General features: G+C 37.9%; 4 protein-coding genes across 6 annotated transcripts; 1 reads left to right on the plus strand and 3 right to left on the minus strand.

Moving 5' to 3' along the window:
* The first annotated feature begins 2,475 nt into the window (after positions 1 to 2,475).
* LOC143883378 (LOB domain-containing protein 4-like) lies at positions 2,476 to 5,757 on the plus strand. Its single transcript, XM_077386736.1, has 2 exons — positions 2,476 to 2,897; positions 5,180 to 5,757. Exons 1-2 carry the CDS (start codon positions 2,721 to 2,723, stop codon positions 5,510 to 5,512), a joined length of 510 nt encoding a protein of 169 aa, XP_077242851.1. The 5' UTR covers positions 2,476 to 2,720; the 3' UTR covers positions 5,513 to 5,757.
* A 14,421-nt stretch (positions 5,758 to 20,178) lies between these two features.
* Positions 20,179 to 22,615, minus strand: LOC143883379 (uncharacterized). The gene is made up of 4 exons (XM_077386737.1): positions 22,209 to 22,615; positions 21,360 to 21,497; positions 20,992 to 21,102; positions 20,179 to 20,347 (listed from the first exon to the last, which is right to left on the minus strand). The coding sequence occupies exons 1-4, from the start codon at positions 22,593 to 22,595 to the stop codon at positions 20,273 to 20,275; spliced, it is 711 nt and encodes a 236-aa protein (XP_077242852.1). The 5' UTR covers positions 22,596 to 22,615; the 3' UTR covers positions 20,179 to 20,272.
* Positions 22,616 to 28,433: 5,818 nt separating this feature from the next.
* LOC143884678 (interactor of constitutive active ROPs protein) lies at positions 28,434 to 42,637 on the minus strand. 2 transcript variants are annotated; one of them, XM_077388361.1, is made up of 11 exons: positions 42,271 to 42,637; positions 41,871 to 42,153; positions 41,687 to 41,755; positions 31,354 to 31,407; positions 31,087 to 31,153; positions 30,851 to 30,925; positions 30,505 to 30,762; positions 30,302 to 30,347; positions 30,129 to 30,207; positions 29,845 to 29,972; positions 28,434 to 28,725 (listed from the first exon to the last, which is right to left on the minus strand). In XM_077388361.1, exons 2-10 carry the CDS (start codon positions 42,135 to 42,137, stop codon positions 29,880 to 29,882), a joined length of 1,008 nt encoding a protein of 335 aa, XP_077244476.1. In that variant the 5' UTR covers positions 42,138 to 42,153; positions 42,271 to 42,637; the 3' UTR covers positions 28,434 to 28,725; positions 29,845 to 29,879. The 2 variants fall into 2 exon arrangements, with proteins under 2 accessions (XP_077244476.1, XP_077244477.1); XM_077388362.1 differs by having other exon boundaries at positions 31,087 to 31,150; positions 41,871 to 42,636.
* Positions 42,638 to 51,033: 8,396 nt separating this feature from the next.
* LOC143883380 (protein RGF1 INDUCIBLE TRANSCRIPTION FACTOR 1-like) lies at positions 51,034 to 55,938 on the minus strand. 2 transcript variants are annotated; one of them, XM_077386738.1, is made up of 8 exons: positions 54,856 to 55,938; positions 54,659 to 54,739; positions 54,411 to 54,569; positions 53,738 to 53,843; positions 52,298 to 52,492; positions 52,101 to 52,181; positions 51,887 to 52,012; positions 51,034 to 51,355 (listed from the first exon to the last, which is right to left on the minus strand). In XM_077386738.1, exons 1-4 carry the CDS (start codon positions 55,039 to 55,041, stop codon positions 53,739 to 53,741), a joined length of 531 nt encoding a protein of 176 aa, XP_077242853.1. In that variant the 5' UTR covers positions 55,042 to 55,938; the 3' UTR covers positions 51,034 to 51,355; positions 51,887 to 52,012; positions 52,101 to 52,181; positions 52,298 to 52,492; position 53,738. The 2 variants fall into 2 exon arrangements, with proteins under 2 accessions (XP_077242853.1, XP_077242854.1); XM_077386739.1 differs by lacking the exon at positions 53,738 to 53,843 and having other exon boundaries at positions 54,856 to 55,937.
* Positions 55,939 to 72,089: the final 16,151 nt, after the last annotated feature.

The following is a 72,089-nucleotide window of genomic DNA, read 5'->3' on the forward strand; positions in this document are numbered from 1 at the left end:
GTTGACCGTTTTTCACGTTACCCATCTCAGGGCCCGACACGTTAACGTGTCCACCGCTTCTTGTTTTATTATTACTCTCCCTTTTTTTAAAATTTTTTTTGGGAGATGATTTTTAACCTAAAATGCTTGGTTTTTTACATTTTTTTACCACCACTTGTTAAAGCGAGTCGGCTCGGCTCGGCTACTCGGCAAGCGTCCCCTCACAGTGGGGCCTCAGGAGCGACACTGGTTTTATATTATGATCGATTCCATGGGTCCCACCTCCAGTCTCCAATCAAAGAGCAATAGAGTATCTCTTTCACCTAATATAAATGTAGCGAGTCGACTCGTTTCTCCGAAGTGACGGGAACATTCCAGGGGACCCAACTTTTGCTCCTCTGCATCTCCTTCGATAGATTTATTATTCCGATGTAACAAGATTTGGAATTTGGAAAACGCGTTTCAGTGGTCCCCACACCTCCCTTATCAATGACATGGAACACCCCATGTCTTCTCATGTTCAGTTCGGCATAGTGGTGTCGCGAAATTGGCCTCTTTGCGTCAAGGATTTTAATTTCAGTTTCGGAGGTAATTTCGGTCCTCACCGAAACCAAAATCCCAAAATTTCGGCCGAAATTCAGTAGAACGGCTCGAAATGTCAGTGTTTCGGGCCTAAATTTTGGCCGAAATTCCGATAATTTCAGCCGAAATTCTGTAAAGAATTAAATAATTAATATTTTATCCAAATTTTTGCCAAAATTACCAAAATTTCTGAAATTCGGCAATTTTGGTTTCGGTCCTGACTCTGAAATTTAAAACCTTGCTCAGTGTCTCAATCAAGGCCTTAAATTTTGGTTTAAAAAAAATGCTATATAATTAAAAAAAATCGAGATTTTTGGGTGGAAGTTTTTGAAATTTCGGACGAAATTACAAAAAATACCGAAATTTCGGCCGAAATCCAGTACCGTTTCTGGTTTAGGCAATTTTGGTTTCGGTGTTGACCAAAATCCGAAATTTCGCTCGAAATTTAAAACCTTGGTATGAATAAGGCTAAGCTCATAGCAATATCACCCCAAAATCTGTTTAAAAAACTTGGAATTAAGACTCGGTGAGTCATATTGAAAACTTGACTGAGTCAAATGTTTCGATGAGTAATTTTCTTGTAAATTATTAGAGAACATAGTTGTCAGATGCACATTTTTCACTAGAAAATTCTCCTCAACAGAGGTATCTAGTTTTTGACCAATATAAGATTGTGGCTCTAATTCTTAATACTCCAAAAATTTATAATCTCTTATAACTTATTGTTCAGAACATAACTATATAGTATTATTCCTAATAATTTTTACACTCTTATTTCGAATATTGATTACAAAAATCTAGTAACATAAGATATAATTAAGTAGCTTCTCGAAAAACATTGTTTAAAGCACACATGATGTAAACAATAATGTTATTCCAATAACATGTTGTATATTAGTACATACGGTAAGAAGATACATGAGAAACACTCGCTAATTAGTCTCTTTAGTGGAATCTGTTGGAGTGATTGCAACAGCCATAGACTCTGATGAGACAAAATGGTAGTGGCACCAATGGTAGATGTAGGGAGAGTGGTAATGCCAGACTCTCGGCTGGAAGTGGTTGTATATATGCTTCAATAGAGCACGACCTCATTTCAATTATGTGGTGTATGCCAGACTCTCGGCTGGAAGTGGTCGTATGTATGCTTCAACAGAGCACGAACTCATTGCAATTATGTCATGTGGTGCACCCCACACAACATAGTGGGTCCCACCTTTGATTGATCGGAACGAACCAAGTTTTGATCTCTTATTGCCCAAAAACTATGTCAACCATGTAATCCCACCGACACATCTTTGATTGTGACCCGCTACTTATATGTAATGTTTTATCGACTATTATCAAGGACGGATGATTGGCCTGACTTGTGGGCCTCAGGGGATCCAGATCAAAACATGTAAATGGATGGTTCAGATCAATCAAAGTTGGGACTCACATGGTTGGCAGACCACATTTTATTACAACGCCAAATATCGTGCCTTTGCCTAATCATTAGTCAAATATGTCGATTGATGTGCATGTGCACCTACAAGACTATCCATGAAAGAGTTTACACACCTAATAGAGAATTGATACCCACACTATAAATTTAATATCTACACCACTCCCACAGTCCACTCTTCATGTTACACTTTTTATAATTAGCATTCAAAGGCTGTTAAAATCGTCAAAACGCTATCAACAGCAAATCAGTGAGGTGTTTACTTTTTAGTAAGTGAGGAGTGACATTGACAATAAAAGGGAGTGTGAATATCATTTCCCGCCCAAAAGTGCACCCACGCCACCCTCCTTGCGTATAATTTTTGCCGAGAAGCCGAGCCAAGCAGCACATTTTGAAAAAGACCTAACAAAAAAATATAAATAAAGAAGAGTGTGGAAAGTGATAAAAGCAAAGCAATAGTCTAGAGTAAAACCACATTGCATTTGAAAACAAAATTGAAAAGAAAGGAAAAGATCTTGTCAAGAGGAATGGGTTTGTCGAGCAAAAATCTACGGTCGCTTCCTTTGGTGGGGCCTGCATAGATTTCCATCTCCTACTTATATACCCCACCTTCACCCCTCTTCGTCCTTCCTCCACTCCCCATTTCTCTTCCTCCTTTGCCTTTTTCATCTGTAGTTATATTAGTTGCCCATTCTTAAGAAGAAGAAGAAGAAGAATGAGAGAGACTAGCCGAAAACAAGGGGCCACTTCACCGTGTGCGGCTTGCAAGTTGCTTCGCAGAAGGTGCGCCCAGGACTGCGTCTTCGCCCCTTACTTCCCCGCCGATGAGCCACAAAAGTTCGCTAATGTGCACAAAGTGTTTGGAGCCAGTAATGTCAACAAGATGCTGCAGGTTCAACACCATTACCACTCTCTCCCTTCCTCTCTATAATTAAATTGAGGGTAAATTGGTATTTTCTTATTGTTTAAGGGTAAAGTTGCTCCATTATGACCTGGTGGTCACATATTTGAGTCATGGAAACAACCTCTCTGCAAAGCAGGGGTAAGGCTGCGTACATCTAGCCCTCACCAGACTCCACAACGGCAGCAGAAGCCTTGTTGGGCTGCCATTTTTTTTATTGTTTAAGGGTATTTGAGTAGTTTACTCACGCTTGCTTCTGGTAGCTTCTTAACAACACTACTTATTATGCCAATTTGCAAACGATGCATTAATTGTCATTTTTAAATGACGAAAAACCTTTTAACTTTGCTAAAATTACAAGAATACCCCCTTATAGGTCCACTTGGTATTGGTAGGAGGGCTGTTTGGGTCGTTTTCCTATATTTATTGGACTTGCTTTAGATCTCCTATGACCCAAATAAACACAAATTCTACAACTCATCTTTATCAAAGTTTAGATACAGATAACGGTCCACATTTAAGGGCATATCAAACGGACGATTAGGATTTTGATAATGATACGGCTCACTTTGTTTTACACCCCTACGATCTGCTTCTAAGAGCTTTTTGGGAATTGTAATTGCCTTTTAACTGTTGGTTAAAAATGTAAAACATTGTAAGTTCGTGCCTTTATAAAATAGGGTCACGCTTGGATTTAGCCAAATCTTATAGCTTCTTGTGGGGTCCTTTTTGGATAGAGGCACTCTTAGCTTCGTGCCGTTATGAATTTGTTGAAAGCGCTCTAGGGATTTCTTTGTATCACAAGATGCTCTTTAGAGTAAAAAATATAATTTTTTTAATTACTTTGCTAATTACTGAAATGTCCCTAGATTTTCACATACTTAAGATAATATACTAAAACTTGGGAAATGATATATTTGTTCCATTCTCTTACTCAGGTCAGCCTCTTCTAGTGTAAAGGAGTAGTCATAAATACACTAAGTGGAGGTGTCCCGAGTATGAAAATGGGGCGAATATATCAGTGCCCTAGAAATATTGTAACTGATGGAAGGGTAAAAAGGTAAAAGAAACATGGTACGCGTTTTTCTCTATTCGGAAAGCTAGTGGGTGACGTACTAGATGGGGCCCAATTATATTAAAAACAAAGTTTTAGTCGTTAAGCAAACCATCCTCTTGTCCTTTTCATTTTTATATTTTACCCCTTTTTATACCTTTAAAAGTAATTTAATCTTTTTGTAGGCTTCTGTTAAGGAAACTATAGTTTAAAATACAAAGATTCGAACCCAAGAAATCTCCACCAACAGCAGTGGATAATAAGATATTTTAAAACAAAAGGAAAATAAAGATATGATATGATCTTCTTTTACTAATTAATTAGATAGTATATAAAGCCATCTAAAAATAATTAGATAGTATATAAATGCATTTGAGTATAGTTTTTTTTTTTTTTTCCTCCATGAGGGGGCCCACCTATTTGGGTGATCTAAACCATTAATTTGTTAGGCACTGATAGTGATGATGGATGACCCTAATCCTTCAATGTGTACAAGTTTTTATGCGTACCTCGACAGATTGGAGGGCAAAGAAAGATTTCTATGTTGGGACAAGAAATGGGGCCCATACTAATATACGTCCAAGAGGAGGGTATGGTAGCATTTCAAACTTGTAATCTTTTACATTATTCCTTCGTAAGTACATGACGAGACCGTGATATCACAGGAAGGTCACCGATTACCACACGACTAGAGAAAAATACGGTGTGATCTCATACACCGAATTTTCGGTGTGAATGAAGTTGAAAACCATCCCATCTTGATGGGACAACCACAAATGTGGGGCCTAGGACCTGCTAGTTGGTTTCCGTATATGTGACTATCATCTAATCAAGGATCAGACAATCTTAACCATTGAAAAATATTCGATGGTCCGATCGTTAATCACTAGAGGGGTTGGCAATAGCCGATACCCGTTGGGGAGAAAAGAAAGGGGCCTTTGTATTTTTAGATATATTGAAATCATAGCTTAATGTTATTTTTGTGTTGCCTTGCCAATAAAGTCATATACACGCAGTGTTGACCACTTTACCAATAGCTATCCTTGAAAGCTATTCTCTTGCCAAACACCCCCAATTGGGGATAATTTTTTCACAAATCTTCAATCATTCATAGAATTTTGTGATCACTATGGGTTGAACCCATGTGCCCAAATGGCTCAAACATAAAGACCTAGCAGCATGTCTAACAAAGATTGTAACATTGGCTTGTGGTACACAGGAGCTTCCGGTGCACCAGCGCAACGACGCCGTTAGTAGCATGGTCTACGAAGCAAATGCCAGAGTAAGAGATCCAGTGTATGGGTGTGTGGGTGCAATCTCATCTTTACAGCAGCAGATCGACGTCCTACAAACCCAATTGGCACTGGCACAAGCTGAGGTGGTCCACATGCGGATCCGCCAAGCTTCATCCCTCTCGAGCCTCACTGGAAACTCGGCCGACAGCGTCGGGTCACCTTCTACAAAGCTAATGACTCCACACACCAAATCCATGTTTTCCTTTGATATGGTGGTGGACCAGGCCAACCTCGGCGAGTCTCTATGGTCCTGCTGAGTTGCTTATATTCTACTTCTACTAGTAGTACTATTACAAGGGCTTGTTTTTTGCTTGGCTCCTTTTTTGGGTTTTATTGCCGTTTTTTTTACTTATCTATACTTCCTTATGTGACTTAGGGACGATGCCCCCCCCACCCAGATTGATTTGGGAGGGGAGATCTATCATTAACAATATTGTAAATATGGTTAACATATGAATATCATTATCACCATAGTTATTATATATGTGAAATATATTTTTCACCTTGGTATTGTCTCGCTATTCATGAGCATGTGCACACTTGCACATTTTCATTGAATTTCTTTTAATTTCTTATATATATATTCAACATACGGAAACCCGCCCTCCTACTCTTTAAGTAGTTCTAATTAAAATTGATTCCCAAAGTTTGTGATGAAGGGGCTCGACCTACCAACCTTTTGGAGGTATTTGCCAATTTGAAAGCCGCTGCTGTGATGGCTACGACCATCTTGATTTTTTTTTTTTTTTTGGGTTGGTATCATGACCATCCACAATGAGATTTTATGTGCTGTTTGGGCGTGAAGTAAAAAGTACATTGGGCTAACTTCATAGGATGATCTAAACCGTTCATTTGTTGGACCACAGCTTAAATAACCTAAACCCTACATGCCATCTCCATAGGATGAACATAACCGGCCATATGCTTTAAAGGGGTCCACAACATTATCGGAACATCTATAGATCGGAGGGTTAGGATCCTTCTATAGAGATGATTTACGGGTTACAGACTACCTAAGTTGTGGCCCAACAAATGAACGGTTTAGATCATCCTATGAAGGGGACCCCACTGCACTTTCTGAAAGATATTTGACTTCACATGCAAACCGCACATAAAACAATATGAATGGTTTAATTCCCATCACGCCCAAACCATCTAGGCGCGGGGTACATAAAACCATCTAGTTGTGGGGTACATAATGTAAGGAATAAAGAAGAAATTATATGGTGTCGTCACGCACTGCAAGTACTCTTTTTTAATAGTGGAGCTCACATGGTTTGATGATCCAAGCCGTCCCTTTGGGCCTTTAAATAGGCTGTCTACGTTCCAAAAATCATCTCTATAGGATAATCCTAAACATCCGATCAGAAGTGGTTTCTGCGCAATGCGCAACCGTCAACAAATCTGAGGGCTAGGATCACTGGGGATGATTTTCTATGCACGGCATATCATATGTTATGGCGTAAACAATGAATGGTTTGGATCATCCAATAAAGAGTTGTAAGTTGTTATACGATGCAGAGTTTTTAATACCGAACCCTCACGTATATGCAAGTATTTTTGAAATAATATAATAGGGCATTTCATCGGGTCAGGAAAAAAAAGGGAACGACTATATCATTTCCCATAGAAAATGGTTAGCAGCTTACACCTTTTTAGAAGATCTTGTCCTCTCTCTCTCTCTCTCTCTCTCTCTCTCTCTCTCTCTCTCTTGGTTCTCGAAAAAAAATTCTAAATGTATAAGCTCCATCATAAGAAACACATGGAGAGGGAACAAAATCAAGTAATGCCATGCTCCATAAGAAAATTTGATGGAAATATCGATATGAAAAATGATACCTTATGCTTTTGCTATAAGAAGCAAAACATATGGAATCTTATGCATTATACACATAAAGATCAATGATGTAGCCACGTCTACCCAGCACGGGCCATCATATGGACGTTCCCACTCAACCTCATATCATGCAACGACACCTAAGGTACTAATGGGTATTGGGAAATTACTATTGATAGCAAAAAGCTCAGCCATTCTCCACCAGGTCACCCCTTCGTGCTTTGAATCCGTGACGTGGTGACTGTTCTGAAAGACTGATACCAAATGTTAGATACCTTACGTCTTTACCGATAGGACAAAAGCCTCAGTGCTAATGGAACGTGTTAGATTAAACCCTTAAACATGTCCCTTGTCGAGTTGGATCCTACCGAGTCCTATACCTAGGCAAGCCCCACTTAGGATTGTAACATAAGCACCTTATATTTCTCAAATGGATTTCAGGAGACACCAAAGTATTCAGATTCAGCCCATTGAACCTTTGGAAGGTGATGTCGAACATGGACCCTGCCGAGTAAATCTAGACTGTTAATCCCAATTGGTCATAGGTTAGATGTGTGCCATCGACTATTGGTGGGGTTTGATTGGCCTCGGCCACACAGATTGGTATCATCGGCCATCCAAATGCCTACCATTGGTCGAGACTCGAGACTTGAATTGATATGATCTAGAAGGCAGGATCACTACCAGTCACATCAGGATCATTCTGAACCATAGATTGGCGACTGATTGGGATCCAACAGTCAGATTAGCAATTAATCATGATCCAATGGTATTATAACTGATATGGAGTGAGCCAGGGTTTTATTCTAGCCAAATGTTGCAATCTGGAGTGAACCAGAGTGTTATTCTAGCCAAATGTTGCAATCTGAAATCTATTTGGACCATAGAGTCCAGATTGGTTGTGATCTAATGGTCAGATTTGAACTCGTACTGAACAACCATAATCAAAGGGTAAAAAGCCCCTGTATGTCTATAAAAAGACTATAAATCCACCATGGTAGATACAAAAGAGACAAGAACAGACAATACATAATTTGTGATTTCGAGAGCTTCTGGATGCCTTTTTTCTTTGTTCTTTTCTTTTTCATTACTGGTTTGCTCGTCGACTCTAGTTTTCGTTTACTGCATAAACAGAGGCTAGCCTTCTTAATAGGTTTTCCAAATTCAAGGGTGATTCGGGTCTATTGTTGTTATTGTATTATGCCTAAATTTGTCTGTATCTGGGCTTCATTGTATCTTGGAAGCAATCTCGCGATGTATAACCTGGTGAACACTTGTTCTTCAACCGGTGTAGCCGAAAAACTTCTTAAGGAAAGCTACAATTGCAACGCGCCTTGAAGCATCTTATTCTAAACTCTACCAACCAAACCAACGACAAATTCCAACCAACTCCTTCAAACTACATCCAAAATGTATAAAGATTATAGGTTTGTGCTTGTATTTTCTTTGTTGTTCCTTGTCGTATGGTCTCTTTTAGAAACTTAAAAATTTTCTTCATATTCATATGGAAACCCTAACTCTTATTTGACTAAATGAAAGAAATGCAATAAACTAGTATACGAAACAGATTTTTACTTTGACTTTTCACAAAAATGATATTGTTATTTCGATTGTTTTAGCTCGAAAAATGAGGGAAGTCAAAGGAATTTTTACTGCCTAATTTTTTTTTTATCACGATAAAAGTAGAACTCGAAAGTGCAATGAATCATTTCGCATCCCTATGTGTCCTATCTTCAACTTTAATGTATTATTGCTAGTCAATTTCGCGGAAAGCCATTTTTCGGCTTACTTTCACTAGAGAGAACGGCCACTTCAGATCAATTTAATGAATAAGACAAAATGGGGTAAAAAGTGAGTATGTGTGGCTTTTCTTTCTTGCAAAAGTAAGCCACGAAATGGATCTATGCGACATTGGCTAGCAAATCCCATAATAATATGAATAACTTGAATTTCACGCTTAGGACTTTGATATCATAATTCAAGAAAAGGGTAGGATTAAGACTGCTAAAGCATATATTCCCGCCGAAAGAAAGTATGTCTTGGTTCAATGCAACTCAAATCACTTGGTTCCAATCTAGTGACTTGACTTTCATCCTTGAATTTTCTCAAATGATCTAACATGAAGGAACATGATATTGTTTTCTACTAAATGATCTCTTCTTTGTCGATCCATGGCCTAGAAACCTCCTGCATCGTCTCGAGTCTAAGAATGGGTCTTATCAAAATAGAAGCTTAGACAGTGATACCGACAAAGTCTCACGAGAGGGCCGCCCCCTACTTAAATATGCAGTGGTCGTGAATGAAATAAAAACACCAATCACTAGGATGATCAAATCAATATGGCTTCGAATTGATTGCTCAATTCTTCAATTTTACATTTTAAACTTTCCTTGCACTTTAAGGCATGTTTGGGAACCATGAAAAAATATTGATGGAACATTAATTCATGGGCCAAACTGTAAAGTATGAGCTAAGAAAGTGGGACGGGGGAGAATTGATTGGGCAATAGGGGGGGAGAACATGGAGAAAGCGTGAGAAATCCCTAAATAAAAAAAAATAGTGAAAAATAATATGCTACTTTAAATTGGGTTTTTCCCCTGATTTTCAGGGGTTTTCATGCTCCCTTCACTCCCATTCTCTCAAGTCTGGCCCTCTCGCCCATCTCTCACAACTGGCCCTACTAATATTCCATGGAATATTTTTTTATGGTCGCCAGATATTCTCTTAGGGCACGATTGGCTACCATGAATTTTTTTTCCCATCATAAACTAGTGTCTCCAACTGTTGAGAGAGGGGGAGGGCATGAATTGGCTAAAAGTCAGGAAATAAAATTCAGGAAACTAGTGTCACCAAGTTGTTAGAAGTGGCTAAAAATCAGGGAAAAAAATGTCTACTCAAAATAGGATTGACTTTTTCGTGATTTTTAGCCACTTCTCAACCTCATCTCTATCGTGCCCTTTCAAATCTATTTCCTTCTTCCACCCACCCTACCCCTCTCTCACCACTTGGAAACACTAATTTAACATGAAAAAATATTCCTGGCTTCCAGACATGGCCTTAGACTTCCCACTCTTCAAACTTTTTTAGAGACATGCAAAGCCTCTATATATGTTATAAAAGAATCCCTCAAGCTCATTATATTCAATAAATAAAGACTTACAATGCAATTGTACTATAGAAATCCCAAGACCCATTCAAGTTTGTCCCAAAACCCTCTCAATTCGCTTCCTCTCTCACCATCTTCGTCCCTCTCCCACAACCTGATAAACTAACATTTCGTGGAAAAAACTTTCATGGCTATTAAACATAGCCTTAAAGTATAAAACACTAGAGTAATTGTTTTGTCCACTTAGATTTATAGTTCATATATATGAAAATATATGAGAGGTCACTCTCAAGAACGTGAAGATGTACTTCACTTTAGCTTGGTGCTTTCATACGAAAGGTGGAATGACGAGGATGTATGGATTACTTTTTCCCTTTTTCACGTTATCCGAAGGTCCTCAAAAGAAGAAAAACATAGGGAGTTGGGGAAAGACATTTCCTTCTCCTACTTTGGCATTTTTGTGTTGATTTTTATGGCAAAACACACCGATGATGTTTCCCAATAAACGTTTAGATTTTTGTAGGCCTTATCTCTTTGTGTATGGATTGCAGTATTTTTTATTTATTTTTAGTTTGGAAATGAGAAATATTTTTAAATTTTCTTCCTTTTTTCACACATCAAAATAATAATAATAATAATTTGAACCAAATCTATTCAACTTTTACTTGGACAGACCTTGAATTTATGATAATATCGCTCAAGGTCGAATTATTGAATTAAATATTTTAATTCACCGGGGTCTCATATCTCAATGGTCGCGATAACTTGAACTCTACTTTCAAAATTTGTTGAGATCAAAATTGAAACACAAATTGAAACGATGAAACACCCAAATGGGTCAGCAAAATCAAGATGGTCCTTGACAATACGTTCAACTGAATCACCTTCATCACCATCAATTCTCGTATTTTTCTTCACTAAAAGATCAACATTGTCACGATTGAACTTTTCATCTTCTCGGATTTCTTTGATCGCCTAGCTGATTTTCTCCAAGCCCTCCGCAAATCGTCGATGTTCTTCCTTATTTTCAAAACCAATGCCTTGATCTCCTGTAGATCTTCACGTATCACGTATGGACTCCCAAAACTCCGAAGGCGCAGCCATGACGCAAGATCAACGGCTCTGATACCACTTGTCATTTGCCTAATCGGCCATAACACAAACAGACAAAAGGAAAATAGAAAAAGAGGGGGGAGAGAGGTTGATTCGAGGCAACCGGACCTCCTAACGGCTCAATTCGAGAGAACCATGACTCTCCTAAACAAAGTCTCCTTTGTTGTAAATTTCTTTTTCTTCTCCATTCCATTGAAATACAAACTTAAATACAAGCATAAAGGTAGTTTTACACCACTAACCCACTTACATAACACAAAGGAAATAACTAACATCCACAACCTTAAACCCATAACCACATAATAAATAACCACAATCTAACTATCCCTATTAACATGCACACATCATTGGAGGACCAAAATTTTACTTTCTAAGTGCTTCTTCCTTCCAGCAAATGAACTTGGTTTGGGCTGGGCTTCCATCTAATTAAGCCTGACCCCAATTAAAAAGTTCTTCATAGACTCAGTCCAGCCCATCATAGTGGTCCTTTATCTTCAGACAAAGCCCAGTTATGAGGCTGAAGTAGTTAGGTCTAGTAAGTACAGTGGGTTGGATTATGCCATGTCCTAAGTTCCAAAGTTCAAACCCAAGATTGAATAGCCCAACCCAGAAGGTTTTATAGCCTTTAAACGAGTAGGTGATCAAGACTTGGGCTCAAAATCCCCCCATTGGAAGATCGCTAGCCTTCAATTTGTAGCATGTATGTGGAAAGTAGGGCAAAACGAGCTTAATAGAATTGTGCCAAAGGGGCAGTGGCAAACAACGCCAATCCCCAATTTTTTTTTCATCTTTCCATTATCTGAAATGGAAAATTTGTAGAAGCCCTCCTGCAGGGAAGGGTCAAAGAACACGCCCTGGCAATCGATATCAGGTCTAAGAGATCAACATTTTGGATGGTTGAACAAATGGGGCCACTTGTACTTTAATTTGGACAATCATAATTTTCCAAAGAAAAATTTGAAGAGACACCGTATAATAGGCTCTTAGTAAGTAATGCTCTTGACAGGAAATAAAATTTCTTCCCAGTTTCCTTGATGAAATCTTCCAGCTCTCCTTTTACTTATTACCCTACCCCTTCTTTGATTCTCCCCAACCCTAATAAAGAAAAATGGTACGATGGACTGCTAGGCTCCTTCCTGACCTCCAATTTTTGTGGCCACATGAGACCATGGTACACGTTGTTGAGAGGACCTTAATCCATCGAGCCTTGTTAAGGGTTCAGCCAGAAAAGATAAATTTAGGTATGGGATGTGTGTCCGATTCTATCAAGAACAAGTGTGTCGTGTCATGATGTTCTACAAGATCAAGAGTCCCGATTATATATATATTCTATAAGAACAAGCTGAGGTTAGGCATGACCCCCACCAGATATATTAAAAATGGAGAAAAGAGTTAAGGGGGGTCCCGCAAGGACAACACAAACACATAAGAAGTAACAACTGAGGAAAACAAAGAGCTAACCTGAGGGGAAAGTTACAGACGAAGGTACTGAGTTCCTTTTCCATCTTCATCAATAATGTTGGTAAGTTCGTAAGTGGATCCCGAGCCGGGCAAATTCCAACCTTTTATAGGGCAATTTCTCTTTGAGAGGTAATCAGCCGCTGAGTTTGCCTCCCTCCAGATTTGGGAAATCTTGTGATGAAGAAAAGCAGATAGTGCTATTTTATTTCTTCTGATTCTCATAACCTGTCTCCAAGGGATCGCTGAGGAATCGTTTAGGATATCAACTGCAAACTTGGAATCAGATTCTACGCAAATATTTCTTGCATTAAGGGTAGAAGACAGATGAATACCTTTTTCCATTGCATAAAGTTCAAGCTCGAAAATTTCTTCTTTGTCCTCATTTTGAGAGAAAAGAGAAATGCATTTACCTGAGTTATCACGAATCAACCCGCCAATTCCGCCTCCATCATCATCCAGAGAGGCATCCACATTAATTTTCAGTTCATCAAGAGAGGGAGGGATCCAGGAACACCATTTTTTACTCAGTTCATCAAGAGAGGGTGAATTCAATCTATACCCGAATAAGGAGGCTATTCTTTGGTTTTCTGTAGTATCTGTATCTGTAATATTGAGAGAGTTTATTTTGAGTTTGGCTTCAAGGAGAATTTCTTTCACGATGAGAGATTTGTGCTTTCTTATACCGTCAAAGATTCGAGAGTTTCTTTCTCTCCAAATTTTGGAAATGGAATTGGAAAAACAAAATTTAAGCACAATTGATGACTGATTGTTCCCACAAGTGTTCTTTTTTAGCCAATTGGCTTCTTCTATCAGGGATTTTTTTTCAGGTTTCTGTGGTGCCCAGCTCTCCATAATACTTGTTTCCATATCCAAGTTGAATACCCGCATTTAAAGAACAAATGGTTAACTAATCCAGGGACTGAATTACATAGAACACAAGAGGAATCAGATTGGGGGCCTCTACTGAAGATTCGATCTTTGGGGCTCATCTTGTTAAGAAGGGCCTTCCACGATGTCACAGCCTATTTAGGAACATGACCTTTGAACCACACAATATCAGTCCAATGATGTTTTGGGTTGTGGACTCAAATAGAGTTCCAAGCGCTTTTGGTGCTAAAAGATCCATCAGTAGAGGGGGTCCAGATTGGATAGTTTTTATTATCCTCATTTGTGATTACAAGCTGGAGTAACTTGAATTCTTCTTTAACGGAATCTTTAAGCATAGAGGGGATCCATCCGTCTCTTCTGAGGATTTGGGAGAGGGAATTTGCAGAGGCTAGGGACGATGCAGTACGAGATCTCAGAAACAGGGAAGAGATGATACCTTTGGGGTGCCAAGGTTGGTTCCAAAGGTCAATCTCATCCTCTTTACCGACATTATAGCAAATGAAAGGTCTTGAAAGATCCCGAGCCTTTATCATGCCTCTAACACCCCACGAAGGCTTGGCTGTCATTTTCATTGTCCAGAGGTTTTTGGTCTTAAGATATTTGCTGTTAAACCATTTGGACCAGAGTGAATCTTCTTTATTGATAGTATTCTAGACCAATTTCATTTGGAGAGCTTTGTTTACGTCAAAAAGTTTATGGATACCCATCCCTCCTTCGGCCTTTGGTCTGCAAAAATCCTCCCAACCTGTAGAATGGTATTTGATGTGGCCAGTATTGTGACTCCATATAAAGCTCGCAGATTTTTTCAATCTCTTCCATGACTCCTTTCGGTAAGTTAAATGCTGAAGACCAGAAAATTTGGAAAGAATTAATTACAGATTTTATGAGTTCCACTCTTCCCGCTTTATTGAGAAATTTTGTGCTCCACCCTGAAATCCTTCTTCTGATTTTAGATATGAGCGATGAGCAGTCTTGGATTCTCAGATTTGAGGTGAACAAAGGGATCCCCAAATATCTTATTGGAAAATTCCCTTCTTGCATTTTGAGGGTGTCGGAAATTCTTCTTTTCACTCTAGAACTGGTTCGAGAGAAGAACACTTCACTTTTGTCAAGATTAGCTTCCAAACCTGAAATCTTAGAGAAGGATTTTAGACAATTTAGAATACCCTTAGCTGTAGCTAGGTCCCCATTAAGAAAGAACATGAGATCATCCGCAAAGAGTAAATGGGTGATGGATATATCTTTGAAATGGAAGGGAGTAGAAATTTTTCCTTTAGAAAGAGCCTTTTCAATAGAGATGGAAAGCATTTCCATAGCTATGGTAAAAAGCAAGGGGGGATAATGGATCCCCTTGCCTTAAACCATTAGTGGTAGTGAAATGCCCCTGGGGAGTGCCATTAATCAAGACCGAAAAGGAGGGTTTCTCGATACAAGCTCTGATCCATTGGAGCCAAATAGTATTAAATCCCTGGTCAGACATGAAGGAGAGAAGAGATTCCCTATTAATGTTATCGAAAGCTTTGGCTAAATCAACTTTGAGACACATAGAAGATTGGGAGGAATCAAGATGGAATTTATGAAGGATATCATGAGTTAAGAGAATGTTTTCATGAATACTTCTACCTTTTATGAAAGCTGATTGGGCAGGATTAATGAGACAATGGATTTTGGATCTAAGTCTATCAGCAAGGATTTTAGTTATTATTTTGTATGAGAAGTTGCAGAGGGAAATCGGACGAAATTTAGAAGGCGAGGATGCATCAGGGCCTTTGGGAAAGAGAGAGATGAAAGTGTCATTTACCTCCGAGAGAAGCTTGTCATGATTGAAGAAGTTCTTGATTGCTTTAATGAAATCTTTACCTACAACATACCAAAATTGTTTGAAAAAAGAGGCATTGAAACCATCCGGGCCAGGGGCTTTTTCTCCATTTGCTTTGAAAACCGCAGAAGTGATTTCTTCATCAGTGACGGTAGTGGTAAGGCTATCTGCATCTTCAGGGGATAGAAATCTGCAGGGAGAAGGGTTTCTTTTCTGCTGAGATTTGCCATTGTTCAGAGCTTTGTTGAAAAATTCAACAAAAAATTGAGCTATTTCCTTATGATCAGTGGCTGAAGAGCCATCAGCTCTCTGGATAGCTCTAATATTGTTTCTGTTTTGACGGCTTTTGATGGCAGAGTAAAAAAAATTGGAATTTGAATCTCCAAGATTCAGCCATTGGATGCGAGATTTTTGTTTGAGAAGACTTTCTTCTTTATCTATGGCAAATTTGAGATCGGTGCAAAGGTTTTCTTCAGCCTGATAGAGATCTGTATTACCCGGGTTTGAAGCAATCAAGGTTTGAATATGGTCCAAGTCCCTTCGAATTAAAGAAACAGTATTGTCTACACGCCCAAACACCTGATGGTTCCACTCCTTGATTTTCAATCTAACTTCCTTCAATTTTTTTGTAAGAACATACATTGGATTTCCAATAATTTTGACATGCCAGGCACTTTCAACAATCGGGTAGAGAGACAAGTCTTGGAGCCACATGTTCATAAATTTGAATGGTTTGGGACCAGGGCTGACATAAGTAGAAAGGGTAACCGTGAATTTGGAATGGTCAGAGATACCTTCCGTAAGAAATTCGGCAAAGGATTGAGGGTTTGAGAGATCCAGAGGTCGTTTACTAATACCCGATCGAGCTTAGCAAACTTTCTCTGCACTTGTTTATTCGACCAGGTATAATTATGACCAACTGAGAATAAGTCAAATAAAAAATAATTTGCAATGCAACTGTTGAGCTCTTCCATTTCGGAAATGGAACCCAAGCTTGCTCCCAATCTTTCATTTTGGAAACGGACCACATTAAAATCTCCAGCAACCAACCAAGGGCAAGTAATTCTCGAGGCTATTTCTTCCAAATCGGACCAGAGAGACCTGCGGGAGATATAATAATTGTGTGCATATACTACAGTTAGATCGAACATGAACTTTGATTGAAGAAAAAAGACCTCACAATGAATAAGTTGATTGGATTCTTCTTTTATTGAAATTTCTACAATTGAGGGGTCCCAAAGGATCCAGATCCTCCCTTTGATGACAGATGAATAATTTCCATGAGATTTCCATCCTTGGCAAATATTGCCAGTAATTTCTTCAAGCTTATGGGCTTTGGCTTTAGTTTCAAGCAGGGAGCAAATTGGGAGATCTTTTGATCGAATAAAGTTAGTGATCTCCTTTCTCTCTCTCTCTCTTTGAGTTAAACAGTCACATTGGCAATTAGAATCTGATTTTGTCTAGCTAAAGCTTTATTCATTTTAGATTCTAAGAATTGATTTTGACTCCAAAACTTATTAGTAGATGCTGTTAATCAAACAATGTTCAATTTTTGGCCCCTTCCCATGATTTGCGTTATCGCCTTCAGGAATAGGATGCCCAACAACAACGGCTACTGAATGCTAAAAAGTCTTCAGTCACTGTCATTCATCGTTGAGGAATGAAATTGAGGGGATATTTGGAATTTTTAAATCTTGATTCACTATATTTATGATTCAACTAACATATCCTTACAAAATGGAAGTGAAGTTAGTAATGGCATGTGCAGCTTTACACAAATACTCAAAGAGATAGGGTGGCGGGGATAAGTTCTCACCCAAAGAGTCAAGAGGTAGAGACACCTCGTAATGTTCAGGATTTCGAGGAGTCATTAATTGCAAGATCAAGCTGGGTATCTCGAGTTAGCTATTTCGATGCAAAACAGAATGACTATGTATGCGGGAAGATTCAATATGTCGCGCCGCTGGTATTTTGGTGACTAACTCCCTTATTTTGAAGTAACTTTGTTCACATTTTTTATACTTTGTTAACGACTTTTTATTTAAATTTCAAATGTTTGTTCATATTTCTATCCATTTCTTTTCTTCTACTAAATATATTTGTTCGGGGGGTTTTTTAATCAACAGACACACACACCCACACTCTCTCTCTGTCTACTTTCTTTCCTCTTCCCTTCAGTGACCCTAAGCCCTAACCGTTGCAAACGTAAGACACATGACACTCTCAGTAACCCCAATGGATCGTGACTTAAGGAAGAAAGAGTCTCCTAGAATTGGTAACTATTTAGTTGGAGGGCTACAGTTTTAACTTCTAAGTGCTCCTTCCTTCTATCAAATGAACTTGGTTGGGGCTGGGCTTCCTTCTACTTAAGAATGGCCCATTTACAAAGTTCTCCTTCATATACTCAGCCCAGCCCATCATAGTGGGCCTATATCTCCAGACAAAGCCCAGTTATGAGCAGATGTAGTTAGGTCTAACAAGTAAATTGGATTGGATTATGCAGTGTCCTAAGCCCAAAAGTTCAAGCCCAAGTTTAAATAGCACAACCCAGTAGGCCCATTTGGGCAGCTCAACCCATTTAAAGCCTTTAAACGAGTAGGTTATCAGGACTTGGGCTCAAAATCCCACCATTGGAAGATCCTAGCCTTGAATTTGTAGCATTTATGTGGAATGCCACAAAATTTAAAGACAATGACCCATATTCAACTAAAAACTCTCCATAAATCAAGGGTGTGTTCTTCAAAGCTTCTCATTCTCTTTCAGGAGAAATTATACACGTGCTCATCAACCCATCATTGATATTTGATCCAGCAGCAGCTCACTTTTTAAGAAGCTGTTGTTGGATCAAATATCAAGGTTGGTACTTCCATCGTACCACTTTTACATGCTTATACGCCCATTCATTATATAATTTCTACTCTTTCATTTGGTGCGGGCGAAACAAGCAGAATAGAATTGTGTGGAGAGACTCCTCGTCCATCAATCCACTATTTTTTGGAAGGTTTGCAATTTATTCACGTGTTTTCGTGATGGAAAGCAACCCCCACTGAAAATAGAATTGTATTAATTTTGTTTTCCTGTGGATGTTTCTAATATGTTGAAAATGATATCCACATTCACTTGTTTGGATAATAGCACTCTTTACTTTATTAACTAGTATTTTAATTGGTTTTTTATATAGCTTTCTGAAAGTGTATTAGCTTGTAACAGCTTATTGGAAAGTTTATATTAACTAGTATTTTAATCAAATTAATATATTAAAAAATTATGTTTTAATCAAATACATTAATTTGAAAGAGTTTGATATACAGTGTTGGACACAATTAGGATCAATCCTAATGATTAACAATTAGTGCCACATGGGGACATATGTATGATTGAGAACGTTGGTTTTATGTGATAAGTTTGGGAGAATTTCTATTAATCTTGGATTATTACAATTCGCATAAGATCTGATCTGATATATCCTAACATACCCGCTCAAACGCATGTGGATTAAAAAATCGACATACGTTGTGTTACTAAAAGTGTTGGGATTTCATGTCTTCAAACATCTTCATGCATCTCTCACTCTTCGTTCTTGCGTTACTAAAAGTGTTGGGATTTCATGTCTTTAAACATCTTGCATGTTGTGTTTTCATGTCCTCGAGTGCCAGTAAAACACTACTTTTTTGTAGTGAATGCTTGATCCTGTTTGGAGGCAGGAGAACCTACTCCACCTGTTGAGGATCACTATATGCGATGCGGAACGTGCGGCTTGGATCAAATCTTTTATTTTTTATTTTCTATTTTCGTCATTTTATTTTTAGTATTTTTCTGGACTTCAGTTTTCTTCAAGTAGGGGTGAACGATGCAGAACGTGCGGCTTGGATCAAATCTTTTATTTTTTATTTTTTATTTTCGTCATTTTATTTTTAGTATTTTTCTGGAGCGTCAAAACTTGTCTATTTAGTTTGATTTTGGTGTTTTTAGAAAGGTTTTTCGATTACCTATTTAAAGAGCCTAAGATTACGCGATTTGGACTTGATTTGGCTAAGTTATAAGCAATTTTAGGATATGGTAAGTGTCTAATACGGGATTACTATTTTAGGATTGTCTTGCTATTCTTAGGTTTTTGCTCTTTACATATAATGTAATGGCATGAGGAAAGAAATAGATTTGAATAAAATTTATTTTTTGGACATCTCTTGTGAAGAGAGCATTGGCTCTTTCACGTGGGTGAAGGAGCTTCGCTCCTTTCACTTGTTATATTGGAGTTTTTCTCCAAACCATGGCATGGGTTTTCAAACCCCCACGAGATTATCTTAGTTGCTGCTTGTGTTGATCTTTATCTTGGTGTTGCCGCTCCACGCTCCCTGCGTCAATATGTCTCTAGTGCCCTACATCCCACTGTCTCGCATGTGCCGATGGTGCATTGTACTGTCCTACGGCCCACCATGCCAAATTTTTAGAAACTCAAGAACTAGAAGTGAGAGAAGCTTTATAACGTCCTCTTCTCCCATCTCAGCTTCCAATGTGGGACTGAACTTTTTGTCACCACATGTCTTTTGCAAAAACACTTTTGAAAACCCATTCTCATAAAGCAAAATAACTTTTTCCTTTTTTTTTGTTGGAAATATTTCCCTACACAACATTGCACCAAAACAATGCCCAAAATTCTTAAAAGGAAATGTAAAATCTCCATTAGAAATTGGTAAAAGGTACAACTATATGCTGGGAACAAGAAGGTAACCAAATAGTTATGTTTGAATTTGCAAGGATATGTTCTCCTTCCTATTTATAACAAATATCGTTCAACCAGCAGAAATGGGTGAATACAGAAGACTTGTCAATGCCTGTTGATACCAATCGTCGCTGCTGTCTTTGATCTGTAATCTCGGACAAAGAAAAATAATTAGAACATGATAAAGAGAAAACTTATTATGGATCCAAAGAGATGTAGGAAACTCAGCTAAACACTAGAACATAAAAACACATGGATATATAATAAGTAAAATGGTGAAATTGGTTTAAGCTTTTGTATATATAATCTAGAGGTTGAATCTAGAGGTTGAATATATTTACTTTTTTGGTAGAATAAGCTAACTCCAATGTGTTGGAATCAAACCAACAATTTCTCTTAAATGGCTTACATATGAAGAAGATACATGACCCAAAATATAGCCTATACTTCAAATCCGAGATTAAAACTTGGCTTCCCCAAGTACCACTAACACATTAACAAAGGTAAAGTAAAAGACTTGCACAATTCCAAAACATAAAACTAAGTCCCTAGGCCATTAACTCCCACAAAGGAGATTTCCAATGTGGTCAGGGGCCATATAGCAAGCTACCAATGCAATATTAAAGTAGCAAAGTTCTAGAGAAGTCCAAGTGGTGAAGCTTAGATTTCCAACACAATGCAGGCTGAGGGAAGAAAAATTAGAAACTGAACTGTTTTTGAGAATTAAGTGGCAGGGGATAAATGGTGAAATGTTATCCTGCGGAGTTTCGAAAGGCAAAAAAAAAAAACCTGGCAATCATCTTCTTGATATGCCGCCTCTGCTCGATGAATTTCATTGTTACTCGCAAACCTTCCATGGATTCTACGTCGCCTGTCAGCTAAAGTTTTTCGGCAAACATACTGCAAAGATAGATAGATAAATAGATGGTAATTGATAATTCCATACCTTTCATTGTTACTCACAAACTTTCCACAGTTCCCAAAAAGCTCTCACAAGCCGATTAAAAAGAAAAGACAATATGAGTTTGTGCAATTATTAAAACATGATCGTGCTGATCACATTTCCTTTCCTGAAAATATTGCCTGACTCATATATTTGTTTTAACTTTAAACATGTAAAGTGGGTAAAAATAAGTAGTGCTATTTGGGGAGGTTACCTTTATGGTTTTGTTGAAGTTTCTTTTATTTCGCTTCTTCAAGTATTTGAGGATTCTATCTTTCCTTTCTTCAACCGAGTAACGAGGCACCCTCAGTCTAGGTTCTACACTTCTTGGTAATGAATTCGCTTGAATTGACTACAAAACATAAAACTTACACTTCATAAAACTTACATTTATAAGAAACGATAAAATTTACACTTCATAAAACTTACAATTATAAAATTTACACTTCATAAGAAACGTTTTAGAAACGATAAAAAAACGTCAAAGGAAATGTATATGAAACACATGAGAAATATGTTAAATTACATGCATACATAGATGATTTATATATATATTCGTTACATTTTTTTTTTTTTGCAGAATTTTTTACTTATTTCTATTTTATTACTATACATACTATTTGTTTTATTTTTAATATGTATTCTATAGTTCTTTTGTGTGATTTCTACAAAATATTTTCCGTATGTTTTCTATGTGTTTCCCGTGTATTTTATGTGTTTCCCATACGTTTTTTTTATACGCTTCATACATGTTTCACATAAGTTTCTCTAATGTTTCTCATGTATTTCAGAAATGTTTTCCCAATCTTTATTTCATGTATCCATAATGTTTACAAAACATTTTTTCGGGGAAATGTGTTTTCCATCGCCCGAGACATTTCTTGCAATTATGGTACATATAGTCTATAATATAATGGTGTATGTATGTATATATATATATATATATATATATATATATATATATATATATATATATATATATATATATATTCTTCTCATCGCCTATGATTATCTTGAATATGAATTAAAACAAAAATGTACATTTTGGGAACGACAAAATTACCCAAACATCTCCTGCACCGTAAACAGGCGGAAAGTCCAGTGTAACTGGATCCCACTTCTCTCCATGCCCAGAGGTTTCTTGCCAACAACAATATCCATCATCAACACTCTGATCACTGGTGAAACCACATTGAGCGGAATCGAATTCCGGCACGGTTTGTTCTGTCATCTCCATTTCTGTAATCCCAAACCGATCAGGAAACGATTTGCGAAAATCAGACAATCCTGTATTAGTTTCCGACTGCATTGCGTCCAAAAGTCCATCTCCCAAGGGAAAGCTTTCTCTAGTCCACATTCCCACGTTGTTTTCGTAGGAAAATAAAGGTGGGGTTACTTGAAAATCTGTGGAGAGAATGTAATGGTGATCAAATTCTGAGATGGAAGCCATTGAAGAAATGAGGAGTGGAGTTTTTAGCTGAAACCAAAGGGGGGTATTTGGCCTTTATATGAGAACGTAAAGGCAACATGCTTAGATTTATATAAGTGTCAGTATCAGAGAAATTATCTGGTGCAAAGGTGCGGTGCATGCACATGCAGACCAAAAATAGTGGGGCCCACATTATTTGGGTGATCAAAAGCATTATTTGTTGGGCCCTGATGTAGATTGGGTGAGCCCAACAAAATCTTCTCCATCGGTTGACCCTAATCGTCTGATTTGTGGAGGACTAAAATGGACGGCTCAGTTTAAATACCACAAGGATCGGAGGGTTAAGATCATCCAATGGAGAAGATTTTTTGGGTACCTCTTATCTATGCCTGAGCCCAACAAATGAATGGTTTGGATGACCCAAACAGTTTGGGCCCCACTGTTTTTGGGATGCAAGTAAATATGCTCGCAAAATCTCGTTAATATCTATTAATGAAGAGAAATGATCATGCACCGAGACTTCGTGCATAAACAATCTTTATTGTTCAATGATCTGAATGGCATTCAATCTGGACCGTCAAATCAAGTGACTACCTCTTTCGCAAATAATTATCTAATTAAATGAGCCCTAACCATCCGAAAGCATGACACACACACACACACATAACATCCGAAAGCATGACGCCTTCAGAATCAGGTAATTAATCGGACGGTTAGGAATATACAGTAACTATAGTTTTTAGATTAGGGTCCATCAATTGGACGGTCTAGATCGATGAGAATCTGCACTTTGATAATAGAGATGATATTCCAAAATGTAGATCATACACACAAGGTCATTCTCCCATTTCAAATAAATAAATAAATAAAATAAAACACAAGGTCACTCTTCCCACGTAAATATTTCTCCCTCTCTTAATAAGAGGGATGACCGACTTCACCATCCTTCTTTGATCAGGAACGTTGATTTGACACAGCATCAAGTAGGGCAAGCCAATCTCAATCACAAGATTTAAGTATGCTTAAACAATGGCTTAAAGACGTATTAATGGGCGTTTTTTTCCTCATGCACGATCAATGGTTAGAATCATCCGATTAAACCCTTGTTTTTCAGAAAGTACAGTATGATCGACACCATAGGATGATCCAAACCATATATCCACTTGTTGGGCCTCAGCATAAATAGGTTGTGCCCCAAAAATCATCTCCGTAGGATGATCCTAACCCTCCTATCTAATTTGAGACAATGTCATAAGTCTGAAATGAAATGAAATTCATTTATCAAGTATAAGAGTAATGCAAATCTCAGTTCCCTCTCTTTTCTTTAACTTAGAAATTTACATTGCATAGCTATCAATCTAGAAAGTAACCAGTGTTACAAAAGCAAATTGAAGTCCACTTGTGCTAAAAAGAGTGGCTTTCATGTGATATCTAAGATGATATACCTACTATATGAGGATGAGTTAGAATCAAAATCTCTGCAAGTAGGACTCAAGTACGACTCTGATATATCCCCTGCCCCTCGACATCTAGAAATTCCATATATTCCATCATTTTTTAAAATGCTACCACACCAAATTTTCTTCATAAAATGACCAAAATGCTGCTAAAATCCATAAGACAACCATGTTTTAATAATTGCACAAAACCAGCTTGTCTTCTCTTTTTTAATAGGCTTGTGAGAGCTTTTTAGGAACTGAAATAACATTTGACAGCTCTTTAAATATTAAAAGACAAGTGAGTGAGTGAAAACATGAAACTATGGTTGTGCTTATATCTTTTCCCTAAATATATACAAATTTTTTTTTTGGGGGGGGAGGGGGGAGTGATATCAACTGTACCATATTCTGTTAATAGCACTATAAATTTGCTTTATATAAAGATTGCTAAATGAAGGGTGCCCTTGCAAAAACCAACCACAGGTGCACCACATTGGATCCACGTCACCACTTTGCATTTACATATATTTTTTTAAAGATGACAATTTTATTGATACCATGGAAGTTACATTGGGGACCAGAGGTCCCAACTTGTAATACATAGAATCAATTAAGGATGGTCAGGAGCATACTCCTGGACCAGTTAATACCAACGAAGAAAATCTACTAATTCATCCATTACAGCGAGGACCACCCATCCAGACACTGCCATCCTACCGAATAACTATTTAACCTCCCTACTATCTAGAATCACAACCTAGATAGACTTCACCACTTCCCCAATAACTCCATAGCACTACCCCAAAGCATCTAACAGATCGAATCCAAAGAAAAGTGTCATATTTGGGGGCCTCTCATGCAAGGCTTTTCTCAAAACAGATTTGTCATCACTATTTAGATAATCATTTAGTTTGGTGATCTAGACAAGCCATCAAAAACGGTGAAAACTTAAACATACCATGCTGAGTCAGGGACACTAGCAGATATACAACCTCCGAGAACGGAATCAGGACTTCCACATTGGATCCACGTCACCACCTTGCATTTATACAATGACACTAAAAGTAAGAAAGCAGTTGAAAAATAAACACAAGGACAATGAGGTGACATGAATCAACTGGGGAAATGAAAAGTGCAAAAGAAAAATAATAAATGCATTTAAGTGACTTGGATCCATGGGGAACTGAAAAGTGTAGAGGAAAAAGAATAAAAAAAGTAATAAGGTCCCTTAGATTGATTTTTGCGAGACCGACCTTCAGTTTAGCATTCCTCTTTTTTAATTAGCTTTTAACGGATGTCATAATACTCAAGATGCTATCAACATCCAATCCAAAATGCAAAAAACAAAGTAAGCAGTTCCATTATCAAAATGTGGTAGTGCGGATATTAGACCCCTTATGGCATATTTTAGCAGAAAAATTCCTCCCAAATTCCGAACTATTGTTTGTCCTATGTCATTTATTTATAATCTTTTACAAACACGACAATCCTAACACAGGAGTGGCAGTGGCCACTGACCAATTCGAAGGAGTCAAAACTAGTACTCTCTTGTTTTGATAGATACACCCTTTAATTAAACTTGAAACAATTACATAGGTCTAAAATGAAGTGGATTCTCTCCTTGTTTTTTAAACTTAGAAATTTACATTGCATAGCTATCAGTTAGGAAAGTAACCATTGTTAAAAAGCAGAGTTTTTATATGGTGTCCGACCGTCCAACAACAAAGGCAGAGAAAAAAAAAAAAAAACTCTTCCCCTGATTTTTATCGAGGTCAAACTCTTTTTTTTTACTTTTACCTCGATCATAAATCAGCGTGGTTGATTTTTTCTCTCTCCGCCCACCCTTTATATGTAAAGGCCGCCACCATATACTTTCTCTAAAAAGAGCAAATTGAAGTCCACTTTTGCTAAAAAAAGAGTGGCTTTCATGTGGCATCTAAGATGTAAAGCTCTACCTATACCCTCCTATATGAGGATTAGCTAGCATCAAAATCTCTACAAGGCCTCTCAAGTACAACTCTGATATATCCCCTGACCCACTACATCTAGAAATTCCCATTATTTCATGACCTTTTATGAAATGTTACCATACCAAGATTTTGTACAGAGAATCGGGTGCTGTTTTTCATTTTTTTTCATTTTTGCTATTTAAAATTTTCCTTTTTTTAATTTATGAAAATGATAACTGCACTCTCGTCTTTAGTAATGGCACTCCTCTTTATTTTATACCCTTCTAATTATCTCTTAAAAACTGTTAAACATCTCTTTAATACTGTAAAAGCTTACTAAGAAAGCATTAAATCAAAAGAAAATGTCATCATATCATTTTTCCTTTATTATGTAATTAGGGATTTATATGTAAAATACCCTTGCCCTATACTCAGTTATATATTAAAAACCTGGTTAAATAAGATATTTGAAGAGAGCATTTTTAAAGATAGTGATCTATGAAAAGTAAATTAAAGAGATACAATGCAGGTGCAGGTGAGATTCCAATCCCAAGTCTGACACAAGTTTCAACAAGCTCATATGATTGATTGATAGATGCCATGGAAGTGGATTCATTTTGCATAAGATCACTGGAGTGAAGATTTTGTTTCTTAAATTTTCTTTTCTTCTCTTCTGTTTAGATTTAGCTGGAAATAATATTCTTGTTCCTAAGTACCCACCCACCTTGTGCATTTGGAAATGCTTTTCATTACTTGTCTGCCATTTTATTGACAACCATGATCCAGTTAGATGAGAGAAGAGAGGAGGTGGGGAGTTGATCTTCTCACAGGGAGATGGCATGTTTAAGAATAAATTAAAGAATCAACTAACATGTTCGTGTTTCATGCTTTTCTTAGAAGCTTGAATGAATCTCAGATTTTTTTTTTCCTGTTACTTTTTTTGGAAGTAAGGTGGCAGAACTTCTCATTCTGATTTTCTTAAGCATGATATTTAGGGAGCTTAATCATTTTATAACACAAATCATGAGTTATATACTTATATTGAGGTTTGAGGTCATTTTGCAGCTTGATTTGTCAAGTAGTGTTAGAAAAATGGACGTTGCAATCAAATTCAGATATTTAAGTTTTGTTAATTGGGGATTTGTCACCATGGCTGAACTGGTGGTTAGTGATTAATGATGAAGTTTTCTGAGAGAATCATCAAGATTTGCTTAAAGGGTTAAAATGCAAAATCTTGAACTGCACTCTTTCAACTCCCTGTTACCATAAGAAGAACCAGGAGCAAGCCTTGAAGATCCAGATTGTCATTTTTAGATCCATGGACCTAAGTAATAGTTTGATCTTGACCATAAAAATCGTGCAGCCCCCCAAATACAGTGGGGCCCACATTCAGTGAGTCCATTAATCAGCTTCGGACTCAAAATTGATTCTCAAAATCCTAAAGGCCCTGTTCGTTTCAGATTAATACAACTGATTGTCAGCCCTAAACCTATTTTTTTAATGTAATTTTGAGCCCAATAATAGGTTTTGGACTCACAATCGGTTGTCACAATAGGGACTAAAAGAACAAGGATGCAATGCTTAGGCCCTGTTCATTTAAGGTTATAACAACCGATTGTGCGTGCCAAACCTATTATTGCCCTCAAAATTACATCTAAATTTGAGGACATTAATCAGTTTAGCACTCACAATCAGTTGCCAAAATCTTAAATGAACAGCTTAGGATCATCTTATTGACGTGTCAACGGCCTAGGATCATCTTATCAATGTGTTTTCATGACATTAGGCATTAGGACAGACGTACAAATTTTCACTCAAATCAATGGATTTGATCACATACAAAAGGCAGAAATGGGGCCCAATACGAGAAGCTCTCAACGGTGGGCCCAACCATAAGATGTGAGCATAATTTGCATCCTACATCAAAGGGCCCCATCTTTTGGATCACAAAACGTGAAAACCATCTGATCCCAAGCGCCAAAAGGAATATCAAATATGTATGAGGCAATCTAAACCATCCAATCAATGTATAAAAAGGGAAAGGCCAAGGCCCCACAGTCAAGAAAAACAAATCCGTTGATCTAGACCAATATAATTTCTGGGCCATAAAGATACTAACAATCATAAACGTTTTCCAAACAGTGGGAATATATGTATGTCTTCCATACTCGCACAGGCAAAAGAAATCAATTCAGAAAAAAAGAGGCAATGATATGCACCAAACACTCAGGAGCATGTGCAATCACCACTATCTGATTACAATTGAACGGTAGTGAATATCATGCCGATTCAAGGTGGCAATTGGGCCGTGCCGGGCCGGGCTGAGGGTTTAGGCACGCAGCACGAAACGGCGGCAGGGCCCGTGGCCAAATCGTGCCGTGCCGTGCCTGGCCCGCAGGCCGTGTGGTGCCGATCATCATCCCTCTCAGCAGCACATACACCAGTAAATCGATGTACACACTGACATGCCATACAAAGAATTATATCTCTTTAGAAAAAAGACAAATGTTGAGGATAGAAATCGAGACAGTGGGAAAAATAGTGCAGAAGCACTTAAACAAAGCCCACCTTCCTGCCACACTCCAAACCCCTCAATGTACAACTAAAAAACAGTATCCCGCTGCTTTAATTCTAATATTTTTCCAAATACAGCCGAGTTAGACAATAAATTAATTACAACCAGTTTACAGTAAGTCACCCTTAACTTACCAGTCTTCCTCCAACAGATGCCCCCAAAGTTGAACACCAATGACTAGAGTACAGCTGCGAGTAGAGGAGTGACAGTTAGAACCTTCAACTCGAGAACTACTATTCCTTTTACTCCAAAAATATAACCAAAGACAATCATTACATTAAGAAATCCAGTAAGGCCACGTTTGGAGACCCACAAGATTTAGATTTGAATTTGGTTGACATTTTGAACTAGATCGGATCCTAAAAATTTCCAAATCAGCTACGACAGTGCAAAAAATTCTGATTTTCAAATCTGTTCTGCGAGACATTATTTGGAAATCAATATTTGTGGCAACTTCCTTCACCGTCGCTACTCCTCGACGTTGCTCCGGCAGCAGCGAGACATCCCTCCCTCCCTCCCTCCCTCTCTCTCTCTCTCTTAAAACATGTTCATAAAGAAGATGGATGCATTTTGTATCCAAAACTCAAATCCAAATCAAATACAAATGCATCAGGTATCCAAACGGACCCTAATTGCCTGAAATCATTCAAGAACACCAAAGAGTGTGTTTGGATACACACCCAAATTGCAATTGGGTACAATTTAGACCTTTCAAGATAGTGACTTGTGAGCTGCAAACTAAAAAGGCACAAATTGAAACCTTGAAACTCATAGTAAGGCTCTCAACCTTTTTAAGGGGACCAAAGCCAACTGCCCTAAAACACCATCTTTTATTCATATCGACTCATGTCTAAATGGCTTCGAAACCACAATAAACACAGGCTAGACAATTGCAGAAGACGGCCGGTAACCCACTGAAAGAAACAATTATAGATCAAGAAATGGGCACAATAGAAGACTTAACAATCTTTCGCCTTGCTCATTACTGAAGTGATAAGCTCAAACAGCAAATCATACAACACATTTCATACGCAATCCAATCCCAGTGGACATCAAAGATTTTACGCCCATGTCCGCTCATCTGAAATTCAGTTAGTGTCGGAGAACTTGGCGAAGTGACCTTAACCACCAACTAACCCTTAAACCAACTAGAAGGGATGTGAATTTATCTCATCGTTTTTATTTATAGGTAATTTATCCCATCATTATTCCTATAGAAAACATCTAAAATCAGAACAGAACAGATGCGAGAGAGAGAGAGAGAGAGAGAGAGAGAGAGAGAGAGAGAGAGAGAGAGAGAGAGAGACCTGTTATCATGTATCTTCTCCCACAAAATTAACTTCTAAGCCATGCTACGGTTAAGCAGCCCCTGAAAGGATAAGTAAAGATCTTTGTTATCAATACCAAAGATCTCTTCAGCTTTCCTCAAGGTTTCCTGCATGGAATAAATCATTCAAAATTCATCAATGACTAATGGTCTTGACATGAATCTCCAGAGTGACAGCAAGACAAGATCCCCCAACTAAAACGAGTGATCTAGTGGTAGATGCAAAAGTTTCACCAGCTAGAGATGGAAGAAACAGAAGATTACCTCACGTGATTGCTTATGAGCATTGAGCTCCTTGATGTTAGCTAGAAATGCACCAAACTGTTCATAAGAAAGGCGACTCCTGATTTACATAAACATCCGGTCTCAGAAATGGCCCATCATAATTAACTAAAGGTCTAAAACTACAAACAAAATGTTCGGGTGCATGGGCCCACCTGGCTTGACGGAAGAACTCCTTCCCATCAATCCGTGGGGTACGAGCTGAAAAGGTGTACAACCCATATAAGTAAAAACTATATAAAGAAATCCTACATCTACAACAAATGTGAAATATTCTACAGAACTCAGACATAACAAAAGGCCATTAGTATTTTTATGCCTTGACATTATAAATTATACATTGACAAGTGTTAAGAACCTGGCATTGGGCGCCCATGGGGAGGAGAGCTTGCCGCTGAAGATTGTTGACTTGATGGGTACCATGACGACAACACAGAGCGCCCTTCAATGTTAGGTTTCGTTGGTGATGTGGTTCCAGAGGTCTTTCTCGGAGATACTGCAGCAGAGAACCCTCTGGGAGAACCACCTGTTGATATTACTGTGGGTGTTCCAGTTGGAGTAAGCCGTGGCGTGATGTATGGAGTAACAGAGAATCGTTGCCCAGTATTCCTCAAGGCTGTAAAGCAGTAGCCATCTTAAAATGCATCTAGAGTTTGGCGTGGGAGCAAAATTTATTAATATTATAACAGTGGTCGTGCATGTACCATCTTGAACTGTATCCCCCATTTCTGTAGAGCCAGTGACAAAATTTGATGATGTGTAGCCATTGGACTCCTCATCTGAAATAACAAAGATGAAAATAATATAGTTATTGCCAAGCATCTGCAATAGTCAGAAACAAAGTTAGGCTTTCCAACAGAGAAACAAGTAATGCCTATCATCATCATGGTAATTAAAATACACAAATAATCAAAAGTCGCATCAATAAAATAAAGGGTACCTTTCACTGAAGAAGCTTTTCCCACTGATTGGTCACAAGTCCCTATATCAACAGTCTCGGCTTGCTGCTAATGAAAAGCCAAACTCTAATTCTTAGCTCTTTGAAGCAGGCGATGATACTCTCTATGAACATAACTAATATATTCACATACAGAGCACATGGAGAGAGAGAGAGAGAGAGAGAGAGAGAGAGAGAGAGAGGAGAGAGAGAAATGTAACCGTAGAAGTTCTATATGAAACAGATCTATGACTAATAGATAAATCTTACAGGTGAATTATCATCACTCAATGACTGCATTAGGTGTCTCTTGAATGTCTCCAACTGTCAAAAGAATCAGGGTTCAGTTTGCATGATAAAAGAACATACGTGAAATAACCTATAGGCTTCCATAAACAGCAAGCTAAAAAGGTCCAACATTGAACAGAAATTACATCCTCAAACAAAAGAATGAAGTTGAACACAAAAATTTTGCAATTTCAATAGGCATTTTCACACCGTTGGCAAAAGAACAAAACCTCTCATGTTTTAGTAAATCAACAATAACAGCATCCTTCTTCAAAAAGACTCAGAACCTGGTCTAGGCCATAATAACCTTTGACTACAATAATGCGTATAATCATTATTTCACATCATCATCTATTTACAATGCAATTAAATGATTGGCATGCAGTCCCCTCTTAAATAGCCAACTGTACCCTTTGTATGAGTATAATCCTTCTTTCCATGTCATCATCTATTCAAGAAGATGCTCAGATTATATGAAATAGTATGGAGTTCAATAGCAATCAAGCTTTTACTTCTAAATGTGATGAGACTTCTGATAGTGTTATTCTCTCCAAGGAAGAGTTTTCCAAGTTGATCCATGCTAATGGTACCGCCTAGGTGCGGTCAAATGCTACCCTTGTTTAGAAAGGTAGTACTTCTGTTTAACTTGAGTCTTCATAGAAAGGCAGTGCCTCGGACCATATGAATAGTCACTCTAGTATTTTATCTTCTTTTCAACCGGAGACCTCCAATCACAATGTCATTTGTGCAGATGGTAACACATCTAATGGCTCAAGCATGGGTGTAGTCCATTGACCCATCCTATTGTTTTCCTCTTCTTAAACTGTTTTCCATGATCTAAAGACAAAGGAGAAGATTAGTGGAGAGCAAGAGTCAAGTACTATTTATATGGAATAGCTAATGGTATTGCTCTTCAAAGGTTGTCTTCGTACCATTGGCACCGTTGTCCTGGACATCCCTCCATAGAAATGTTATATAAGTTGGTTCCAAAATCAAACCCGTTGGCATCTCTTTAGTGTGAGTCGGTTCAGTTAGGTAAACACTATAGGATGTCTTTTACTTTTAGATTTAATAGTCAGGAGTCGAGTCATTGTATGTTAGTCCATTCATATGTCTGAGATACGTGCAAATTCCCTCTTATATGGAGTTCAATTACTTTGTAACTTTTGCGGATGACTATTCCAGGAATGACACAGCTATTTCTTATTAAATATCATTCTGCTTTTGGTTTTCAATCATTTTTTAACCAACATGTCATTATTCATCAGACTTCATGTGCATATACACAGAACAAAAGAGTGAGGCTGAACGCCAAAATAGACACCTTGTTGACATAGCTAGAGCCATAATGCTCCATATGAATGTACTGGAAACCTAGCAGAGTGAAGTTCTAACCTCATGTTCTTTAATCAATCGTTTACCTTCATCTATTCTTGGAGGAAAGTGACAACGTTCCATTATATTTCCTATAGTTCCTATGTTTACTTTGACTACGTGTATTTTTGGGTGTTTGTTTTGACTACCAGTTGTCTCCTAGGCAAGATAAGCTTGATCCTCTTGCTATTAAATGTATTTTTCTGGTTTTCGATACTCGAAATGGTTTTTTTTATAGGTAAGCTGGGATTGAACCTCCAACCCCTAGATTGAAAACCAAAGCCTTAACCAATTGAGCCAGAGGCTCAACCCTGCGTACTCAAAATGGTTACAAGTGCTATAGTGGAAGCTTTCCTAAGCATTTTGTGTCTACTGATGTGTCCGTTTTTAGACTTAACCCCTCTTTTCAGGAGCAGGAGGCCATCTTGATCAGTCCTCATATTCTAGCATTCCTTTAGAGGTTATTCCTAAGTTGGCCTCTGAAGTTTTGCCACAACGAAAACAACAAGATTTGCAGGTTATATTCAATGCTCTAAAAATGCAGAAGCCCCACCAGCTCTCATATCCATCATCTTCTTCACCATCTAAGGATCAATCTCTTGGTAAGTTCCATGAGCCTGTTATTTCTCTGGCTGGTGATTTGTGTATTGTTCTTCATAAAAGTAAACATAGTTGCACTAATCACCCTATTTCAATCTTTGTCTCTTATGCTCACTAGTCCACATCATATCGTTCATTTGTTGTTTCTATGTCAGTTGTGTCTATTCTTAACTTTGCTGTTGATGCACTTGTTCATCTTAGATTAAGGAAAGTAATGGAAGAAGAAATGTCTGCTCTTCAATCCAATGGTACTTGGGACCACAGGTAGCAAAAAGTGATTCTGCAAAAAAACAGGACGGGAAAAATTCGAGTTTAATACGGTATTAGTTCAGAAAAAATTTAGTAAAAAAATGGAAACAAAACAAAGTGCGTTTACATTTTTGTCATTTACAAAATATGGCGGGGTAAAATTAGAAAGTTGGCCAAAAAAACGTGTTTAAAAGGTTTAAAATGTTTTCCTTAAAAAACAGAGTTTATATTACTGTCAAAATTTTAAACATAGTATTAAACAGCACACCAATAAAATGCGTTTTTTCGAGAAAAAAAATGCCATTTAAAACAGAGGTTTGCTAACTATGCTTGGGACTTGGTTTCTCTTCTTGCAAATAAAAAAGTTCTTGGTTGCCGTTGGATGTTTGCTATTAAATATTTTCCTGAAGGTTACTTTGAACGACTCAAAGCTAGCCAAAGGTTATACTCAGACATATGGCATTGACTATTGAGACACATTTTCCCTATTGTTAAAATCACATCTATTCGTGTAATTTTTTTTTTTTTACCTACTAATTGTGATTGGCCACTCTATCAACTAGATGTGAAAATTTTCTTCTTACATGGGGAAATGAAAGAAGCATATATGGAACAACCTCCTAGGTTTGTTGAAGTTGAGGTCAAGTTCTTCTCCACAGGGAGAATGATCCATGAGGGGGCCATGTCCTGCTAAAGATTGGCATGTGTGGGGGCCATGGCTCACCAAAGGATCCACATTTTTTTTTAGAAGGGTGACTTTATTGATTAAGAACAATCACAGATAAGGATGGAGGACACAAGTTGTCCCCCATCATTATACTTAGAATATGCATTGTCCTAGAACAAGCACAAATACATACTTAGAAACCATCACATAAACAAGAAAACCATCCATAATTGCTTAATCGTGTCGAACAGCCAGTGATATGTGTTGTCGCACATGTCTGGAACAGTAAAGTAGGGGTGCAATTCGGGTCGGGTTGGATCGGATTGAGGCCAACCCTAACCCAACCCCTGATAGCATTCCCTCAACCCTAGCCCAACCCAACCTGAGCCTCGGGTTGAGGATGGTCAACCCTAACCCAACCCGCCTCTAAATCACTCAACCCTAACCCAACCCATCTAACTCGAAATCGGGTCAGGTTGGTTTGGGTTCACCTTGGGCCAAACAAAAAAATACAATAACTGAAAGAAAATCAAGATAAAATTAGAGGACGGAGGTTGAGTTAGGATCGGGTAGGGTTGCCAAGGCCTCAACCCCCAACCCAAAATTAAATTGGGTTGGCTTTTCCCAATCCAAACGCAACCCAACCCGAGCAACAATTGGGTTGAACCCGTCGGGTTCAGGTTGAGCCCGCCCCAAGTTGCACCCTACAGTAAAGTCAATAAAGAAGTACAATGTAATGAAATATAAGAAAGTACAATGACCAGTCTCCTATCCGAGGACCCCAATGAGAAAGCGGTGGTATCGGGTTGAGCAAAGCTGTCAGGCGAGCAGTGGTCCTAAGTAGTTCAGTTCAATCAAACCCGCAAGGGATGAAGCGGGCGGTAAACAAACTTAAGCAAGAGTGAAGTAAATACCACATAGAGTTACTCGCAGATCTCTTTGATCATTGGTCCTTTGGCCCTTGGCCGATGAGAGTTCTCTGAGGATTTGCATTAGTGGCGGTTCCGTGGACCTTGCAGGTGAAAAGAAATAAAAGAGTATTTGAAGGGGTATCGAAGAAAGTGTGGGCGATTCAGCAGCAAGTTCTTCATGTCATTGCCCAATGAGCGGAAGTCGTTCCTAAGTTCTAATGGTACTCATTGTTTGTGATAAAGAGGTTTTGGGGTGAGATTCATTATAGCAAAATAGAGATAGATAAGCCGACCTATGAAGCACGGGTACGGGTACGGGGTGCGGGTACGACACGGGTACGTGGGTACGTGATTTGCCAAAAACCCCGGGTACGAGTACGTTCGGATATGCCGAATATAATAATATATTTTAATATTTTATTATATATTTATAAAAATTTTAAAAAAAAATGTAGAGCAATCAAATAACAATAACATCACCAAAATGGAAAATTCAAATATTACTCTTCATTTCATAAGTGATTAAGTTCCATATTTCATAACATGAGGCATCAATACATCATTCATTAGAAAAAAAAGTCTGTCACCAGTGTGTTGACCAGTGTGTTAACCAGTGCCTGACAAGATGAATAATTTTTAGAGACCAAATTATGAGATTTTTTTTACCGGACTTTTGGGATTTAATAATGTTTGGACAAAATAGATTTTATGAATTTTTAAAATTTGAAAAATACCCCACCGTTTGGAAGTTAAGAAAGTTAAAATTTTGACCCGACCTTTTTTCTTTGAATTTTGTACTAGAACTGGAGAGTTGACTTTTTTTCCTTTTAGATTTGGGTGTTGAAACTATTTTTAATAAATCCAAAAGGGGGGTATTCCGTTATTTACATGTAAACCATTTAAGTAAATGTAAATCTTAAATCTTAAGTAAATGGACAATAAAATAGTAAAGACATTTACTTAAATGGTTTACATGTAAATACCGAGTACAGGAAAGTAGAGAGAAGTACAGGAGAGGAAAGAGAAGCAGCAGGAGGAAGCAGGACGTGTCGAGTACGGGTGGTGCGCACCCGACACGCACCCAACCACCAAAACTAGTTTTTTTTTTAAAAAAAAAATGGGGTACGTACCCCGGACGTACCCGCACCCCATACGTGTCGGGTGCGGGTGCGGATGCGGGAGCCCCAGGAGAGTACCCGTGCTTCCTAGAAGCCGACATAGTCTTCCCCACTGCTTGGGATTATTAAACTAAACTTTGACGACTCCAACATAGGAAACCCAGTTCCAGCTAGATTGGTGGGGTTGTTGTGTGACATAGATAGGGAAGTTTGTATGGCTTTTTTTTTGTCCAATTGGGATACAAGACGCCAGCATAGCGAAAGTTTTCGCTCTTCTATCAGAAATTCGCAAAGTGAATCAAAACCATAGTTGCCAAAGTCGAAAGCAGGTGCGAGAAGCGATGCGGAAAGCGAGGGGTTTAGAGAAGAGAAAATGCGCGAAGAGAAAAGCTCTAAAGAAAGAGAAAATGTATGGGAAGCGTTAAAGAAAGTCAACATGAAGTCTGTAAGAAGCCTTCCTCATTAGAAGAGAACAAGAAGTACATAGAAAGAGTAGGATTGTTCTAAGTTAGGGAGGAAAGATTAATATGGGTAAGGATTACAAAGCAAAGAGAAGACTTTACAACTAATTAGAATTACAAGTTTTAGGAATATACAGTTTCACTGGTTTTATTCATATATAATTTAACGTTAAGTTTTTAGAAAAAGATCCATATGATTTTCATTTGAAGCTTAAGATGAGTTTTCAAGTTTTAAATGCATTTTTTTTAAATACACTCCTTCAATATTATCAAAAGAAGAAAATATTCTTTTAGGAAAAAATAATCACTTGAATAGGAAGCATTCCCTTAATTAATAGGAAACGTGTAGAAAGCTTATGGGAAGTGTGCTTCTCCTAAATTTGGGAAGCAAAAAGAACTAAGCTTCCGGAGTGAGCTTCACACCCAACTAGGAAGTTTCTAGTAAGTATGATTAGAAATTTAGAACATCCTAGACTCCCTAATTGTGGAGGGGGACTTGATGAATGTTATTAGAATGAAATAAGTTTCTAGCATTCCATAGCAATTTGCAGACGCAATTCTAGAATTGAGGTCCATTCAATGGCGTTTCAGCACATTTGGCGATCGGCTAATTCAGAAGTAGATCAACTTGCTCGATCGAGTGTGACATGGGAGGACCATATATTTTTTGACTTCCTCCCGCCTTGAGGAAATTAATGTCATCTTTTTCTTTTTCTTTTTTTCCTTTTTTTTGCTTCCATTTATTTTCTCGGTGTTTGTTTGACCATCTCGGTCGCCTTGTTTTTCTTCTCTTTCTGGCCACAACCTTCAAGGAGTGGACTTGACCAGAGGTTAGGAATGGATTTCAAGTATTTTTTTTTCCTTTGAGTGACATCTAATTCTCTCTCCTCTCTTCTGGTTATGGTTTGTTTATTGTCCATGGAATTTTTATTGTTTATTAATCCCATAGTTTTTACCATATATGACCCCTTTGGAGTATTTTGGGATTGTTTAATTCTTTATCAAACCTGTTGATTAAATTTTGAATATGTGGCTCTTTGGATCTATTCAAAGAGTATACATTCGATTTTAGCATGTAACACCTTTGCTAGGACTGCATCCAAAAAAGAATAAAAAAAAGAAACAACTGAATGACGTAATCCAATTTCATGTCTAGCAAATCCAGAGACTTGTATGTGACTAGAGGAGAGACCACTTTTCTTGATCAAATAAATTTACTCATATTGCATCGGTACAAAACCTCTTGCAAGTGTTCATTTGAGTCATTAGGCATTAGCAACTTCAAGAAGTTGCATGTCTCTTCTTTGCAACTCTAAATTGTCAAAATCTACATTCATAACTAGATATGTGAGCGGAACATTGACCTATTCCATAATCCTAATATACCAGGGAAAAATCAAGTGTCCCGAACACTAAGATTCACCCCAAGAGCTAAGAACATAGTTAGAGGAAAGAATTGTCAAATGACACTTAGTTGCTAACCCAGAATAAGGATGTTACCTAGGTGCAAAAGTTAGGCTACCTGCTTTGGGTATTTGGGTTTGGCTTGGACATTCTTTTTTGGTAGGCTTGGACATTCTATCCGGTAGGATGGAGTTGAGATTTCCAAGACCCAAAAAAATTCGAGCAGGATTGGGTTTAGTGCACAAAGGCCCAACCCATTCAGATCCTTCCGACCAAATTATACGTATAAATATGTATATATGTATATTTAAATGTACTTACGTCACAATACAATAATTCTATATATTTGGAGACACACACACACACACACACACACACACACACACACACACACACTTATGTCACAATATATTAATACTTATATAAATATATTTCTAGCGCGCATATTGTAAAATATTAACTTTATGTTACATGTTTTCTTTCTCCCATAAGCTTCAACTCTAAGTCCTTATGAGTTCAAAACTTCCCACCTCCCTTTTCATCAGCTATCATCCTCCTCCCCTTTCATCAGCTTTTCGCAATTGCTATGATGGAATCTGTTGAAGGTATACAATAATAGGAATCTATATCGAGGATGTAATGCAGATAAATTAGATAAATGGTATGATGGAAGCAACAAAGGAACCTATCCTGGCAACCCTATTTTTTCATAAGCCAATAAACAACCTATTCATAATTACAGTCTTCTTGTAATCGACTACAACATGTACACCCTCTAAACTTAATGGCGCTAGGTTCAGTTTTGCTCTAAAGATCATTATGTCCCTCTTATGTTGGGAAATATAAAGAGAAAGATGTAGAAGACGGATGGACGGCTTAGATAAACCCACTAATATGATCATTAATGATGTCATGGCATTTGACAACCAAGGCTGCCAGAGCGGGAAGTGGGAACCGGGAAGCGAAGGCTCTTGGGAAGGTGGGAAGTGGGAAGCGTGAAGGGTTGGAGAATTATTTTTTTAATGGTTAAATATTTTAAAAAATAAAAAATCCTAAAAAATATTAGAAATAATTATATGAACCGAATATTTAAAAAAACACTTTTATTGAAAGATCCAACATTTACTTAATGAAAAATTACTATCAGTTGAAATGCATGTGTTGGCCAGTTTGTTGATCGGTGCGTTGACCAGTGCATGACAAGATGAAAAGTTTTTAGACAACAAAGTTTTTGGAACCAAATGTGGAGATGATAGAATTTATGAATCTTTAAAATTGAAAAATACCCCGTCGTTTGGAAGTTAAGATTTTGACCCGGCCCGTTTTTCGAATTTTATAATAGAACTGCAGAGTTGACCTTTTATCCTTTTAGATTTGGGACTTAGAACTATTTTTAATAGATTCAAATGGGGGTATTCCCTTATTTACATGTAAATCTTAAGTAAATGGACAATAAAAATAGTAAAGACATTTTCCTAGAGTGGATATTTCCTACATTTCCGAAACGGGATTCCCAAAAATTGGGGAATCGAGAAGATTCCCATTTCCGAATCGTGTTTTGGGGAATCGCAATTCCCCATTCTGAGTAGAGATTCCTGCTTCTCTGGTGACAACTCTCTAGCTAAGTTCTTCATGCCTACATCTAATTGCTATGAATAGGAAGCTTGGGCTCTTAGCCAAATAAACATCCTTTCTAAGCCAAGAACCACCCAAAGGCTTTTTAGGTGGCTTTGGTAAAGCTGAGGAAAGGTGTGCGCTCAAGCTTAATTCAGATGGGGATTCCAAAAGTAGCCCTGGTGCAGCTGGTGGAGGAAGAGTTTTGACTTTTGAGAAACCATAATGGCAAAGTAGTAGTCTCTTTTTTCACTATTATAATATTGGTACTAACGTGCAGGCAGAAAGACCCTCCTTGGTCCATTAAATTTTATTGGCAGGAGCTGAGCTGAAGCTTCAAATCTCTCATGCTTACAGAGAAGCAAATCAAGTTGCAGACTCTTTGGCCAATTATACTTGTGAAATTAAAAGTAATAAAGTTTTTAGATATTGGAAGGCTCTACTAATTATATCTAGGGGAACTGTTAGATGGGATGCATTGGGAATTCCTAACATTCTCTTGGGTTCGAGGTAAGATGGTATGTCCCCCTCTTGTAATTCTTTTTACATATTAACCAGATTTACGGTGCTCGCATGGGTTCCTAGATAAATTCCAGGCTGAAAAAAAAACTCAACGGGGCTGATACCCACGATTTTTGTCTGCTCAAACTCAAAATATAAATTAATAAAATGCATTGGAGAATCCAGCTCACATGTAGCCACGTTTTTTTTTTTTTCTTTGAGTTCCAACAATTGATCCATGTAGACGAACCCAACTAGTGTCAGGATTAGACTTAGTCAATTTGAGCCAGGTAGATTCTTTCACCTTCATCATGAATAATTTCTAAAAGATTCATTAGCCGACCCCAACTAGTTTGGGACAAAGGCTTAGTTGAGTTGAGTTTGAGTTCCAACAATCATTCTCTAAATGCTTGGATTTGTCATCATTTTACACATCCCAATCTCTTTAGCAATGTTGTGAAAATCGGAATCAAATCGTAAATCATAACAGGGGTCGAATCATATTGGATGGCAAATTGTAAGATTTGAATCGTAAATCGTAAGATTTTCAAAACAATGTTCTTTAGTGCCAAGTCTCACAGCCTTCTCTTCTCCCTTCTCTTCTCTGACACCATGTCGGGCAATGGATCCCCTCCGTTTCACATGGAAACGAAAAACTTTTGGAGTACAAGCAACAATTGGGGAAGAGGGTCTTTAAAGCTACTTATAATTGGTGGGAAAGGATTCCATCAAGCCTTTGGCTTCCTTATAATAGTGCTTAATATTCTCGCCCCTTGCATTCAAAACTTAGCATGTTGCTAAGTTGAAAAGAAAGAAAATGGCAAGCAAGTTGCCGGCCAAAGGACCAGGCCACGATTGCTAATAACCCAGAGATTTAAGATCTCTGCAGGCCACTCTTGCTAAGGAAGAAAACTTTCTAAAACAACAACTTATGCATTTGATTCCCACATGATCCATTAATTTAACAAGCATTATTTAAAGTTGAAATGCTAACCAATATTTCATGCAAACCATGAGAGTTCAAACGATGCATAAACAAAGAATGGGATAGTCCACTTCTCAGAAATTGGTTTTGAATTCAATTAAGTGCTATCATTTATTTGAATTGGATTGTAGAGATGCTACTGTAGATAAAGGTGACAAAGGTGGAGCACTTTGGTTGATCTGGGACCTGTTACTTTGATTAATTAGAAGGTATTCATCTTAAAATTTCAGGAATTTAGTGATCTCCGTCAGCTTATTTCAGAAATTGGGTCAAAAGGGGGAGATATATGAATTTCAGCATAAATAATGGAAGAACCTGAATATAATGACGCTAGTTGGAGGTGACGAAGTAAATACAAATAAGAATCAATAATCAAAGATGCATAGAAAAAATATAACTACCATTTTAAAAAGTAAACAAAAACACCATACCTTTCCCAAATCACGGTTCAGTTTCTTCGCCGTCACAGCCAGCGAATCTCGTTCGTTCGATAGCTTAATCTTCAAACGCGAAAAAAATAATAATAACTTAATCAAAACAAAATGCATGAAATTTAACAATCAAAGTACCAAAACAATTAAAAGCAAAAACTAGAAAACTGCCAAAAATTGATACATTTTCATCAAGAACAACCCTCAAACGCGCATCAGATTCCCGAAACATGTCCTCCACCTCCGAAACCTTATTCTGTAAATCGAAAATTACGTGATCTTTCTCGGCGATCTTTTGCCGGAGCCGGCCAGCCTCGGATTCGAGCTTGGATACGCGAGAGGCAATGGCCATGGACGTGATCTTCTTCGCCAAATCGAGCTGATCATACGGATCGGTCGGGATCACAGACAGGATTTCATCCGGAAGATGAAAATCCCCGCTCTGCGTCATCTCCTCTTCCAAAAACCTAAAAAAGAAAACCTAAATCAAAACCCTAACGGATCAGAAAATAGAGAGTTTTTGCATCTCTGTTGAAGAGAACGATGGAAATGAATATAATTGCAGAGATGGAAAGAGAATTTACTATTTCCTTTTAGAGAGAGAGAGAGAGAGAGAGAGTTGGGGGTTTTGACAATGGGGAAAAAGGGAAAAGAAAATGTTGTTAATGATTTTGGCGTGGTGATTTGAAAGTTTTAGGCGTTTCCCTCCAAGTCCATACGACAAAAAGGTAAGAAATTGAAACTCGAAATTGAAAAGATTGTGTGTTTGGTGAAAGGGCAAACTCTTTTTTGTTATAAAAATTATTGGGGTTTTGGTAAGATTCTTATTATTGTTCTAACTTCTAACAAGCAAGAACAAAATGTTAGGGATTTGGCAAAAGAAAAGATTCTTATTAGTAGAGGTTTTCCAAAAGCAAGGCTTTGCCTATATGAGAAATTATTACTATACGAGCAAAAGGGATTTCCCTTCACTTCGGTGCATGAAATTATTATTATTATACATAGATTTTATATGGTAGAGGCCTTTATAGTCCCTTACTTTTTAAAAAGTATTGTACGGACCACCACATGATAGGATGGTCCAAACAGTCCATAAGATCTAACACTAGGTAAATAGGTGTTCCTCAAAAATCACTTCCGTAGGATGATCGCAACCCTCCGATCTATAGAGGAACTGCAAATTATAGAAACATGTATTAGATCATATCCTATGGAAATGATTTTTAGGGAACCATTTACATTGTGTACCATCTTATGGACGGTTTGGATCATCCCATGATGTGGTCCGTACAAGACTTTTTTAAAATACAGGACTATAAGGGCTTACACCATATACAACTCTAGAGGGATTGTAGACTGAAGGAAGCACTCGTAAAAGGGTTGCTAGTGTCCATCACAAAAGGCTTTTCGCGGCTTGTCTGTCGCAATTCAAACCAGCCACCTCGTGTTGCGATGGAGCTTAGCAAATGCCCCCGTAAAAAAGGGGTGAAAGGGCGCAATTCAAACCAGCCACCTCGTGTTGCGATGGAGCTTAGCAAATGCCCCTGTAAAAAAGGGGTGAAAGGGCGCCCTTATTGGCTGGATGGTGACGTGCGGCAAGTAAGGGCTCCCTTTCACCACCACCCTCCCCCCTTTTTACAAGGGCGCCCTTCAGTCTAGAACCCCTCAAAACTCTAATGTACAATAAAAAAAGGTTTTCCCTTCACTTCAATGCCTGAAACAAATTGTGGTTTATGAAATTAGGATTTTATACTAAGAAAGATCAAACTTGGATCCCACATGGCACATATGTGGGTGATTCGGATGGTTGATTTAGTGGGCCATCATCATGGCCTGTTCAATAAATACGATGGTTGTCTCGTCCCGAACGGGCTTCTCATTCACAAGATCAATGCCAGGTAGGGGTGCAACTCGGGCTGGTCGGGTTAGGGTTGGGTTGAGGCCAACCCGAACCCGACCCAACCCGAAATTTTAAGCTTAAAAATTAAAAAAATTATTAAAAATTTCAGGTTGAACTTGGGTCAGGTTGCATAAGCCCTCAACCCGAACCCGAACCCGACTTGAACTCAACCCAACCCGACATGGTGTCCATGTGATGGAACATAACTTAAATAGGAGTTCTTATTTGTTAAATTGAGACCTGTGAAAATCAACTGCTAAAAGGCATCTCTTGATCTCTAGGAAGTCTTCTTCATTAGGCCTTCTTTGGATTGCAAGAGAAGCATTTATGACGGAAAATATTTTTTGAAGAATTTTTTTTCTTTCCATAATTTTAGTGGGGAATGATATGATTGAAGGCACTTAATAGGTCATCTTTTTTTCACGAGTAAAAAAATTGTAGAAATAATTTTCCTATCCAAACTTTTCCAGAAAATTCTTTCAATCCAAACAGGTTTGGGGCTAATGATCAAAGGTCTAGAATCTCTGTTGAGGTGGCATCAAGGGCAATAGAATAGACCAAACTTATGAATGATCAACAATATTTATGAATCACGACACCAAACATTGTATCTTTTTAAATGACAAAAAAATATCCTTGCTTCATCATCTATGAATTGTTAAAAAATACCTCAAACTAGCCTTTGTTTTAGTTGAGAATAACTCCCACAAATACTAGGCAGACATCAGGATCAATCCTAAAGATCATTTTTTGGATTCCTATTTATTATTTATAGTAGGCAATAATAAATTCACCCTGTATTTTTCAAAATGGACTGTACAGCCCATACCATAGGATGATCCAGACTGTCCATTTGATGGGCCACAACGTAAATAGGTTGTGCCCCAAAAATCAATACCATAGGATGATTCTAACCCTCCAGTCTATAGAGAGACTCACATAATCGGAGGGTTGGGATCATCCCATGGAAATGAGTGTTGTAACAGACGTGAATAGCTAATTAGTGTCAACTTAATTGTATATTTAGTAGTTGAAAATATAGCCTTACCTACATAAATATTTTTAGCAGGCTCTTGATCAGCAGTTACGATCATCCAACCAACTTGATTTTTACGTGAACAAAGTAGGAAAATATGGAAGGAGCTAAAGTGAGACCCACCACAGTACGTAGTTGGTGTGCCTAGCTTATTATACTAACATGAACTTGGGGCGCATAATCCTTAGGGGGGGGGGGGGGGGGGGGGGGGATCATCTCACTTACCACAATTCCGTTTTTTCGTTTACTTATTTTTTGGAAGCATGCTATTAATGTCATTGGTTAAACGGAACTTCCAGGGATTGATGTAATCTTTGTAAAATCCCAAGCATTTATCATAATCCATAAGCATGCAAGGTAATGGTGGAAATCTGCATACTTTTAAGATTAAGTTCATACATGTGATTCACATAGAATGTAAAATAATCAGCACGTTCTACGACCATTTTTGTGGTTGTTGTCGGAGATGCAACATACTTTCTCTGAAATGCCTTCTGCGATGGGCGCTAGCAAATTCCCTGATGATGCGTGGGTTTGAGTGGATTTAGTGGACCCAGCCTATCAAAACAAGGTGTTAAATGGTGGGCCCCATCCTATCAAAAGGGTGTTAAATGCCAGGCCTCATCCTATCAAAACGGGGTGTAAATGGCGCGCCCTATGCAATGCATGGAATTGGGTTGAGATGGGGTCCACTCATTGAGTCATTGTTGTAAATTATGGACCCCACCATATGCATTGGTTTTGGTATATGTGGAAAGTTCCATGCAAAGGCATTTTCTAAATTAATCTCTCTTCGAAGTCGACTCCTATAAAATCTTGAAGAAAATCATGATGAACTTTCACCAAAATTTATTTTCTATCATTCGTTTATTTTCTCACTCAGACCATTTATTTTCTATTTCCATCCAAAACCAAAATCATTCGTTTCAATGTTCATCCAAATAAAAAGTGAAATAAATCATAATAAAGTCTTCAACCATTTTAATTGTCTTGCCAGTCCACCAAAATATGTCTCCCTCACTCCCCATCTATGCTTAAATCAGATCCATAGGATCATCCCAACCCTACGATTTGTGGAGGTAAAATGGATAACATGTTCTTGCGATCAGGTAACCTCCTTGGATAAGTTTATCTTGTCCACTGTGACCAAAGGATAATAAGTTTATGAATAACAACCTCATCAGGATATGTTTTTAGATTTTGAGCACTTGAAATTGCAACGCACACATGAACTCAGCTCAGTACGTTGTAATAATTATCTTTTTTGCAAGAAGACTGAAAGTGACTTTCTTTTTAGCATCTTCCTCTTCCACTGTATAATAACACTATAATAGTAAAAAGAAAGAGAAAAACTGCTTAATTGTCCAGGCATAGCATCCCAAAGAAGTTCTTCATCGATGATCCATAAATGCAGCCACATGGCTAGTTGATATGGACACTTTACATGGTGGGCCCCACTAACGTGTGTGAGTGTGACTGTGCATAGATCATGCCAAACATGTCTGTAAGCCCAACGGTTCAACTATCACCCATGTTTTGATTGATCACAAATCTTTTTATTTTTTGAAAATTGACAATTTCATTGATACTATAAAGATTATATTGGGAACCAGGGGTCCCTACTTGCATTACATAGAATCAATTAAGGGTGGCTAGGAGCATGCTCCTAGACCAGTAAAAAGTCAAAAAATGATCTTCTGGGTTAACCACTACATCGAGTTCTACACTTCCATGCGTTGCCACCCTGCCGAATACCTATTTCACTTCCCTTTCGAATTCTTCATCTACTACCGCAGCTGAAAATGCCTTCACCATTCCCCCTTCCTTTCCTTTACATTGCACAATGGTCTCATTTGAAAGTGCCATATTTGTGGACCCCATTAAATCATAGTTGTGGCCTTCCAGGTCACTCAGACTGCTCCACCACTTTTTAGCCAGCTAATTCAGATTTTAAAAATCCCGCTCAAAGGCCTAAAACTATTGTGCGCCTCTAACCGTGCACGATAGCCAATCCATCGAATCCGATCATCGGCGGCCTCCACCTTGCTCCACCGCCCGTCCCGAGGGATCTCCATTAAACCACCAAGCCAAAAACTCTAATCTAACCCTAGAGACCACCATTTTTTACCCTAACTGCTTCCCCTTCAGCTTCACCGGAACCTAAAATCCTAATCCTACCCTTATTTTCATCTAATCCTAGAGCCCACAATTGTTCACCATAATCTTACCCTTCTAGCCCCAACCTTGCACCTCGATCAAACCCCATCTTTATCCTCCACATTCAACCTCTTCCTTTTTTCCCCTCGAATCTGGCCACCCTTTTTCACACTCCTGCCACGTCCACCACTTCCTACAACTCATCAGCCCACTTTCTCTATCCACCCAACCCAGATCCGATCATTTTCCCAATAAATCCGGCCCACTCGGACCCAGATCCGGCCATTTCGCACCTCCAGCCACCATTGCCGCATCCCCTGCTAGATCTGCCCAACTCCGGACATCATCCGGCCACTAACACTTCTCTTGCCCATCAAGGGAGAGAAATTGAAAGATAAAAAAGTAGGAAAGATAAATCTAAGAGAAAGAGAGACTAGAGAGGAAGAAAGAGGGGGGAGTAGAAAAAGCAGAAAGAAAGAGAACGGGAAGAGATCAGAAAAGTGAAAGAAAAGAAGATAGGGGGAGAAAGAGATATCAGGAAAGGAGAGAGGGAGATTGATCGAAGAGAGAAAGATCAGCAAGAGATGGGGGAGAAAAAGAAGAGAGAGGGAGAGACGGAAGAGACGAGAGAGAGATGAGAGAGAGAGAGAGAGAGAGAGAGAGAGAGAGAGTAGTGAAGAAAATGCCTCCCTCCATAGGGTTTCCATTGATCTAGGGAGGGAGCTCCAAAATCGCCTAAAAAATCATCCATATTCGTATTTTTTACTCATCAAAGGAGATAGCATTGACCCATACCTCATTCCCCCTCTCTTGAGTGAGATTATCACAAATCTAAATTAATTGAAACAAATAATCTAATGGTTTGCTTGTTAGTACTATAATCCCAATTCAGGAAATCCACAAGCAACTCACATGGATAGTCTCATGGCAAGTGCAATCAAGGAACGACAAAGACTCATTGATAGCAAACGCAAGAGAAAAGCAACTTTGCAAGACCAATCAAGCAATCAAGTATGTCGAGAATGAAGACCGAAGACTTAGGTTGTGTTTTTCACAACTCTAGAATGTAAGTCAAACCTCTCAAAGTCCAAATTGTGTCCAAGGCTCATATAAGACCATATCCATACATAACACACCCTAAGGATCCATCAAAGGACCTCAAAATTGAACGAACATGAAAATTAATTAGTCATGAAACTTTTGCATGTTCGGACACCCGAATCCCAAAGATCAAGCGCCCGAATACAAAAGGTTTTTTGACCCCGAGAGACTCAAAAACTCAAAGACGCCCGAAGTACCTTTAGGGCGCCCGATCAAAACTTCCAGGCACCCGGACGCAGTAATTTTGAAATGCCTTTGGCCTCCATCCTTGACAAATGAAGCTGGAGCTTCCCTCTGTGTACCTTGGAGCCCTCACCTAAAGCTCATTTTGAGTGCCCACAAGCAATGATGGTATTTCCCGTTGTGCCTTATGCATATGCCCTCGCATGGCTCTTTGACCACTCCAAGGTTCCGACCCACAACCTAATAAGGGGATGAAAGAATTTTTAGGGGTGTTCGTTCAATATAACCGAACCGAATAGACCGAAATTTGATAACCGAAATAATTTGGGTTATCAAATTTTGATAACCGAAACCGAACCCATTAAAAATTCGGTTATTCGGTTATAATGAATAACCGAATAGTGCGAGAAAAAAAGGGAAAAAAAGCTAAATCTCGGTTTGGATCGGAGGGCTAGGATCATCCTATCGAAATGATTTTTTGAGCACAACCTAATTAAGTTGTGATCAATCAAATGGATGGTTTTGATCATCCTACAGAGTGCCCATATAGCACTTTTTTTTGGAAAAATAATGGTTTTTATCCATAATTTCGGTTATTCGGTTAACCGTTTTTTTTTTTTTTTTTTTGAGATAACCAAATCCGAACCGAAATAATTGAATTTCCAAAAAAAAAAAAAAACCGAAACAGAACTGAAAAGTGAAAAAACCGAACCGAGCCGACCAAACCAATTCGGTTCGGTTCGGTTATAACCGAATAATGAATACCCCTAGGAATTTTGTGAGGCTTCTAGACTTGAGGCCCATTCTCATACATGGCGACGCAGCCCAACGCGCTTCGTTGCCCAATAAGAAACGGTTGGATCATTTTGACGGTCCAGATTGAAAAGACTTAAAAACAGGTTGTTTGGGTAATCGGTAAGTGTTTCTCTCCTTTCCCATGATAATCATGAAAAAAACGATCACTTTTTCCTACGGTTTAAGAGGAAAATCGGGAAATTGCGCTCTCCAATCTCCCAAAAAATGGCGCAGTTTTGCCCACCCTCGAAGGATAACAGTTCTTAGGCCCTGTTTGTTTTGGTTCTTGAGAACCTATTACGAGTTCAAAATTACATATCGGGAACGTTTGCATTGGATTTAAATTTCGCTTATGGAATTGGGCCGTTGTCCCTAAAAACTAACCCAAAAAAAAACTCAAGCCTTGGAACAGTAGGCCCCTTATCCTTCAGTTTGTGTGAGATACTATCCTTTGAGTCTTATTCCAAAGCTTGAGTTTTGGAATTTAATTGTTTCAAGGGCACATGATTTAAAACTTTCTTTTAAATGATGTGTTTTCTTTTCATATGCTTAATGTCATAGGGATTTATTTTTCTCTGAGTTTTTGCTTTTGTTCTTATTTTCTTCAGCTTGTAAAAATAGGAACAATGACGTTCAATCTTTTGCATCATTTTTGTGCTGGATTGATTAGTGGTTTCTTTAATTCCCTCCTCTATTTGCCTCTGCTTTTCTTTTATTCCTTGATTTCTGATAACTTCTGGGAAATTGCAGGGTGATAGATTCATTCCAAACAGATCTGCAATGGATTTTCACACAGCCCATTACTTGTTAATGGAAGCAAAGAACGATAAGGAGAACAAATCATTGGGTTCTCCTCTTCTTCCCCCATAAACCAACATAAAATTCACTGATTCAAGATCCCTACTATAGAACAAAAGCAAAAAACAGGAAGAATAAGAGAAAACGAAGAAGTGAGATGAAGATACTTTCAATTCCACTAACAACCTGTTTTTTACTCTTTTCAATCTGGGTGGTTAAAATGATCCGACGGTTTCTTATTGGAAAAGTAATTACAGTATGGGAGAGAATCATTGAAAGTAATTTATTGGAGTCGTGATTGCTACAGTAGGTCTCTGTATAGTTCTTGCTGGGATTTTCCATTCATTCATGTTACTCAAATTTTGTTATTGAACTGTTAAAAGGCATTCAACTCAGATAACTTCTAATTGATCAATAAGGACTATTTTATCTGATTCTCTAAGCAACTTCGTGTTTCAAATATCATATGCTGTTTGTGGAAGTATGATAGTCAATATGAAGTTTCTTTTGATAGGTCATACTGATCTTTATCTTTACTTCATCAATGCTATCTGATGAGATGATTTTTGTTCCCATGTCTTGTTTCTCATTCTGCATGGGTGATGGGTGTATTTTTGCAGGAAAGTTCAAATTAATCCATTCCCTTTCTGCTAATTTTTATACGAGAAATGGTAAATTGAAGGGTACCCTAGCAAAAGCCAGTCGCCAAGCTGCCCTCATTGGATGCATGTCACCAAAATGCATTTATAAGTTGATCCAATGGTCCTCACTCTATTCCTTTTCACTTAAATTGGGTGCAAAACTGGCTTCTCCAAAATTTGTGGGAGGGTTTTGTATTTTGTATATTTTTCTATTTTAGAAATACCCCAAAATACCCAGGCAAATTTAGTCCCCTCTTTAATTAAGAGGGCATTTTAGGTCCTTTGGATTCATAAGTGATTAGGGTTCTCAGTAATCGAGTATAAATACTTTCTCGGATGGACTTTTGCAGAACCAAGCACACACACGAACGAAGACACAAAAGTGAATTTAGCATCAATTGAGGAAAAACAACAATTGAATATGACATTGCCAATAAGAAGTATGCCCAACATTTATACCTCAATTAAGGATAGCGCAATGATAAATCGACTCCCAAATATCGTAAATCGACCCCCTTTGTGTCTTTCTCTCTCCTCTATGTTAGAGACAGGAGAGAGAAAGACACATAGGGGGTCGATTTACAATATATGGGGGTCGATTTATCACTCCCCTAAGGATAGTGTTTGTCAAAATGGAATAGAAAACACATATTTGAATCTATATTATATCAAATATCAAATATGATAATATATTAATGGCCATTATATTTACCTAAATAGAAAATTGGTAACTGAATTGGATCAATGGCCACCAGGTCAATAAAGGAACTACCCACAAGAAAATGAAATTCCATAAATGTTCCAACAAAGAGGAGTAGGGTACAAACACCGCCCCCACACTAAAACAACTCATCAGAACCCACAGTCGAAATAACCGCAAAAATAACTAAAGTTTAAATATAATTTTTATACCCTACAATTTAAGAAAGAGGAGGTGTCCCCTTTCTCTTCATCTAAGATCTTGAAGAGCCAACACCCTCTTGAAGCCCAAAGTCAGAATTATTGAACCTGAGTAAAATGCTCGACGGATCTCCTCCTCTGCGCCTCATATTGGATACCTGCATTTTAAGTATTAGATATTATTAAACTAAGTATTGATTATTGCTAAAAAATAATACCAAGGAAGTACATAAAAGTCACTAATAAATTCAACCAAATGCAATAATAAGTTAAGATCATACAATATAAACCTGACCCGTAAATTGAGAATTGTGCATTATTTATAAAAACATATTAAGTTCCTAAACCATGCTTATGTTTTTAACCATCAAATGCAAGCTAGTAATAGCTATAGATGGTTATTAAAAAAGAAAAAGGTAAATGATATTTGCACTCTTGAATTATAACGACACCCCTCTCTTGATTTATAGTAACATAGTGTATATGGATCAAATTGTCAATGTATATGCCCATCAGAACTATTAATCAGGATTACAACTTCCCAGGTGGGGTTCCCAACACCAACATAGCACTGATGATCATCAATGAGTGGGGCTGAGCATACACACCAATTATTTTGTGAAACCAATGGATTATGCACGCAACCTATAACACACCAAGTAATGGTTGAGGAGTATGGTGAATCTAACCATGCCAAAGTGGGAACAAAGCTGGTATTGTGGGTCGGAACCTGAGCCATGACTTCTCGTGCCAGCACTATTTCTCTCTGGCCTTGAATTCAACAGCACTACTTTGCCATCTCTCATAGAGAAGGGCTGCCACATATGATTCAAATAGATAACACATTCCCAAAGTTCCATCAATATTATTAATGTATGCCTTACATTTATATAATTCCCATACCTTCACAGAAGAGCAGTCGATGACTTTCTCGATAACTTTCAATTGAACAATGGGGCATTCTCCATCAATATATCGATACACCTGTTAAACATAATACAAAGAAGTTCCAAATTAATCATCTTTTAGTACAAATATCGCAATTAAAACTTAATTATTATAGAGCTTTGAGTGTGCGTTAGAAAAATTCTCCCAGAAACCTTGGGACAAGTATGAGAACTATGAATGCATGAAGAGCACTGGCTTCACTGCAATCCAAACAAAAGATGTTTTTCTCTTTCGGTTTCTTGTGCATCCGGTCTTTCTCATGTTTCTCAAAGAATCTCTCAGTAATAAACTTCTCAAGTGAAGTTATATTCATCACTTTTCCCATCTCTCTCACAACCTCTTATTACCTAGCATAGAAAACAAATGTAGAATGAGAAAGAAATAGAAGGAGAAAGGAGAAAGAAAAAAGGGAAATGATTTCAACACAAAACATGTTTTGATACGTGAAGCTCATGTTTCTTGTCTTTTATATTTAAAGAGCTGTAAAAGGATTTTTACGGTCCCCAAAACACACTTACATGACAATTAAATGCTAGAAGACAAGATGCACGAGCGCATGTATCAAAACATAGTTGTGCTGCAATCATTTCCCTATAAAAATTATTAACACTATATTACCACAGGGTGATGATTTTTTCACCCCCCTGTAGGATTATGCACCCCCATGTTAACATGAATTGTGGGCACTCAACGCCTTTTTATGTCAAGTCACGTTAAAAGGGGGGCGCATAATCCTACCGGCGCGGGGGGGATCATCTCACTCACCACAATTCCTTTTTTCGTTTACTTATTTTTTGCAAGCATGCTATTAATGTCATTGGTTAAACAGAACTTCCAGGGATTGATGTTATCTTTGTAAAATGCCAAGCATTTATCATAATTCATAAGTAAGCAAGGTAATGGTGGAAATCTGCATACTTTTAAGATTAAGTTCATACATGTGATACACATAGAATGTAAAATAATCATCTACAGATATAATTCATGAAAGAAATAACTACTCGTAAAAGTAAAATCCAGATCGTACAAAAGTAGAGAGGCATGACCAACATGATAGAAGCCTGCGAAGGCCAAAAGTTTTCCAAGTTGAATAGCATGTTAGTATTTACTTGGCACGAGAAAAATCCCTCAATAAGATAAGCAATTTTATTTTACTCTCCATTGCATCTATTATCATGGGATTTACAACAGATAACACTCACCACATTCGCCAGATAACATTTTGCGATGGACGCTAGCAAATCCCGTTTAAGTATATCGTTTGTCAAAAGGGAGTAAAAAACATGCATCTGAATCTATATTATATCAAATATCAAATATGAATATAATAATATATTATGGCCATTACATCTACCACAATAGAAAATTGGTAACCGAATTCAATCAATGGTCACCAGGTCAATAAAGGCTACCCCCAACGAAAAGAAATTTTATTAATGTCCCTCCAAGAAAGAGGACTCAGGTACTACTACCACCCCTTAACTAAAATAACTTACCAAAACCCACACTCTAATAACAGTAAAAATAACTAAATTTTAAATAGAGTTTTTATAGCCTATATTTTAAAAAAGAGGAGTTATTCCCTCTCTTACTCTAAGAACTTGAAGAGCCAACACCCTCTCGAAGCCCAAAGTTGGAATTAGTGTACTTGAGTAAAATGCTCGACTGATCTTCTCCTTGTCTCCACATATGAACTACCTGCATTTTAGGTATTTGTGATTATTAAACTAAACATTGGTTAATGCTAAAATAATATCAAGGAAGCACACAAAATTCACAAATAAATAGAACCAAATGCAATAATAAGTTAAGGTCATACAATATAAGCCCAACTCATAAATTGAGAATCATGCAATATTTTTAAAAGAAGATATTAAGTTCCTAAACCATGCTTAAGTTTATAGCCATCAAATGCACGCCAATAATAGATATAGATGCTTATAAAAAAAGAAAAGTGCCATTAAAAAAAGAAAGGAAAAATAAAAAGGGAAATGATGTTTGCACTATTGCTTTATAATGACACTCCTCTCTTGATTTACAGAAATATATAGGGTATATGGATCAAATTGTTTTTGTATATGCCCATCACAACTATTAATGAGGATTGAAACTTGCCAGGCGGGGCTCCCACCACCAACTTAGCACTATTTGACGATCATGAATGAGTAGGGATGAGAATACACATCATTTATTTGGTTATATCAATAGATTATTAACCCAACCCATACACATTAAGTAATGATTGAGGAGTCCGATGAATCTAACCTTGCAGCGGATGGAACAAAAATGGAATTGCTTTTCAGGAATATTCCACCCACAATGGCGGCAGGAATTATAGCCAGAGCCAGGAGCTCTTGAGCCAGGATTATTTGATTTTGGCCTTCGATTCAAGAAAACTACATCGCCTCCATGCATATAGTAGGGCTGCCACATATGATTCAAATAGATAACACAACTCCACTGTCTCCGTCAATATGATTAATATACGCCTTTTAATCATCTAATTCCCATACCTTGACTAAAGAGCAGTCGATGACCTTCTTGAGAACTTCGAATTTAACAATGGGGGTTTCTCCATCTGTATATCTCAACACCTATTGAACATAATAAAAAGAAGTTCCAAATTCAGCGTCTGTTAATACAAATATTGCATATAAAACATAATTAGTATAGAGCTTTGAGTTTGCGTTAGCAAAATTCTCCCGTAAACCTGAAGATGAGGATGAGACTGATGAAAAGTAACGCATGAAGAGCACATGCTTTCACCACAATCAAAACAGAAGATGTTTATTGATTTCAGTATCCATGGCTTGTGTGTCTCCTTCTGACAAAGGTCCAAAAAGAATTGGTGATTAAGCAACTTCTCAAGAGAAGTTATATTCATCACTTTTTCCATCTCTCTCACAACCTCTTATTACCTAGCACAGAAGGCAAACATAGATCCTTGATATTATAGAGGGCGGAAAGAGAAAGAAATAGTAGAAAGGAGAAAGGAGAAAGAAAAATAAATAAATAAAACCATATAAAGGCATTTTTTATGTTACTAAAATACTACCAAAACTCCTTTTTTTGTTTACTTATTGTTGGCAAGCGTGCTATTAATATCATTCATTAAACAGAATTTCCAGGGATTGCAATTATCTTTGTAAAATCCCATGCAATTTCTAAATTAATCTCTCTCTCTATCCATAATATATAGACTTTCTCTGTCTCTCTCTCTAACCCAAAACCAACTATAGACTGAAGATATCATGTGAAAAATCGTAATAAACCAAACAATCCATCATCTCTGCACCAATAAGCATACTTGAAAATTTGTGAAGACTTCATAGGCTTATGGGACAACCTGCAAACACGAGACGAAGAAATGAACTTCAAGGAAAAGGGAAAAGAAGAAAGAGGTAAATATGACCCCGTAGAAGTATGTAAATATGACACATGATAGTAAAGAACTTAAAAATCGAAAGAACCAAAATCCGAGTAGAAGTTGTTAAACATATCCATATGATCTCAGTTTTTTTCTTGGGACCGATTACCCATATGATCTCATCATCAAAAGATCCAGTAGATGCACTCGAATTCCCATTACATGTGAACGAGAGAGGCAGATGCACTTGAATTACCATTACATTCATCAAATGCAGTCAAAAGTAAATGTGTTATATGACATAAGGATGAAAAAGTCTAATACAAGGCAACAAACAACTAAAAAGTAAATATGTTCTATTATAACAACCATGACTCTCACAATATATACACCAAGAACGAAAAATAAAGGTTTATAAAATCACCAACATAGACCAAGCATACATCAACTCGGAAACTAAACTTAAAAACATAAAGAAATGGTGGCTCGGGAATTATGGGTTGATTTAACCTGAAAACAAAGCAATCCCCCCCCCCCCCCCCCCCCCCAAAAAAAAAAAAAGAAGAAGAAGAAGAAGTACACATGTCAATGTCAATAAAAGTATCATCATGCGGCCGTGAACTCAAGTCTTAATCCAAAACCCAAACCCAAAATCAATAATTGACCAAACAAGTATTTCATTGGAGTTATTTTACCAGAACTGTAACAACAAGCGAACCATAATGTGAAAATAACAATGCTAATTTATTTCAATGGGATCGCTTGTGTAGATATGCCCAAAACCATTCACAGAACTAATATAGTATAAATTTCCCTAAAAGAAATTTCCAAGAATGTTGGACCAAAAAGCAACACTATAAGGTTCTACCGCAGTTACATACGTGCAAACTGTGTTATCTAATCATTTAAAGTTCTATAAAGATCATCCAAAAAGGAAATATCTCCAATTATTAATGACGTAGGTCTACTTACAAGCTGGGACAAAACAGATTTTTGGGTTTGACAAAGCAGATGTTGGGTTCGACTAGCACCCAAGAAGGTTCGGCAAAGCAGATTTTGGGTTTGACTCGTACATTTTGGGTTCGGCAAGCAAATTCTGGGTTTGATAAAAATATCTCTCCCACTTTGATGCGGTAACTTAGGAAACCCACAAAATGATTAGAAAAACTTTTTTCTTTTGCGATTTTCGCAGTGTTGCAAAGCATACAAAAATAGTGGATGTGGATGTGGTAACTTAGGAAACCCACAAAAATATCTCTCCCATTTTGATGTGGTTACTTAGGAAACCCATAAAAATTTCCCCACTAGTCTTATTATCTATGCTGTTTGAAATGCAGGCAACCTTGTCTGATATTCTCAAGCAACTAGGTATGGTGGTGTGACCACTCTAAAATCTTTTTCCTTAACATCTGTGTTTCAAAAGAAAACATCTGTTTTTGAATTCTCGTGAAAACTTGAAGGCCCTTGAACCTGAAAACATCCAGTAAAAAACTATTCACGCAACAAAATCATGGTTCTTTTTGTAATTTCATGATTCTTGTTTTAAAACAAGGATATATCGTGCAAACTAAGAATTTATTGAGAAAAAATAGATAAAAGGAAAAAAACATTACCCAGAAGTAAATTGAGTGGAACTCTGATTGCTCCAACATATGTGATTGCCAATAGGCATTCCAAAAATCACTTGTTGAAATAAATAGTAAGAAAAGGTTAATTGAAGCTACATGACAGTGCTACATTTCTGAAAAACTTTTTCTTATTCTCAGCTCTCACTTTCTCTATCAAACGACTCTCTTCTCTTTCACTTTCTCATCTATCTATCAAACAACAGATACACATTAGATGTGTAGAAAATCCGAGAAATACCTTCTCAACAAGGATCAACCACGGTGTGCAACAAAACACCAAAAGAATGATGCAAAGAACACAATCACCCAAGAAACACAAGATTTTAAGTGGTTCCGCACTGTCTACGTCCATAGGGGAAGATTTTCGACTATTTCGGTCCAGGGTTACAAATTCTCTTCTTCTTGGCCAAGAAAACACAAAGAAAAACCTTAATCACACAATCCTAACATGTGGCTTATATATAACGCCACTACATGAAGAAATTTACCAAACATTAGTCTGTCAGGGTCCTGTATAATGCCATAATACAAGACATCTACACGATAAGATGGATCTGTTAGTGATTCTGAACGTGAGGGAGGTTGGGTCCGGCGAGAGGATCCTGGTATTTTCTCACGGGATGGGCATTGACCAATCGATTTGGCGTCGAATCCTCCCTTACTTTGAACAAAACTACAGAATAATCCTCTACGATCTTGCCCATACCGGAATTGAAAATCCCGACAACTTTGATTTCCGGCGACACAGCACTCTCAACGGCTACGTTGATGATCTTCTCCATATTCTAGAACCCCTCCCCGTTGGAAAATGCACCTACATCGGTCACTCGGTTTCCAACATGGTCGGAATCCTCTCCTCCATTCGCCACCCCGAACTCCTCCGCAAGCTCGTACTCACTGGTTCCTCTCCCAGGTAGGAATAAACGCTTTCTCACAAATTCAATATTGTGAGCAATCCTCACCACGATATAGTTTTCAAGATATCATTTCCCAAAAATATCAAAATATGGTTGTGCTAATATCATTTCCCTTTACATATTATGCAAATAAGAGCATATTAAAATAAATTATATGCAAATAATATTTAGGAGTATTAAAGGAAGCATCAAGGTTTGGATACCCACCAAAATTTATTATAATTTGAAAATGCAATTATTTTAAGTTAATCTCCTTTGCGAATGGGTACACTAAGATCACTTTGGAAGTTAGTAATTAAGAAATAAAAGGGCACTTGTACCATATAGTGATAGATTTGATGTTTAATTATTGTGGGCAATTGCACATCTCATTGGCACAAAGGGGGCATGTTAGCAAAACCTATGAAAATACAATCATGACAACTCATGATACATGCAAGATAGAACAGGAATACAAGAGAGATAAACCATCTGTAATGAAAATTGCAGATTTTCAAGTGAGTGACATGTTGTTGTCGGGCTTCAAGTCTCAATTGCAAAAAAAAAAAAAAAAGAGGAAAAAAAGAACTGTAGGCCTTTCAACTATGGGTAATGGCCATGAATATTTGCATTAGATGAAAGAGGCTGAGAATATTTGCATTATGTCTGTTTCGCTTTAATGTTTCCAATAATCAGAAGTTTAGATCTGTAACAATCCAGTAATCAGAAGTTTAAGGCCCTGTTCGTTTGGGATTATGACAGCCGATTGAGACGGGTCTCAACGGTTGCCACAATCTCAAACAAAGAGGGCCTAAATATGTTTTCACTACAATGGTTCCAAGATCATAAGTGTAATAATCCAATAATAAAAGAGCTTTCTCAGAAGTGGATGTGAATATTTGCATTAGGCCCTGTTTGGATTTCAAGAATTTTCTGGAAAAATATTTCTAAAATCTCCTACATTTTCTTATATACCAAAAAGATAACTTAAACAAACCCTATTCAATTTTCATTTAGTCAGACCTTCATTTTATCATGTTATCCCATTAAATTAACCATAATGATATCATTTCCCTCTAAATTGTACATAGATGAAAAAAAAAAAAAAAACTTCAAGAGCCAGGAAACTAACACCTATTAAGTCCTACAAAACTTAAGATTTCACTAAAAAAATCTATAATAATTAAATATTTCTTCATATATATCATTAAAAATGGAAGAGAGAGAGAGAGAGAGATTCCCTTTGAAGAAAAGGAAGAACTTACCAAAAAATAGGGTTTGAAAAGCAGCTGTAATGAAAATTTGCTTGAGCAAACGAATTTGCAGAGAAAATTGGTTTCCTCTCTGCTTGGAACAAACTCGAAACCCTAATACTCGAAAAATGGAGAAAAGAGAAGATTGAAGGAGTTAGGGTTTCTTCCTAGGGTTTGTCGAGAAAAAGTAATGGAGTTAGGGTCTCACAGGTAGGGAAGAGTGTTGAATGTAGGATTTTTCACAAGTTCTAGGGTTTCTCGCGTCCATCCTCTTTCTATGGTTAGGATTTTGAAGGTAATGGAGTAAGGGTTTCTCCGATAATCGGATTGTCATTTGTAAGCGATTATTATATAAGTCTGTTAATACTCTTCTATGAATAATCGATTGTTCTATACAATCGATTATTTATAATCTCAAACGAACAGGGTCTAAACTTTTCTCAAAAGATTTCTCCTCTCCATGATCTAACCAAGATCCAAAAATGGCATGGCCAACTCATTTTCAAGCGAAGGAGTGGATTCCGAGCGAATTACTATTGACGATGGATTACCATTATAGTTGAGGTATTCTTTAATATTTTGTTAGATTTAGTTTAGGGCTCGTTTGGATGCTGAGAAGATTTTGATTTAGATTTCTCACATTTGCAGCCCATTTTGTGTTGTGATTTGGATCCGGATCAAATCCTTGGATTTTCAAATCAGCGACTGAGAGTGAAAAAAATCAGATTTCCAAATATGCTGTGGAAATAAGTAATTGGAAATCCACATATGTGGCAGTTTCCTTCACCCCCTTTGCTCCTTAACCTCTACCCTATAGTAGGAAGTACCCCCTTCCCTCTCTCTCTCTCTCTCTCTCTCTCTCTCTCCCTCAACATGAGCTGGCGGATCTATTCATTTTGTATTCAAAACTCACTTCCAAATCCAAATACAAAATGTGAGGTATCCTTAGGGCCCGTTTGGATACTTCATGCATTTGTATTTTGATTTGGATTTGAGTTTTGGATACAAAACACATCAATCATCTTCATGGTCATGTTTTAAGAGAGAGAGAGATGTCTCGCTGCTGCCGGAGCAACGTCGAGGAGCAGCGATGGTGACAGAAATTGCCACAAACGTTGATTTCCAAATAATGTCTCGCAAAAAAGATTTGAAAATCAGAATTTTTTGCACTGTCGTAACTGATTTGGAAATTCTAAGGATCTGATCTGGTTCAAAATATCAACTAAGTCCAAATCTAAATCTTGCTGGTATTCAAACGTGGCCTTATTGTCTCGTAAGAATTTATTCCCTTTCTTGAGTTTTTAAATGATGCCCAACCATCAAGTACCATAAAAAAGGTACCGCCCTTGATATTTGATCCAACAGAATAACAAGGGTGGTGCTTTTGAAGTACCACCTTCACGCTACTTGACGGTCGGGCGCCATATAATTTCTCCCCCCTTTCAATATGGTTGTATCTTTATATTTTATGAAATAAAAGGTAATGCTGTTTATGGTTCTAAAAAATTAATCATTTTGAGGCCATTTGGGAGGGACAACTGGGCTGTGATTGGATAATCAGTGCTTTTCCCTTTTGCATATATTTTTTTGCGTGGGCAAGCCGGGGTCTGTTAGACCCCTACCAGTTCATTAAAAAGAGTAAGAGTAACAGTCTCACATAAATGATCTGATGATACAAAGTCGATAAGAGTTGGGGGGATAGTAGGAATAGGAGATGTCCGCTCCTTTGCAATAAGTAGTCGGTTGCAGAGTTCATTTCTCTCCAGGTGTGACAGATCTTCCAGACTTCGAACTACAAAAGAGTATCTTTGATTCCTGCTAGTGTGGGCTTTAGTTTCCGAGGGTAGTTGCTGCCCAATAATGATATTAACTGCCAAGCCATGACAAATGAGAAGCTATACGACTTAGCTCCAGCATAATAACTTTGATATAACTGGCTCTTTTAGGTACTTGAATATTTCCCAATTGTTCGGGGGCGTTTACCGTTATTGCCTCTGTGAACATAGTAGCTGAGAGTCAGATTCTATCCAGATGCGAGTGATTGCCTTTTTTTTTAGGCAATTGGATTCCTTGGTTAGATGGCTTTCATTTAGGGCCCGTTTGGACAATACCCCTTGGATTTGGATAGTAAATAATAGGCATTTAAGCTTTTTTCCAGATTGTAATTAAGTGAAAATCTGTCTAGTCTAGTAATAAATAACAACTTGCCAGTTATTCTAGATAATCAAGTAATTGATGGAAGGTACACCACAATACACTTTCTATTTTCTAGAGTTGCTCTAAAATGTCCTAATTATGTGGAATGGTTTGATAATGCATATTGAGATAATGAAGCTACCTACTAAAATACTCAAAACAAATGATAGAATAAAAATATGACATTGCAACACTATTTTTTCGCAAAGATAATATAGGAATATAAATAAAATAAATATCTCGAGTCTCGAGTTTTGTGGGTCGAATTGAAACATAGAAACACTTAATTTTCTCACAAAACTTCAACGCCTTCAATATTTGGGCTCTATACCATTGAAAAAGTAAAATCATATCAGACTAACGCTCCGAATAACCTTTCAATTTCCGTTTGGTAGAATCCCAGATTTCTTAGGGTTTCAAATTGGACAGAAATTGAAAGGTAATTATTTGGAGCGTTAATTTGCTATGATTTTAGTTATTCACAGTGATATCGCGTCAAAGTATTGGAGGTGAGGCTTCAAAATTTTGTGAGAAATTAAAGTGTTTTAAGTTTTCATTCGACCTCCACAACTCGTGATATTTATTTTCTTTTACTATCTTTGTATACAAACTAGTGTTGTACTATCATATTTTTATGTTAACATTTGTTTTGAGTATTTTTGTAGGTAGCTTCATTATGTTAATATGCATCACCAAACTATTACACATAATTGAGATATTTTAGAGCAACACTAGAAAGTGGATTATGATGTACCTTCAATCAACTTGATTATATAGAATAGCTAGCAAGTTATTTATTGCTAGAGTAGGCATATTTTCACTTAATTGCAATAGGAAAATGCTTAAACTACTACTGTTTGATAAATTAAAATTTTTTGTTTTTTTTTCCATTCTTGATAACTATTAACATCTTTTACTTGTGTGTTTATTTAAAGTTGTTTGGTTGCTCTTTTTTTTTTTTCCTTCTAAATGAGAATATTTGCTGTTGCAAGGGAAGTTCGGAATAAAGCAAATTCCTCTAATGATGTATATAAAGCAAAATATTAGTAATATGGCTATCATTGGCCATAGAGATCACATTATGATACCTCTGTCCTCCATTCAAATCATAAAGGAAAAACTAGTTTTATTATTAGAGAAATTATACGCTGAACGAGCGGACATGCTCGTATTCAGCGTACAATGGAAGTACTACCCTTGATATTTGATCGAACAACAGCATCTGAGAAAGTGTGCTGTTGTCCTATCAAATATCAAGGGAAGGATGATGAGTACGCAGGACAGAAGAGGAGGGAAGGGAAAAACAGGACAGAAGAGGAGGATAGGGGGAATGAATGGAGCGGATTTAGCAGACGTGAAGACGAAGTTCAGTGTTGCAAAATTTGAAGCCCAACAAGTGCAAACTTGGTTTCAAGAAGAAAAATGAGGATATGGTCATTGAGAAGAAACAACTTCAAGATGAGGTCTGTATTTTCCACCACCTTTTCCAGCATTTGCACCTGTTTTCTTTTCCCAAAAATGACTGCATTTAAACTATAGATATCTAAATATGGGTTGCAGGTATTGAAGCTCACAAAGAAGCTTTTAGGGGCCCAAAAAGAGATATGGAACCTTTCCGAGGCTTGTCAAAGCAATTGCAGCCTAATATCTAGGGGGTGCAACTCGGGCAGGTCGGGTTCGGGTTGAGGCCAACCCCAACCCAACCCGAGCAACCATTTACTCGACCCGACCTGAGCAGCCCGGCCTTTTTGCCAACCCGAGCCCGACCCAACCCGAGTTATATTTTCACATTTAGGAACTTTATTTATGTTATATTTCTGATTGATATGGGTACACATCTTCATCACTTAGAAACAGTACATGTGAGGATACATAACAGGTTCAAGAAAAGTGTGTGTGTGAGAATTGAATAAACATGTATTGATATACCAAAAGAACCAAATAGTATCCAAAGAGGTAACTGAGATTACGTTAGCCCTGTTTGTAATGCATAATATAATTCAATCCAATCCAAGACCTTCAAGCCAATCCATGGAACATAGACCAAGCTTTCTGATTGTATTTTCAAGTGATCTCTGTCATATATTCCAATGTAACGGCTGAGGCCAAGGTGGTACAAAAGAAATTAATGCTTAAGCCCGTTGAAAGCATTGCTTCCCGCCAGATGTAGGAAAGATTCCAGTTCTGGAATTTGCAGAGGGTCTTGTGAATAGCAGCTAGGGTGCCTCTTCTCTTCCAAGGACAAGAAAAGAGCCCCTTGATAAGATTTACAGCTAGAAGGGATTCAAGGGAATCCGACTCGATCCATATATCTTTGATGAGAAGTGAGGCAGCAAGGGATACTCCTTAAAAAATGGCTTCAAGCTCGAGTTCCTGGATGGTCAGTTGGGTATGGGGGACAGAGAACATAGCAATGACATTTCCATTTGAAGAGCGAAGAAGCCCACCAATGGAAGCTTCTGTTGCGTTTAGAGACGCATCAGAGTTCTGTTGGAAAATTTGTTGAGGGTACTGTTGATGATAGAAAACAGAAACTTGTTGCTTCAAGGCGTGATATCACTTTCCTTAAGACAAGATTCGCCCCCACTAGTAGTGTGCAAAGGGGATCCGCGAATTGCCTCCAAGATACAATGAAGCCTAGTAGGGAAGCCCTACTAATGTTTGATGACGCGTAGCACTAGCGGAATCAAACCCGAAATGCCCTTCCGAAATTTCAAGCCTTAGAGAAATCTCTAGATTCTGTTTCTGCAGAAAAACAGTATCTAGAACAGTAAACAAAAGAAAAACAGTATGTATAAATACTTGGGGATTTTAGTAGGAGTGTAGAAGAGAGTGTAAAGTCTGTCAGAATTGCCAATTAGATTTCTATATGAAATGACTGAAGTTTGCACATTTTTATAGACCATCTGGTGTCTTTTCAGTGTGAAAAACACCTCTACAGGGCACCTTTCCAGAATGTTTGAAATCTGACCGTTAGATCGCACCCATTGATATTGAACGGTCCTGATCGATCCTAGATGTGACTGTTGGCTTGAGTAAAACCTCTTTCCAACCCAGTCATCGTTAGATCAATCATCTATGGTGTGGATCGCACCCCCTTGGCACATGACCGATGGGGAAAGGGACACAACCCATTTGATCACACCCTTTGACCGTTGGAGTCATGGGCCCGTTGGGCCGACCGTTAGGCCCGAACCGAAACGGGCCCACCGTTAGGCCCGAACCGAAGCCCAACCCAACTGAACCATTCGGCTTGATGGGCCTGCGAACCATTTGACCCACCCATCCGACCGGTCCATCTTCATCTTGATCCAACGGTGCAGATCAAATCTGGAAAAATTAAAGGCTCCAATCGCTCCTCGCGACGTTGCGTACGTGCGAAGTGCAAAGTGCGCCTAAAAAAGCGCCAATAAAGCGCCACTATGCGCCCTATAGCCCATTGCCCACGCCGCGCGCGCGCGTGCGCGTGCGCGTGTGCGAACGGTGCGTTGCACCGTCCCGCGGGTCCAACCATGGGTTCAACCCAATGTGCAATCAACAAGAGTTAGAAAAGGTAGTGCTTTATAAGCCCTTCTCTTTCTTTTCTCTCATCCGATGTGGAACTATCTTTTTCAACTACACTTCTACATCCTTTTGTAAAAGCAAATATTTCCAAGAAAACTTTTTCTTTTTCCCAAACGCTTTTGATAAAACATTTTCCAAAACACTAAAACATGTAATATACATGATTTTGAAAATGCAAAATCACTAACAATCCCCCACCATTTTCAAAATCAAAGAAAATTTTCTCATCAGGCTTGGAAATCTTATGCATAGATGAAGGTATCTCTCGATTTGAACCTTCACTTAGTGAGGACATATCAAAGTTAACCAGAATTGCATAGTAGACGTATCTTTGAACTAGCTATTCTATTTGGTTAACCGGATACGTCTCACACACAAGATTTCACCTCTTTGGGCAATTTCTAAAACCGACACATGTACTGGCCTTGTGTCTATATCTTGGTTTCATGAGCGCTCTAGAGACTAGCCAGGTCTCATAGGAAGCGGCACCACTTCCACACTCACATAGGTAGGCTTATCAAGAGTGCCCCTGTAACTAAAACACTCCAACACTATGTTATAAGCCTATTAAGAGTTTAAATACTCAGCCTTCTCCTTTTAAACATTACAGGTACCAAGCACTTTACCTTGGGATGGCAAATAATACAGATTATAGTGCTTGCAGTCACTCCATATGATGTACTTGGACTCATTGAACTCAAGACTTGATGTTTATTCAAGTGTTGAGTTGATGTTCCATCATTGGTGACTATTGGTTAATGGCTTTAACCCCATCCCTAATGATGTTTTACACACCAGATCTCTTGCAAGAGCTTTAGTGAATGGATCGGCCAAGTTTTGGCTCGATCTCACAAAATCAATAGTTACTACTCCATTAGTAAGTAACTCTCTTATAGCACTATGTCTAAGTCCTATATGTCTGGACTTACCATTATAAACATGATTATATGCCCTTGATAGTGTGGCCTGACTATCACAATGGACATAAATCGATGGCATTGGTTTAGACCATAACGGAATTTCCAATAACAAATTCCGAAGCCATTCCGCCTCTTTACAGCATGCTGCCAGAGCTATAAACTCTGCTTCCATAGTTGAAGTTGTTATGCATGTCTGTTTCTTAGAGGCCCAGGAGACTGCTCCCCCACCAAGGGTGAAAATCCACCCACTGGTTGATAAATGGTCTATACGCTCAGTTATCCAACTAGCATCAGAGTATCCTTCTATTACAGTTGGATACCCACTATAACATAAACCATAGTCTATAGTTTTCTTTAAATATTTTAAAACTCTATAGACTGCATTCCAATGAGAAAAACTAGGATTACTGGTAAACCTACTAAGTTTACCTACAGCATATGCTATGTCTGGCCTAGTACAAGTCATAGCATACATAAGACTACCAATTACACTAGCATACCCTAGTTGAGAGATAGTCCTACCAGTATTAAGATACAACTTTATATTTGGGTCAAAAGGTGTTGAAATGGGTGAACATTCAAAATGGTTAAACTTTTTGAGAACTTTCTCAATATAATGTGATTGTGTTAGAATAAGACCATTATTCTGTCTTATGATTCTAATACCCAAAATCACATCAGCTTCACCCATATCTTTCATATCAAAGTTTTGAGAAAGATATGATTTAGTACTTTGAATGCTTTCAATATCGGTACTAAAAATTAACATGTCATCAACATATAAACAAATAACAACACCTTTGCCACCCTTAAATTTACTGTATATACATTTATCTGACTCATGTATCTTATAACCATTTGACACTAAGACTTTATCAAATCTTTCATGCCATTGTTTAGGGGCTTGCTTAAGCCCATACAAAGATTTGATAAGCTTACATACTTTATGCTCTTGGCCTGGCAGAATAAATCCCTCAGGTTGTTCCATATACACTTCTTCATCAAGTTCACCATTTAAGAATGCGGATTTAACATCCATCTGGTGAATGTGAAGTTTGTATATGGAAGCAAGGGCAATCAACACTCTAATGGTAGAAATCCTAGCAACAGGTGCATATGTGTCAAAGAAATCAATACCGGGTTTTTGAGTAAACCCTTTGGCAACTAACCTTGCCTTAAACTTTTCTATGGTCCCATCTACTTTGATCTTCTTCTTGAAGATCCATTTACATCCTATAGGTTTAGACCCAGGTGGTAGATCAACCAAAATCCAAGTTTTATTACCCATGATAGAATCCATTTCGTCATTAATTGCTTCTTTCCAAAAAGCAGCATCTTGTGACTTTATGGCTTCTCCATAGGTTTGAGGGTCACTTTCTATGCTAAAGTTTAACAAGATAGAACCTTGGAGTTTTTCCCTTGTCCCTTCTACCAGGTAGGTTACAAAGTCAGGGCCAAAACTCCTATCCCTTCTATCTCTTGAGCTTCTTCTTATTTTACTAGGTTGTACACTAGGTTCACCAACTTCTGTTTGTGATTCTAAATGATGATCTACAGAAGTTGTAGGTTCAATTTCTTTAGGAATTGAAGTGAACCTATTTTCATAGAAAAAGGCATCTCTAGATTCAATTATGGTATTGACATCTATAAAATCATTGGGTTCTATAACTAAGAACCTATAGGCCTTACTGTGACTAGCATATCCCAAAAAGATACACTCAATACCCTTTTCACCTAATTTCCTTAACTTAGGTTTAGGGACTTTAACTATAGATCTACAACCCCAAACTTTAAGGTAACTTAAGTTTGGTTTCCTTTTCTTCCACAATTCATAAGGGGTTATATCAGATTTCTTACTTGGTACCCTATTCAAAATGTGACAAGCTGTAAGTAAGGCTTCACCCCAAAAACTTTTATTTAAACCAGAATTAACAAGCATAGCATTAATCATTTCAGTAAGTGTCCTATTCTTCCTTTCTGCTACACCATTTTGTTGTGGTGTATAAGGGGCAGAAGTTTCATGGACTATGCCTACTGATTCACAGAAATGAGGAAAGTGATATTCACCACCTCTATCTGATCTGAGACATTTAATGCTTGTTATACATTGGTTTTCTACTTCAGTTTTATAAATCTTAAATTTTTCTAAAACCTCATCTTTATGACTAAGTAGATAAACATAACAGTACTTAGAATAATCATCAATAAATGTAACAAAGTACTTTTTACCTCCCTTTGTGGGAACACTATGAATGTCACATACATCACTATGAATTAAATCTAACAAGTTAGAAGTTCTATCTACTTTAGGAAATGACTTAGTAATTATCTTGGTTTGCATGCATGTTTTACATCTATCTACTAAGTCATTTTCATATTTAGGAATTAAGGTTAACTTAACCATATCATTCATTTTCCTAGTATTTACATGTCCTAAACGATTATGCCATAAAGATAAAGAAGAATCCAAAACATAAGCAAAGACATTCACTTTATTGATATTAAGTTTGAACATCCCTTCATACATATATCCCTTCCCAACAAAAGTACCCCCCTTAGAAAGAATGAACTTGTCAGATTCAAATACAAGTTTGAAGCCATTCTTGTTGAGAATGCTTCCAGACACTAAGTTCTTTCTAACTTCTGGTACATGGTAGACACCGGTTAGAGTGAGTCGCTTGCCGGATGTGAACTCAAGTTCCACCTTGCCCTTCCCTTTGACTTCTGCTGTCGACGAATTTCCCATGTATAACACGCTTCCATCTTCAACTGTTTCATAAGTTGAAAACAGGTTCCTGTCTTTACAGACATGCATCGTCGCACCAGAGTCAATCCACCAATCATTGCCATCTTCAAGCATATTTGCCTCTGAAATCATGGCGACAAACTTTTCTTTGTCTGTTGGTGCACCCGACTTCTTATCCTTAAGAAGTCGGCACTCACTCTTGTAATGGCCTGGTTTGCCACAGTTGAAACAAGCACCCTTTCTTTTCTTATTCTTATTAGTATTCTTTTCAGGGTGTTTGTTTCTCTTCCAATTGCCTTTTCTTTGTTGGTTCGAATTCTTGACATTTTCCACCAAATGGATCTTAGAGGATACAGTTTCATTTTCTTTCTTGTCTCTGATTCTTGACTCTTCCTCAATCCTGAGGCATTGAGCCAAGTCTTCAATAGACATTTCCTCTTTCTTGTGTTTTAGACTTTTTCTAAAGTCTTTCCAATTTGGTGGAAGTTTGTCAATAATTGACGGGACAATGAAGGAATCATCAAGAAGGATGCCTTGCAAATGAATTTGATTAATTACATGTTGTATTTCATGTAATTGATCAATAACAGACTTATCATCTACCATTTTAAAATTTAAAAATTGACTCACAGTGAATTTCTTGCTACTAGCGTCTTCCGCCAAGTATTTGGCTTCAAGTGCATTCCAGATTTCACTTGCTGATCCCATGCCTTGATATATGTCAAATAGTGTATCTGACATAGCATTTAGGATGTGCCATTTGCAAATGTAGTCATCCTGTTCCCACTTCATCCTTGCACGAGCCTCCGCCAAAGTTTCATTTTCATTTGCTGACGGCTTTAGAGTTGTGAGAACATGGACCACTTTGAGTGATGTCAAAATGAAGTGCAGCTTCTTCTGCCAGCGCTTGAAATTTCCTTTGTCGAAACGTTCGAGTTTGACAAAGTCTTGGGTCATTTGACGAACTGAATAAAGTGCCATTGAAACAACAGTAGAAAATCTTGTCTTAAGATTGTTGGAAAATTTGTTGAGGGTACTGTTGATGATAGAAAACAGAAACTTGTTGCTTCAAGGCGTGATATCACTTTCCTTAAGACAAGATTCGCCCCCACTAGTAGTGTGCAAAGGGGATCCGCGAATTGCCTCCAAGATACAATGAAGCCTAGTAGGGAAGCCCTACTAATGTTTGATGACGCGTAGCACTAGCGGAATCAAACCCGAAATGCCCTTCCGAAATTTCAAGCCTTAGAGAAATCTCTAGATTCTGTTTCTGCAGAAAAACAGTATCTAGAACAGTAAACAAAAGAAAAACAGTATGTATAAATACTTGGGGATTTTAGTAGGAGTGTAGAAGAGAGTGTAAAGTCTGTCAGAATTGCCAATTAGATTTCTATATGAAATGACTGAAGTTTGCACATTTTTATAGACCATCATAGACCATCTGGTGTCTTTTCAGTGTGAAAAACACCTCTACAGGGCACCTTTCCAGAATGTTTGAAATCTGACCGTTAGATCGCACCCATTGATATTGAACGGTCCTGATCGATCCTAGATGTGACTGTTGGCTTGAGTAAAACCTCTTTCCAACCCAGTCATCGTTAGATCAATCATCTATGGTGTGGATCGCACCCCCTTGGCACATGACCGATGGGGAAAGGGACACAACCCATTTGATCACACCCTTTGACCGTTGGAGTCATGGGCCCGTTGGGCCGACCGTTAGGCCCGAACCGAAACGGGCCCACCGTTAGGCCCGAACCGAAGCCCAACCCAACTGAACCATTCGGCTTGATGGGCCTGCGAACCATTTGACCCACCCATCCGACCGGTCCATCTTCATCTTGATCCAACGGTGCAGATCAAATCTGGAAAAATTAAAGGCTCCAATCGCTCCTCGCGACGTTGCGTACGTGCGAAGTGCAAAGTGCGCCTAAAAAAGCGCCAATAAAGCGCCACTATGCGCCCTATAGCCCATTGCCCACGCCGCGCGCGCGCGTGCGCGTGCGCGTGTGCGAACGGTGCGTTGCACCGTCCCGCGGGTCCAACCATGGGTTCAACCCAATGTGCAATCAACAAGAGTTAGAAAAGGTAGTGCTTTATAAGCCCTTCTCTTTCTTTTCTCTCATCCGATGTGGAACTATCTTTTTCAACTACACTTCTACATCCTTTTGTAAAAGCAAATATTTCCAAGAAAACTTTTTCTTTTTCCCAAACGCTTTTGATAAAACATTTTCCAAAACACTAAAACATGTAATATACATGATTTTGAAAATGCAAAATCACTAACAATCCCCCACCATTTTCAAAATCAAAGAAAATTTTCTCATCAGGCTTGGAAATCTTATGCATAGATGAAGGTATCTCTCGATTTGAACCTTCACTTAGTGAGGACATATCAAAGTTAACCAGAATTGCATAGTAGACGTATCTTTGAACTAGCTATTCTATTTGGTTAACCGGATACGTCTCACACACAAGATTTCACCTCTTTGGGCAATTTCTAAAACCGACACATGTACTGGCCTTGTGTCTATATCTTGGTTTCATGAGCGCTCTAGAGACTAGCCAGGTCTCATAGGAAGCGGCACCACTTCCACACTCACATAGGTAGGCTTATCAAGAGTGCCCCTGTAACTAAAACACTCCAACACTATGTTATAAGCCTATTAAGAGTTTAAATACTCAGCCTTCTCCTTTTAAACATTACAGGTACCAAGCACTTTACCTTGGGATGGCAAATAATACAGATTATAGTGCTTGCAGTCACTCCATATGATGTACTTGGACTCATTGAACTCAAGACTTGATGTTTATTCAAGTGTTGAGTTGATGTTCCATCATTGGTGACTATTGGTTAATGGCTTTAACCCCATCCCTAATGATGTTTTACACACCAGATCTCTTGCAAGAGCTTTAGTGAATGGATCGGCCAAGTTTTGGCTCGATCTCACAAAATCAATAGTTACTACTCCATTAGTAAGTAACTCTCTTATAGCACTATGTCTAAGTCCTATATGTCTGGACTTACCATTATAAACATGATTATATGCCCTTGATAGTGTGGCCTGACTATCACAATGGACATAAATCGATGGCATTGGTTTAGACCATAACGGAATTTCCAATAACAAATTCCGAAGCCATTCCGCCTCTTTACAGCATGCTGCCAGAGCTATAAACTCTGCTTCCATAGTTGAAGTTGTTATGCATGTCTGTTACTTAGAGGCCCAGGAGACTGCTCCCCCACCAAGGGTGAAAATCCACCCACTGGTTGATAAATGGTCTATACGCTCAGTTATCCAACTAGCATCAGAGTATCCTTCTATTACAGTTGGATACCCACTATAACATAAACCATAGTCTATAGTTTTCTT

The sequence above is a fragment of the Tasmannia lanceolata genome, unplaced genomic scaffold (genome assembly GCF_043159265.1).
Source record: "Tasmannia lanceolata isolate RefF3 unplaced genomic scaffold, GAP_Taslan_0.1 ptg000008l, whole genome shotgun sequence".
Classification (NCBI taxonomy): Eukaryota; Viridiplantae; Streptophyta; class Magnoliopsida; order Canellales; family Winteraceae; genus Tasmannia; species Tasmannia lanceolata.

Bases quoted from the DNA above. Each gene is read 5' to 3' on its own strand.
- LOC143883378 (XM_077386736.1), top strand. From the start codon at position 2,721: ATGAGAGAGACTAGCCGAAAACAAGGGGCCACTTCACCGTGTGCGGCT. The intron at 2,898-5,179 runs GTTCAACACCAT...TGTGGTACACAG, and splicing joins ATGTCAACAAGATGCTGCAG to GAGCTTCCGGTGCACCAGCG.
- LOC143883379 (XM_077386737.1), bottom strand. From the start codon at position 22,595: ATGGCTTCCATCTCAGAATTTGATCACCATTACATTCTCTCCACAGAT. The intron at 21,103-21,359 runs GTAACCTCCCCA...CTATCTTTGCAG, and splicing joins ACTTCAACAAAACCATAAAG to TATGTTTGCCGAAAAACTTT. The intron at 20,348-20,991 runs GTTTTTTTTTTT...CCGAGATTACAG, and splicing joins ATCAAGAAGATGATTGCCAG to ATCAAAGACAGCAGCGACGA.
- LOC143884678 (XM_077388361.1), bottom strand. From the start codon at position 42,137: ATGACGCAGAGCGGGGATTTTCATCTTCCGGATGAAATCCTGTCTGTG. The intron at 31,408-41,686 runs GTATGGTGTTTT...TTCTTTTGACAG, and splicing joins TGAACCGTGATTTGGGAAAG to TTGGAGACATTCAAGAGACA. The intron at 30,926-31,086 runs GTACCCTTTATT...TTGTTATTTCAG, and splicing joins AAAAGCTTCTTCAGTGAAAG to ATGAGGAGTCCAATGGCTAC.
- LOC143883380 (XM_077386738.1), bottom strand. From the start codon at position 55,041: ATGGAAAAAGTGATGAATATAACTTCTCTTGAGAAGTTGCTTAATCAC. The intron at 54,740-54,855 runs GTTTACGGGAGA...TATGTTCAATAG, and splicing joins AGTCTCATCCTCATCTTCAG to GTGTTGAGATATACAGATGG. The intron at 53,844-54,410 runs GTTAGATTCATC...CCTAAAATGCAG, and splicing joins TTTGTTCCATCCGCTGCAAG to GTAGTTCATATGTGGAGACA.